At 41.0% G+C, this 70615-nt stretch overlaps 7 protein-coding genes across 9 annotated transcripts in view; 1 reads left to right on the forward strand and 6 right to left on the reverse strand.

Annotated features, from left to right (window-relative positions):
* Nucleotides 1-4065, reverse strand: part of LOC106093554 (uncharacterized) — a 10277-nt gene extending 6212 nt beyond the window's left edge. For both annotated transcript variants that reach the window (XM_013260622.2, XM_059360589.1), the window contains exons 1-5: nt 3931-4065; nt 3721-3864; nt 3447-3644; nt 1733-2936; nt 1-1624 (exon numbers count right to left, since the gene is read on the reverse strand). The exon at nt 1-1624 is cut by the window's left edge and continues 209 nt beyond it. In XM_013260622.2, coding sequence (XP_013116076.2) covers nt 1-1624; nt 1733-2936; nt 3447-3644; nt 3721-3864; nt 3931-3936 — 3176 coding nt within the window. In that variant the 5' untranslated portion in view covers nt 3937-4065. The remainder of the gene's footprint in view (nt 1625-1732; nt 2937-3446; nt 3645-3720; nt 3865-3930) is intronic.
* A 3787-nt stretch (nt 4066-7852) lies between these two features.
* LOC106093553 (THO complex subunit 6) lies at nt 7853-9117 on the forward strand. The gene is made up of 2 exons (XM_013260621.2): nt 7853-8109; nt 8166-9117. The coding sequence occupies exons 1-2, from the start codon at nt 7967-7969 to the stop codon at nt 9070-9072; spliced, it is 1050 nt and encodes a 349-aa protein (XP_013116075.2). The 5' UTR covers nt 7853-7966; the 3' UTR covers nt 9073-9117.
* A 517-nt stretch (nt 9118-9634) lies between these two features.
* LOC106093555 (esterase-5B) lies at nt 9635-13795 on the reverse strand. Its single transcript, XM_013260623.2, has 3 exons — nt 12295-13795; nt 9963-10086; nt 9635-9881 (listed from the first exon to the last, which is right to left on the reverse strand). The coding sequence occupies exons 1-3, from the start codon at nt 13778-13780 to the stop codon at nt 9764-9766; spliced, it is 1728 nt and encodes a 575-aa protein (XP_013116077.2). The 5' UTR covers nt 13781-13795; the 3' UTR covers nt 9635-9763.
* A 91-nt stretch (nt 13796-13886) lies between these two features.
* Nucleotides 13887-24485, reverse strand: LOC131997739 (esterase-5B-like). Its single transcript, XM_059369182.1, has 3 exons — nt 24462-24485; nt 18603-19878; nt 13887-13957 (listed from the first exon to the last, which is right to left on the reverse strand). Exons 1-3 carry the CDS (start codon nt 24483-24485, stop codon nt 13887-13889), a joined length of 1371 nt encoding a protein of 456 aa, XP_059225165.1.
* A 6825-nt stretch (nt 24486-31310) lies between these two features.
* LOC106093552 (esterase-5B) lies at nt 31311-35903 on the reverse strand. 2 transcript variants are annotated; one of them, XM_059360889.1, is made up of 3 exons: nt 34421-35903; nt 31738-34351; nt 31311-31676 (listed from the first exon to the last, which is right to left on the reverse strand). In XM_059360889.1, exons 2-3 carry the CDS (start codon nt 34302-34304, stop codon nt 31559-31561), a joined length of 2685 nt encoding a protein of 894 aa, XP_059216872.1. In that variant the 5' UTR covers nt 34305-34351; nt 34421-35903; the 3' UTR covers nt 31311-31558. The 2 variants fall into 2 exon arrangements, with proteins under 2 accessions (XP_059216872.1, XP_059216871.1); XM_059360888.1 differs by having other exon boundaries at nt 34417-35903.
* A 5950-nt stretch (nt 35904-41853) lies between these two features.
* On the reverse strand, nt 41854-43787 carry LOC106093551 (esterase-5B). Its single transcript, XM_013260619.2, has 3 exons — nt 42377-43787; nt 42191-42311; nt 41854-42123 (listed from the first exon to the last, which is right to left on the reverse strand). The coding sequence occupies exons 1-3, from the start codon at nt 43758-43760 to the stop codon at nt 42009-42011; spliced, it is 1620 nt and encodes a 539-aa protein (XP_013116073.1). The 5' UTR covers nt 43761-43787; the 3' UTR covers nt 41854-42008.
* A 5856-nt stretch (nt 43788-49643) lies between these two features.
* On the reverse strand, nt 49644-60229 carry LOC106093550 (myb-like protein AA). Its single transcript, XM_059369193.1, has 3 exons — nt 58196-60229; nt 50004-50241; nt 49644-49715 (listed from the first exon to the last, which is right to left on the reverse strand). Exons 1-3 carry the CDS (start codon nt 60227-60229, stop codon nt 49675-49677), a joined length of 2313 nt encoding a protein of 770 aa, XP_059225176.1. The 3' UTR covers nt 49644-49674.
* Between the last annotated feature and the right edge of the window lie 10386 nt (nt 60230-70615).

Raw genomic sequence — 70615 nt, forward strand, 5'->3', positions numbered from 1 at the left:
TTATTGGCCGATAGTAGTCTGGTGTTTCGTCTTGTAGGCTTTACAGCCGTTTCCTCCTTTTCTTTTTGCTTCCTTTTAGTGGTTTGTTTGGCAGGCAAAACTTCCACATTTTGACCTTTTCCATTTGTATTAGAGGTTGGTTTCTTCTGCTCGTCTACTTGTTTTTCCTTTACTGCCCTGCTTGTTCTACTGCGTTTGTTAGGAGCTTCTTTATTATCTTCGCCTTTAGATATATTTGTGCTGCTAGTTTCCTTTGCCTCTTTCAAACTTGTTGTTTCATTCGTTTTGGTTGTAGTAGCTTCCTCATCTGTTTTGTCTGAATTTGGTTTCTTGTTATTTTCTTTTTCTCTATGCTGTCGACTGTTTGCTTCATCCGATTTGCTGGACACTTCTTTATCAGTTTTGCCAGAGGTGTTGTCTAAGCTTGATGGGGCAGAGGACTTGGTATTTCTTCTGGACCTTACTTTCTTAGCATTTTTGTCTCTTTCCTCCTCTTTGGACAATGAGGAAGATGTTGATTTACTAAACTCATCCTGTTGAATACCTTTATTGTCATCTCTGGTTGCTTTATGAGCTTCTTTAACACTGTCTGTCTTTTTAAAGTTTTCCGTTTTATTTCTTCGAGAACTTTTATGTTCTTCATCATTGAGAGTTTTACGGCTTTCCTTATCTCTATCATCTAGCTTGGGATTTTCATTTTTAGTTTTAGTTTTTCTTTTCTCATCACCACCATTATGAATTTTACGTTTTTCCTTTTCCTTATCCCGGGTGGCATGGCGTTCATCGCGGCTTAATGTTGATGATTTATTGTTTGTTTTAGTATCATTGCTTGAGTGCTCATGGCCAAAAGATATTCTAAATTTGTATTCTTTTGCAGCCTCTTTAACAGCCTGTTGCTCTAGGGACAATGAATTTTTCTTGTTAGCAACATTGTTATTATCAAGCTTCAAATGTGGTAAAAGTCTATCGAAATCTTTGGATTCTTTTGGCACATTTATAAGCTGCACAAGGCAATTATCGTTAGTTTTTTTCTCATCAATCTCTTGGAAATCCTCGCCCTCATCGGTATCTTCTCCGAATAAATTTTTGTTCTTTGCCGCCAGAATAGTTTTCTTCAGGTCCTCAGATTTGGAGTATGGCATGTGTTCTTTGATCAGTTGTGGGGTACACATAAATAATAAATCCATATCCGAATCTGTGGAGGTGGTACTGGCAGCTGATGAGGTTTTTCTAGCCGCACTAAATGTCTTTTCGGGTAATTTGAAAGAACTTAAAATATCCTTCTTTGGAGTTTTTTCCATTTCAGCAAAAAAGGAAGCGGGATTTTTGTCCAATGGTCTATCATCCAACAATGTGGAGTTGAAATAATTGGGTGTGGCGTCTTTTGTAGCTGCCTTAGGCATAGATTTTGATGGAGGTGGTGGTGGTGGTACAAAGGCTTGTGTCAATATATCATCTTCTTCATCGGGCATTAATTCAGCCATTGATATGCCATTGCCTGTCTGCTCGTTATTAATTGTTGCTGGAACATCTAGTACGACAGTGGAAGCATTTGGCTTATCCTCTACATTATGTTGACTACTTTTACGTGAAAACGTAGAAGCGGAAGAACGTTCGTTGGCAACTGAAAAACAAACATGTATTATCATTAAATGTAAGATATAGGAAAATTTAAACGAACAAGCAGGTACTCAAAGGCTCTGCTTGAAAATCGGTCTGAACATTCACTTACCCTCACCCGTGGCAAAGAGTTGTGTGGGTGGCAACTCACTGATGGGTTCAATTCTATCCGGATGCATATTCTCCTTATCGCTTAAAGTCAAGAATGGCTCATCTTCTTTGCCATTAAAAATGTTCTTGTCTTTAGTTGCTTTGGGTTTATCGCCGACTTTTTTTGCACTGTTATTGGATATGGGGAATAATTGCGTTGCCATATAATCCTCCTCATCTTCTAAAGCTGGATTGGCATCATTCTCAAATAGGTTAACATCATTTGCCACCTCATTTTCAGCCATTCCAAGGGGAGCTACGCCATTTTCCAATGCCTGACAATCAAATAAATCCGGAGTTGTACAATTTAAATTATTTGCCTCTTCCTCTGACTTGGACTGCTGATTTGTTGACCAATTTATATTGGCTACCTCTCTGTCCTCTTCATCAAATGCTGTGCTTTGTGGCTTTGTTGACGACTCGTCTTCATTTGCTTTGTTTACAGCTATTACAGGGCTTTTGGTCACACTGCTACCATTCAATAGCACTGGGTTGTGTCTAATAATAGGTATGACCTGTGACTGTATGGACATATTTTCTTCTTCACCAAATCCATCGTTGAAGTCCTGTGTACAAATTCTTATTTGACTGCCACCCAACATGGCATCATCCGTCTCATCCTCCTCTGAGTCATTTAAATCGACTGATTTTTCCTCTAAGGTTTTTAGGTTATTCACTTGTGGATTATCCTTCAGTAGCCTGGGTCTTTCGCTGTTCATAACCATTTCTTGAGTTTCGGGTATACAAAAATCATCATCTTCATTCTCGGAAACATTCAAATTGATGCCAGATTTGGTCTTCTCCTCATCGGGTATACTTTCGGCTATTGATAGGTTGGAACCGGTGGATGTTCTACCACCACTATGCTGGGTTTCGGGTATAATAAAACTATCACTGTCTCGTTTTTTATGCTGCGAACTATTCAACACATCCAATGAGCTTCTGCGGCTACTTGACAATGACTCAGTCTCTGGCACCAAAAAACTTGAGCTGTATCTCGATGGCTTTGCTTGTATAGGCGGCACAGCTGGTACTAGGAAATTATCATTGCTTTGGTTATTTAGACGCTTCAAACGCGATTCCTTTTGAGAAGTCGACTCTGGGCTAGAGCCAATTATATCTGAATTATTTTTATTGTTATCTCCAAAGCCGCTGCTGTCATGGGACTGCAAAGATAAGAGGGGAAACAAGATTTTTAATAAACTCTAAGAAAAAGGGGAATACAAAATATTTGATTAGTGAGTTGCAGATTCGGGACGGTGGTCTTCCAAAAGAAACTGAAAGAAATCCTAATGGTCAGCATTACGGAATGACTTTAGCCAAAGTACCTATAACACCCGTATTCGCAAAACTTTAAACTGCTACTACTCCAAGGTTTATTTAACAGTTCTACAAAGAAAATCTACCAAATAAGCCTACTTTAACCCTATTTCATGTTTTGTGAATATGGGCATGAGGCTTTTTACGCAAAAGGCTGGCATCATAACTCAGAATTTGTATATCTCTTCTACGAATATCATATGTCGCAATGATAAACCACACATGCCAAACAATCTTCAACTCAAGACTTTGCATACAAACAAAGCAATCATACCCTCAAAAGCCTTTTTCTTTTGAATCGTAAAGATCCTCCTCCTCCCCCTCACTTGATCTATGACAACTACGCATTTACTCACCATTTCCAGCTGTTCATGATAAAAGCGTACACTCTGCATTAGACCCAGCTTCATAACATCGCCATTCTTAACACACATCTTATCCAAGGGCTTGAGACGTTCACCATTGAGGAATGTACCATGAGAGCTGAACAAATCAAATACATAGACATCTTCGCTAACAGATACCATCACACAACAGTGACGCTCATCAACATCCTATACAACAACAAGATGAAGAAATTATTAACAAGCTTTTGCCTGGAAAATATATGTCTAAATATACGAATCTTACCTCCTTTTCGATGTTAAACACAATTTTGCTTTCACCTTCATGGTCTTTTGAGGGCAATTTCTTACCAAATAAATAAATTAGCCCCAACTCCAAAGGGTACCGTTGACCACTTATATCCACATACATTACAGGAGAGTGAGAAGCCTAGAAAATAGGTAAAGTTATGAATTTCACCATTCCATTGATGTTACGCTGACTTAAAACCTTTACCTCCATATTATTTTCTGTTTGACATTAAACTCCTTACAATACGAAATGAAATTTAATTAAAAATTACATTTAATGGCCCCAAGTGTGCAAGTTTTTTTTTGTTCAAGTTAAAGTTGCTGCTTTATGTTTTGGAATCCTAAATCCTACAGTGCTGATAACACTAATACACGCTTGGGGTAGAAGTTATCGATAACGAATAATTTGCAACATATATTACTTATGGGTAGTTCACACGTTGTGTAAAAGACAATTTTAGGTTTTATGCTTTTAAATTTTTGTTTTAACACTTTTGAAAATCATTGATGAACCACCTTGATTTTATGACGCAATTGTTTGAATCTATCAAAGTTGGAAACAATTTTTTTGCTGATTTGTCTATTTCTCTTTCGATATGAGCTTAGTGGCCAGGAATATTTAAAATTTCTTGAAATAATTACTATGTTTTATTTAAGTACTATTTTTCGAGTCACTCCGACACCATGAAAAAGTACAATTTGGTGCAAATAACGATTAATCGGTTGTTGTTCTAGCAGTTTATTGTGTTCTGCGTCTGCTTGATTCTGTTGAGTGTCAAGACCCAGGAACTCTGCGACTCTAAGGTGGGGTGCGTCCATAGGGATCTGAGCCTGAGTCGAGTGGGTCTGGCTGGTCAGTTAAACAGGTGGCGTGTATCGTGCGGTCCCTGATTGCAATCGGGAAATACATCTTGAAGTCGGTATCAATCCTTGCTCTGTAGGAGGTGAGGTGGCTGCATCTGCCGGAACGTAATTGAGCCAGAACTACTACGGTTTGAGGGGGGAGGTCAATTTCTTCAGGTGCAATGGGAGGCGGTCGTGCTCCAAGGACTACACTCACCCGGTAGCCATTTAACGCATCTGCTATCGTGTCTGCATGAATGTTGTCTAGACCTGCTTGAAATGCCGCTTGATCTAGAGGTTCTCTCTTGTAGCGCTGAACCTCACGCTCTAGATCATGTAGATCTACCTTAAGGCTTCTGGGCGGTGGATACCATCCACAAGATGATGATTTGGATGGTCTCTGCGATAACAGCCCAAAAGGTATTGCTTAGATGAGGTGGTCTTCGCACTGGTAGGATCTTTGTTTCCTGATGGAGGTGGTCCACATGAGAACTGAAGAGACAGCCCGTCGCAGTTCGAAGAGCGGCATTCTGCAAGATCTGAATATTATTCCACTGCGTGTCACAAACTTACCGTATTAACTTACCACAGACCACCCAATTGCTTTGTACGTGGTCAACAAGGTTTCTTTGTCTGCACCCCAAGTGCTGCCAGCAAGTGACTTGAGGACCTTGTTTCTACTTTTGACTTTATCGCAAATTGCTGTGGCAAGTGGAGAGAATGTGTAAGAGCTGTCAAATGCGACGCCAAGTATTTTGGGATACTTGATGGTCGTAATCATTTCTCCATCGACCATCACAGTCAGCTCAGTATTCACCTCACGCGTATTTGTAGTGAACAATGTGGCTGAAGATTTGGTGGCAAATATCTTCAGATTTCTCGCAGCGAATATGAGGCAAGTACGTTGAGGTAGACGTTCAACGCAGATGTCAACAATCGGTGGGGAGCCTAATGCCATGATCTCTATGCCGTCTGGTGGGGGAGGAAAGGTAAAAACAGTGCCGGAGATATCATCCCACCTTGGGGAACTCCCTGTTTCACTCTACGGTGCTTGGACTTCCTATCCCTAAATTCTACAAATGAATGGCGACCACACAGATAATTCGCGACCGTGTGTTGGCGTTGTCCTCAAATAATTTGGCATGGCTGACCATGTCGAATGCGTTTGATAGTTCCAGTGCCACGAGGACCGTCCTATCACATGACCTGGGCTGATTGAAGCCATGGCAAATGTGTGCGGTGATGGCATGCAAAGCTGTTGTTGTGCAATGCAGTCTTCCAAATCAATGTTGATGCTCCTCAAATGGAAATTCTCCTACGAGGCTCGGGAGGAGTAATGCCTCAATCGTCTTTGCCACTGATGAGAGAAGGGAGATCGGTCTGTACGACTCCCCCAAACTCGGGTCCTTTCAAGGTTCCAGGTTTCAATTGCGGGATCACCCTGCCCATTTTCCAGACATCAGGAACTGTAAGAGTGTTCAAAGACAGGTTGGTAATTAATCGGTTATTAATATCTGTTATCGCATGCAGAAATCGTTCGCGTACTTTATTTGCCAGCATAAGAGTGCGTGAGAGCAAGCTAAATTTTGAGAGTTTGGTAATTGAGAGCTTGCAAATTTCTACTGGAGGTTTTTCTTCAATAGAAATTTGCAGCATCGAAATGCTATTTAATTCAAACAAATAGCAAAAGAGACAAAAACCTGCTGTTACTATCCTGCAAGTTTTTACTGGCAAATATTCGCTGGAAAAGACTAGATAGGACAAAAAAGAAACGCAGTAATTGTGTATCCATCATAGCAAGGTTCACATCAGCGAATAGAGAAACGAAGGGAAGGAGAATCTAACGCACTAGATGGCAGATCAGAATCATGGCGAAACAATTGAAGGTGGTCTCATTTGTACAAAAACCACAAATCATATGGTGCAATCCGCCATCTTGCCATCAAGCTGATCGACGTTTTGCCAACACACTCAAAGAAATTTGTGAACGTGTGTGTATACGTTTGCGTACATGAGCAGAGAATATGCGAGAAAGAAGATGACAATAAAGAGAATGCAAACAAAAATCTGACATCTTAATACCGTCAAACTTGGCCGGCTGTTAACATCTGTTCGCATGAGACCACCTTTATAAATCCGCCTTGGATCAGAATGGCAACTTTTTAATCATTAGCCTTAATTATGTATTATGTATCTCCACATTTGGCCACCTGAAAAGCCGAACAGAGTACCAACCTTAAGGCCAAAACAGAATGAGCACGTAGAGCCTGACATAATTACAAGGTAGAGAACTGTAAACAGCTGAGTACAGCATTTTCTCGTGAAGTGCACTATCTTCAACGAGTTTTTTTGTGTGTTTGTCGATAGCTAAGAACAATACACATACAAAAAATAGCGCGAGCTAGTAACATACTCAAAATCAGAGTTGCACTAATCATTGATTTTGACAGCTAGTGCACTCAATATTTTGTTGTTGGGCATCTGCCACTACCAGTAAATAAATATATCTTGCCTAGAGCTTTTTTAACGTTGCGTTGGAAAATGCAACTCTGCAAACAAAGCCCATAAAAGCAACACTCAAAAACTAAACAATATTTAACTTTGACGGCAGTAAAACAGAACGTTTGACCGTCTCCAACTCATCCTTGTCACCATTCATTTTGAAGAAGTGTCCCTCCCCCAAGTTTCCAAGTAAATTTAAGAAGATAGTACTTACGCCATCAAATAGTGTCATTTAACCCATCGGCGGGTGAGACGGGCCCTGGGGAATTTTTTCAAGGTCACTGGGAACCTATTTCATTGATGTCAAAAAAAAAAATTACAAAAATGCGTTTTTATACAAAATATCCATACAAAAAGTACAAGGTCCCTGTGAACCCAGGATTTCCTAATAGAAGGTTAGGTCACTTGCTCAAAAATAAAGTGGTTCGGCACCATGTATATCATAAAAGATGTCAAATCTGGCGATTGAAAATGTTATTCAATAGGAGAAAACGTAAACAAAGAATGTATGTAAAAAGGGAATAAGTTGACGTCCTCAATGCCAAAGTACTGTCAAAAATTAAAAAAATGGATATCGGCTGATCGCTTGTCTTAACCTTATTCAATGAATCCCGACCTTGTACTTCAGCAATCGCAACGGATGAGGCGTCATGTCAAAAACCCGTTATATAGGCGGGAAATAATATCTTGACGATAATTTATGTTATCGTAATCGTTTTCGCTATCGTAAGTTCGACTTAAATTGCTGCATATCCCCTGGCGTCTGTCAAAGACGGAGAACATCTGTTGTACGCGGCCTTTTTGGACTATCGATTAGCTCGTTTTGTAAACAGAAACAGAAAAGCCTTTGCTACAAAACCCCAAAAGTCTTCTAATTTAAGGAATTTTCAATCAAAATGTCACCTCTTATACCACTGCGAGATCCCATGGAGGATTATAACATCAAGCGCTTTTACAATTGTGTGTGTGCCCAAACTTTTTCGACCTCGGGTAAATTTTTGTTTGCCGGCAATAGATCAGGAGATATTTTTGTGCAAAGGTATGAGGATTATGATGGTATGAAAATTTTCTGAGAAATATTTTGTTTAATTTCAGTATTGCTAATTTCCAAAACGCCGAGGAAGCCCGTGAACCATTAAAAATCTACTCCCAAGGAGAAGAATTGGAAATCAATAGTTTGAGCTTTCATCGTGGCTTTTTGATAGTGGGTTCTATTGGTGTGGTCTATGGCCTTAAGTGGGTAGAAGAAAGGGCTGAATTGGCCACACAACGTGCTTGGGAAATCAAAATACCTCTGGATGTTGAGGCCATAGAAGTTCCCGATGTCAACTGTATGTGGCTGCGTCCCGAAACTGATTCCCTGTATGTGGGTTGTGGTGACAATGTTGTCTACGAACTAGACTTGGAAGATGGTCGCATTGTACGCAATTATAAGGGCCATGAAGATTACATACATGGTGTATGCGGTTCTGGTTTGGATAAATTGTACTCAGCCTCTGAAGATGGTTCTGTACGCATGTGGGTCACCAACCAAAAAGAATCCACCGCACTTATAGAGCCCCATAGAAAAGAGAATTTGGTGCGGCCAGAAATGGGTAAATGGCAAGGAGCGGTTGCCGCCAATGATGATTGGCTGCTATGTGGTGGAGGGCCCAAACTATCTATTTGGCATTTACGTTCCATGGAGTGCACAAGTGATTTTCCCTTTCCGGGCAAAGTGCATGTTTGTGATTTTGTAGAAGATATGGTATTTGTGGGAGGTGAACATGCAAACGCTCAATTCTATGCTTTGAATGGCAAGCTGAGAGCTGATATTAAGACTGAGAATACCGCTGTTTACTCGGCTGTGTGGAATACCGATCCGGAGCGTTTTATGTCCATTGCTGGCTTTAGTAATTGGCTATCAATATTAAATGACTTTCGCTTTTTGGATAGCAAAATAGAATTGTATCAAAGTAAGGACAATGAAAATGGAACAAAAAACATGGAAAATGATATGTGAACCAGAAATAAACGACTCGGAAAGAAATGAAACGAGAAATAATGATTTTGAACTGTTTTAAGAGATTTATTGCCGATCTAGTTAGGTAATTTTTTTTTAATTATAAGCTTATTTATAGAGGAAGAAAATTCTTAATTTTGCTATATCGCGGATTTTTTAGATGCTCTCTGTTGGTTGGCACGATAGTTGGTTTTCACTCTTAATAATTCAAGAAAATAATTCAAAAAGCATATATGGGGCAACTTTAAGTCAAGATAGGCGACGAGGGAAATTAGGTAAGTATTTTTATTATTATTTAATAACATCATTCCACTATCCGCAACCTGTGGACACGTCCGGTAGCTCGCAGCAAAACTTCTCGTGACAGCAATGAACACCGCACAGATTGGAGCTCAATGTTCCAGCCTGTGTGGTGCTTTGAACTATCCCGTGTCATGTAGATGTATTTATAAAGCTGTCATAGGACGACATTCGGTTTACCATTTGGGTCCATGAAAGGTCTATGAATCCAAAAGAACTGTATCTGCTGATCCATTACCGACTTTGTTGGCAAACAAATCTATTTAATTGTTTTTTATGTTTATTTAAATATTAATCAGCCGAACATCTATTTTTACAATCTCAATAACAGAGAAACTAGACACAGTCACCTTTACAGGAGTAAATAACTACGAGTACAAATATTATTTTTTTACTCTACTATAGTTTTGCATTTGTCTTTGCCTATCCACAAGATCTTAACTCCATCACCATTGTCCGCATTGTTCGCATTGTTCTTTTCAAATTCACAATCTCCAAATGCTAGTTTCCTGCAAATTTAAAAGGGGTATTTTGATTAAAATTTTTTAACTACTAACAATGAATTTGTAAGAAATTTTTCTTAAACTTACTCTGTTTCCACAAAATTTACCAACATATCGATAAATTTCTTGGAGATAATTTTCTCATCTGGCCTGGGAGCACTACGTATGGGGTAATGCATAATCAAGGACAAATCATCTAAATGGTTGGTACCTAAAGGGAATACAAAAATACGAGGAGAATTAAAATAAAAATCTTGATAAAGAACAAGTAAAAGGCGTTAATTTCGGCCGGGCCGAACTTTGCATACCCACCACCTCGGGTATATATGTAAACCACTTTTCGTCAAAATCCGGTGAAAAATGCATATCTTATGCCCCATAGCAGCTATATCGAAATATGTTCCGATTTGGACCTTTAGCCTTTTAAGGGCCCAAAACCTTAAATCGAGATATCGGTTTATATGGCAGCTATATCCAAATCTGAACCGATCTGTGCCATATTCCAGGAAGATGTCGAGGGGCCTAACTTAACTCACTGTCCCAAATTTCGGCGACTTCGGACAATAAATGTGCTTTTTATGGGCCCAATACCTTAAATCGAGAGATCGGTCTATATGGCAGCTATATCCAAATCTGAACAAATCTGTGCCATATTCCAGGAAGATGTAGAGGGGCCTAACTTAACTCATTGTCCCAAATTTCGGCGACATCGGACAATAAATGCGCCTTTTATGGCCCCAAAACCTTAAATAGAGAGATTGATTTATATGGCAGCTATATCCAAATCTGGCCCGATCTGGGTCAAATTAAAAAAGGATGTCGACTGGCCTAACACAACTCACTGTCCCAAATTTCGGCGACTTCGGACAATAAATGTGCCTTTTTTGGCCCCAAAAACCTTAAATTGTGATATCGGTCTATATGGCAACTGTGTCCAAATCTGAACCGATTTGTGCCATATTCCAGGAAGATGTCGAGGGGCCTAACTTAACTCACTGTCCAAAATTTCGGTGACATTGGACAATAAATGCGCCTTTTATGGCCCCAAAACCTTAAAAAGAGAGATCGGTCTATATGGCAGCTATATTCAAATCTGGACCGATCTGGGTCAAATTAAAAAAGAATGTCGACTGACCTAACACAACTCACTGTCCCAAATTTCGACGAAATTGGACAATAAATGCGCCTTTTATGGGTCCAAGACCTTAAATCAAGAGATCGGTCTATTGGGTTGCCCAAAAAGTAATTGCGGATTTTTTAAAAGAAAGTAAATGCATTTTTAATGAAACTTAGAATGAACTTTAATCAAATATACTTTTTTACACTTTTTTTCTAAAGCAAGCTAAAAGTAACAGCTGATAACTGACAGAAGAAAGAATGCGATTACAGAGTCACAAGCTGTAAAAAAATTTTTCAACGCCGACTATATGAAAAATCCGCAATTACTTTTTGGGCAACCCAAAATAAGGCAGCTATATCCAAATCTGAACCGATCTGTGCCATATTCCAGGAAGATGTCGAGGGGCCTAACTTAACTCATTGTCCCAAATTTCGGCCACTTCGGACAATAAATGGGCCTTTTATGGCCCCAAAACCTTAAATCGAGAGATCGGTCTATATGTCAGCTATATCCAAATCTGTACCGATTCTGTACCAAATTGAAGAAGAATTTCGAACGGCCTAACACAACTCACTGTCCCAAATTTCGGCTAGATCGGATAATAAATGCGCCTTTAATGGCCCCAAAACCTTAAATCGAGATATCGGTCTATATGGCAGCTATATCCAAACCTGGACCGATCTGAGCCAAATTGAAAAAGGGTATCGACTGACCTAACATAACTCACTGTCCCAAATTTCAGCAAAATCGGATAATAAATGTGGTTTTTATGGGCCTAAGACCCTAAATCGGCGGATCGGTCTATATGGGGACTATATCAAGATATAGCCCATCTTCGAACATAACCTGCTTATGGACAAAAAAAGAATCTGTGCAAAGTTTTAGCTCAATATGTCTATTTTTAAAGAATGTAGCGTGATTTCAACAGACAGACGGACGGACATGGCTAGATCGTCTTATATTTGTACGCTGATCAAGAACATATATACTTTTTAGGTCCGATGTGTTGAAAACGGAATGACATAATGAATATATCCCCATCCTCCCATATATATGTTCGTCAGTATTGACAAATGACAGTAATGTTGTCATTTGTCAACCTTAGTTATTACAGTTTGAACATATTTGCTCGATATGTGATACGGATTAATTAATAGCCCATTTGAAGACATCCGCCGAGGTCCATCAAAATTGGTTCAGAATAAGATATGGCACCCACTTTGTACTTATAGGGTATGTGTAGGGTACTATACAGTCGGCACCGCCCGACTTTTGCTTTTCCTTACTGATTTTTCTTACCAAATTTTATGTCCTTCCTGCCACTGAGTGCAACGCCTGCACTTTCATCAGCTGGATTGTCATAGACATAACTGAAGATGGGTGTCTTTGAGTGTTGGCTGTGTAGTTGCAATGTTTCCACAAGGCCATCCTTAAATAGAACATCCGTGTACATTTTCTGTAGCTCCAAATAATTTTCCACAGAGAATTTCTTATCGCCCATATATTTTTCCCTCAAAGCTTTGGCATATTCCACTGGATGATCTTTGAAGTTGTTTAAAAATAGATTCTTGGCAGCCAAGTCTGGCCAGTGATCATTTAACAGATAAATATACTCCTGACCGGTTTTGGGATTAATTTGCAATAGCTCAGCGGCATTGTAGCCACCATCTTCAGCGGTAACAGCAGCAAGGTATGGTATATGATTGAAATTTCCCGATTTTATTATGTCCCTGGGATGTTGAGTCAAAAAGGCTTGAGGCGCCTTCTCATGCTCCACCACAGGACCAAAAGTTGTGAAAGGATTATAGCCAATATTCTGGAAATGTTTAACACTTGAAACTATATCCTCAGCAGGTTTTTGTTGCAGACACTTTTTGATTTCTAGGGAGTTCTCAGTTTTGGGACATTTCATAACTGCAGCTAATTTGAAGGCATTCTCGCGAGCATTTCTGTTGATAACCCAGGGATTTAGGGCGACACCACTAAAGGAGACAGCGGTTTTTATGACACCCTTAGATTGGGTGTGCAGCATTTGTAAGTGCGTCGAGGCTCCTCCTGCCGAGAATCCAGTAAGCATTATCTTCTTGGGATCTCCCCCAAATTGGGCTATATTCTCTTGCAGCCATTTCAAAGCCAAACGTTGATCTTTCAGACCAAAGTTTCCCGAAATAACCTCATCCTCTGTGCTCAAGAAACCCAAGGGGCCCAGGCGATAGACCACCTTGACCAATATGATATTGCCATTTTCCATTAAATAGTTCGGGTGATAAAAGTTTACATCGCCAAACATAAAGCAGCCACCATGTAGATAAACCATTACCGGATAATTGCTTTTACCAGTTTTGGGTTTGTAAATATTGACTGTTAGGCAATCCTCGATGCCAGTAAGTTTATCTGGTTTATCTTGAAATTGATCCCATTGCATGCACGGCTTGGGTGGTACACTGGCATCGAATACTTCATGCCATTTTCTCACATAAGGCTGTGGGGCTTCAAACCTCAGCTTTCCTGAGGGTGTTTCAGCATAAGGTATCGACTCATAGCTGTAATACTCATCATGATCTTTGCCCCGCAGTTGACCATTGGTTATTTGTATTACCAGAGGATCGTTTTTGCTTTTACCCCACCACACTCCGAAGGCAACAATTAAAATCGAAACCAACACCAAGTACTTAAATTTCATCTTCCGAAACGATTGAGAGCTACTAGACGACTGATAAGAAATTGCACAAAATTGTGATGCCAGCAAAAAATGACTAAACTCTGTTGTTTCAATCTTTTCCATTGCATTGATAAGTTATCTGTAGAATCGGGGAGGTCGTACTAAAAATGGAAAGTAATTTGCGCTGGTTCTGTTGATACAGGACGGGTTTCGATTTCAATCTTACAGATCACAACGTTACACTCGTTAGAACATTATGGCATATTAACGAGTAGATTATAATACGAGTACTATGTAGAGCTGTTTGAGGACAGCAATTAAGAGACGTCTATTTAAACTTTTTAGAAACAACTAAACTTTACTGAAATTAAAACTTGCTATTACACAGGAAAACATAAAAATCGAAATTAATTGATCCAATTAATTTTTTAATTGAAACTGCTTCAATAACGACAATGATAATAATAACAGTTTTATGAAAGATGATTGAAAAAATTTTCAACTAAAAAATTTTGCATATTAAATTTAAAAAATTATTGAAATTTCCAAATAATTTTATAATTGATCCAATTATTTTGTTAATTGATTCAATTAATTTTTTAATTGATCCCATTGAAACAAGTAAAAAGGCGTTAAGTTCGGCCGGGTCGAACTTTGGGTACCCACCACCTCGGGTATATATGTGAACCACCTTTCGTCAAAATCCGGTGTAAAATGTATACCATATGACCCATAGCAGCTACATCGTAATACCGATGTGAACCATAAACGACACGGATATCGAAAAGCCTAACATAAATCACTGTGTAAAATTTCAGTAAATTGGATTATAAATGCACCTTTTATGTGGCCGAGACTTTAAATCGAGATATCGGTCTATATGGCAGCTATATTCAAAACTGAAACTATTAGCAGAAAAATGTCGAAGAGCCTAACACAACTCACTGTCCCCAACTTCGGAGCAATCGGACAATAAATGCGCTATTTATGCGACCAAAACCTTAAATCGAGAAATTTATATGGCACCTATATTCAAATCTGGAACGATCTTAGACAAATTGAATAAGAATGTCGAAGGGCTCAACACAACCCACTGTCTCCAATTTCGGTTACATCGGACAATAAATGCGCCTTTTATCGGCCCAAAACCTTAAATCGAGAGATCGGTCTATATGGCAGCTATATCCAAATCTGGACTGATCTGTGCCATAGTGCAGAAGTATGTCGAGGAGATTAACTTAACCCACTGTTCCAAATTTCGGCGGCATCGGACAATAAATGCGCCTTTTATGGACTTAAAACCTTAAATCCAGGGATTGGTCTATATGGCAGCAATATCCAAATCTGAACCAAATTGAAGAAGTATGTCGAAGGGCTTTACTTAACTCACTGTCCCAAATTTCGGCAAAATCGCACAATAAATGCACCTTTTATGGCCTCAAAGCCTTAAAGCGAGAGATCGGTCTATATGACAGCTATATCCAAATCTGGACCGATCTGGGCCAAATTGAAGAAGTATGTCGAAGGGCCTAACACAACTCACTGTCCCAAATTTCGACGACATCGGACAATAAATGCGCCTTTTATGGCCACAAAACCTTAAATCGAGAGATCGGTCTATAGGGCAGCTATATCCAAATCTGGACCGATCTGGGCCAAATTGATGAAGGATGTCGAAGGGTCTAACACAACTCACTGTCCCAAATTTTGGCAAAATCTGACAATAAATGCGCCTTTTATGGGCGCAAGACCTTAAATCGGGAGATCGGTCTATATGGTAGCTATATCCAAATTTGGACCGATCTGGGCCAAATTGAAGAATAATGTCAAAGGGTCTAACACAACTCACTGTCCCAAATTTCGGCGACATCGGACAATAAATGTGGCTTTTATGGGCCCAAAACCTTAAATCGAGAGATCGGTCTATATGGCAGCTATATCCAAATCTGGACCGATTTGAACCAAATTGAAGAAGAATGTCGAATGGCCTATCATAACTCGCTGTCTCAAATTTTAGCAAAATCGGACAATAAATGTGGCTTTTATGGGCTCAAAACCATAAATCGAGAAATCCGTCTATATCGCAGCTATATCTAAATCTGGATATAAGACCCAAAATCGGCGGATCGGTCTAAATGGGGGCTATATCGAGCTATAGTCCGAAATAGCCCATCTTCGAACGTAACCTGCTTAGAAAGAATCTGTACAAAGTTTCAGCTCAATATCTACACTTTTAAAGACTGTAGCGTGATTTCAACAGAAAGACGGACGGACATGGCTAGATCGTCCAATTTGTTTACCCTGATCCAGAATATATAAAGTATATAGGGTCGGAAATGGATATTTCGATTTGTTGCAAACGGAATGACAAAATTAATATACCCCCATCCTTCGGTGGTGGGTGATTGGAAATTTTTGAAATTTCCAATTAATTTTGTAATTGATTCAATTAAATTTTTAATTGATCCAACTAATTTTTTAATCGATAAAATTAAAAAATTTTTTTAATTATTTCAAAGGCCGGTTTAGATGGGAGCTATTACAGGTTATAGACCGATTTGAACCGTACTTGACACGGATATTGGACGTCGTAACAGAACTCTACATATAGTAAAGGCAAATCCTTTGAAACAGCCCTTCACGACCTAGTCGAGTACATAGAGGGTTCTTTTGCTGTCAAGGAATTTACAGTGGTAGCATTTCTTGACATTGAAGGTACTTTCAATAATGTAAAACCGACGTCAATTATGAAGGAGTTGAAGTTTCTACTAAAAAATGCATTACGGCTGGCTTGGGATCTGTGGATCTAAAAATATGGGTCAGCAGAAGAACACCTCTCTCACATTCTCTCCTCCCAAGGAGACAGGTGCCACTGTAGGCAATTTGTATCTCCTGCTGGAAAGAACAACTTCTGTCGTATACGGATTTTCACCTAGACCACTTTCGGTATCTCACTTTGCTGATGCACGTAGTATGCCTCTTAGAGTGCTGAAGTATACTTCTTAGAGTGCTGGGAAACTTCCAGCTTACGCGACCAATTTAACACCTTTTCTTCCAGAGACTATAATATATTGTTAATGGCTATATTGCAAAGTAGGAGGTATACTGTCTCCTCTACTTTGCAATATAGCCATTAATAATATATTATTGTCTCTGGAAGAAAAAGGTGTTAAATTGGTCGCGTATGCTGATGACGTGGCAATTGCGGTTAGGGGAAAGTTTCCCAGCACTCTAAGAGGTGTACTTCAGCACTCTAAGAGGTATACTCCGTGGATCAGCAAAGTAAGCTACCGAAAGTGGTCTAGGTGAAAATCCGTACAAGACAGAAGTTGTTCTTTTCAGCAGGAGATACAAATTGCCTACAGTGGCACCTGTCTCCTTGGGAGGAGAGAATATACATCTGCAAGAGAGCCGTTGGCAAAAGTTGGGGGTTAAGACCGCCCGTCATGCATTGGGTATATACTGTAGTTGTCAGACCTATAATGCTATATGGTGTTGTGGCCTGGTGGACGGCTCTTCAAAAATCCACCTACTGCTCAATACTTAACCGGATCCACTGACTAGAACAGACGTTTCAGCCATTGTGTCCATCATGACAGGTCCCTGTCTAATCGGAGAACATGCCGACAGATTAAAGTTTGCCAGCAACGACTTTTGCAGATGCTGTGAAGTCATCGAAGAGATATAATTAGGAAGCTTTACGTGGTCAAGGTATAAATCCGTACAAGACAGAGGAGGAGAGAATGTTCCATTTACAGAAAGCGCAAAATATCTGGGTGTCTTGCTGGACAAGAAATTGAACTTCAAATCGAACATTTTGGAAAGGGCAAGAAAGGCCACTCTTGCCCTAGACACAAGCAAGAGAGGTATTGGCAAAAGTTGGGGGTTTAGACCGCGCGTCAGGCATTGAGTATATACTGCAGTTGTCAGGCATATATAGCTATATGGTGTTGTGGTCTGGTGGACGGAAGAAGAGACTGTAGACATTCTGTGTGTGTGTCCCGCACTAGCAGTCAGAAGGAGGTTTTCATTTCTTTGAGAACCTGTCCGATTTGGGGGATGTGAATATTCGCAAGTTGTTGGGCTTTTTAAAGCGATCTGGATGGTTCAACGGTAGGTACTAGACGGCATCTTCCTTCTTTTGTTTCTGTGGCATCACAATGGACAAAAACGTCTGAGTCTGATGGCAGACTGCCAACAGACGCGCAATTCTTTTCCGATTGGAATGAAATTTTGCACGACGTGTTTTGTAATGACTTTCAACAACTGTACCAAGTATGGTTCAAATCGGATGATAACCTGATATAGCTGTCATATAAACCGATCTTGGGTCTTGACTTCTTGAGCCTCTTGAGGGCACAATTCTTATCCGATTGGAATGAAATTTTGCACGACGTGTTTTGTTATGATATCCAACAAATGCGCCAAGTATGGTTCAAATCGGTCCATAACCTGATATGGCTGCCATATAAACCGATCTTGGGTCTTGACTTCTTGAGCCTCTAGAGAGCGCAATTCCTATTCGATTTGGCTGAAATTTTGTACGACGGATCCTCTCATGACCATCAACATACGTCTTTATTATGATTTGAATCGGTCTAAAGCCTGATAGAGCTCCCATATAAATCTCCCTACTCCGATCTCCCTATTTTACACCTTCCCGATTTCCCTATTTTACTTCTTGAGCACCCAAAGGACACAATTCTGGCACCCAAAGGACGAATTGGCTGGCATTTTACACAGGTCTGCAACGTGTAATTCAATTGTGGTCCGAACAGGACCATATCTTTATATCGCTCTAATAGCCAAACAAATCTTTTCTTTTATCCTTTTTAGCCTAAGAAGAGATGCCGGGAAAAGAACTCGACAAATGTGATCCATTGTGGAGGGTATATAAAATTCGGCCCGGCCGAACTTAGCACGTTTTTATTTGTTTTCCACTTACCAAATTCCACATCCTTTCTGGATGTCATATAATGACCAATACATTGGTCAGCTGGATTGTCGTAAACATAACCATAGACGGGCGCCTTTGAATGCTGGCTGTGTAATTTCAAAGTTTCCAAAACACCATCTCTAAACAGTACGTCAGTGTACATTTCCTGTACCTTTAGGAAATTCTCCACCGAAAATTCCCTATCGCCAAGATATTTTTCTCGCAAAGCTTTTGCATACCCCTGGGGCTGATCTTTGATGTTGCGCAAAAACAGATTCTTTGAGGCCAATTCCTCCCAATCATCATTCAGTAAGTGGATATACTCCTTGCCAGTTTGGGGATTCACTTGTAAGAGTTCCACGGCATTGTAGCCGCCATCTTCTGCTGTGTAGGAGGCCAGATATGGAATGTGACTGTAAGTACCAGCTTGTATGATATCGCGGGGATGTTGGGTGAGGAATGCCTGAGGGGCGTTTTTATGCTCCACTACAGGACCAAAGGTGGTGAAAGGATTGTAACCGAAATTCTGGAAATATTTTACACTTGCTACAATCTCTTTGGCAGGTTTTTGCTGTAGACATTCTTTGATTTCTTGGGTATCTCGTGTGTTGGGGCATTTCAGAATTTCTGCCATTTCTAAAGTATTGGCACGGGCATTTTTGATCATTACCCAGGGATTGAGGGAAACGCCACTAAAGGAAACAGCCGTTTTTACCATGTCTTTGGTACTGGGATGTAGAACATGCAAATGGGTTGAAGCTCCACCAGCTGAGAAGCCGGTTAGCATTATTTTCTTAGGATCTCCGCCGAATTTGGCAATATTTGCATGAACCCATTTCAAAGCCAATTGTTGATCCTTTAGGCCAAAGTTTCCGCTGATATGTTCGTCCTCTGCACTCAGGAAACCCAAGGGGCCCAGACGATAGACGACCTTTACCAATATAATGTTGCCGTTTTCCATTAGGTATTCGGGTTGATAGAGTCTGATGTCACCAAACATAAAACAGCCTCCATGTATGTAAACCATTACAGGGTAATTGGTTTTACCCGTCTTCGGCTTGTAGATATTGACCGTTAGGCAATCTTCCACGCCTCCTACCTTGTCCTCACCTTCAATGAATTGATCCCATTGCATGCAAGGGTTAGGGCTAATGCTGGCATCAAAAACGTGATCCCATTTTTGACTATAAGGCTGAGGAGCTTCAAATCTCAAATTTCCCAGAGGGGCCTCAGCATAGGGTATCGATTCGTAACTGTAGTAAAGACCATTGTCCTTACCCCTCAACTGGCCGTTGGATATTTCAACTAGCAGGTGATCTTTGCTTTTTCCCCACCAAATACTCCACAGGCCGAGTAAAATCGTTGAATGTTTCCGAACGAATGAAAAAAGTTGAACTAGACTTTACCTTATGGAAATGCAAAATGAACTAAATATGGGTTTGCCGCTTTCGGCACCCCATAATTTGGGCAGGTAGTTTGTAATTTAAAATTAGCCATTTAAACTTGTTTTCTTTGGCATTATCTAATATTGAAAGCTAATAAAATAAACAAAAAGGGGTCGCGCGATAACCTGATATAAACGATTGAAAGTTAATACAGTGGTTTCGAGCATTGCTTTTGCTAGTAAAGTGGTTTTAAGAATGTTTATAAGTAATAGCAACAAGGCAAAGCATGCCAAGTCCCAGCAACTCATTATAGGTAAAACAAGTTCTATGCCGGACATCTCTTTGTAGGCAAACAGAGGATAATGATAACAATTGCGTCCTATATGGGCTCAAGAAGTAATATCAGGAGATGGGTTAAATGGGAGTTTAATCAGGTTAAGAAACGATTTGGACCATACTGGGCACAGTTGTTGAAAGTCATAACAAAACACCTCACACAAAATTTTAGCCAAATCGGATAAGAATTGCGCCGCCTAGAGGCTCAAGATGTCAAAATTCTAGCTAGCTATATTAGGCTATTGACCGATTTAGGCCATATTTCTGCAAATTTTCAAGCGCCTAGCTTTATTTTTTCGAAAGTTAACGTGCTTTCCACAGACAGACAGACGGACATGGCTAGAATACTTCCTATTAGTGTAGGCCGGTTGTGATCTTAAATGGGACATATCGGTCCATGTAACAGGATTTTGACTTCTTGAGGGTCTATACGGCGTTCTTCCTATCCGATTGGGCTGAAATTTTGCACGACGTGTTTTGTCAGGACTTCCAACAACTGTGCTAAGAATAGTTCAAATCGGTCCATAACCTGATATAGCTGCCATATAATCCGATCTTGGGTCTTGACTTCTTGAGCCTCTACAGGGATCAATTTCTATCCGATTTGGCTGAAATGTTGTATGACTTGTTTTGTTATGACTTCCAACAACTGGATAAATAATGGTTCAAATCGGTCCATAATCTGATATAGCTGCCATATAAACCGATCTGGGGTGTTGACTTCTTGAGCCACTAGAGGGCGCAATTATTATCCGATTTAGCTGAATTTTTCTACAACGGCTTCTCTCATGACCTCTAACATATGTGTCGAATATGGCATGAATCGGTATATAGCCTAATACAGCTTTCCTATAAACCGATTTCCCTATTCTTACTAGATTTGGCTGACATTTTACACAATGACTTCTACTACGGTCTCCAATATTCAGTTCAGTTATGGTCCGAAATGAACCATAACTTGTTTGATATCGGAAGGGGGGCGGACCCTCCCCTTACCCCAAAAGTACTACCCAAAAATAAAAGTGACCGATCGGGACAATATATTAATCAAATGAAAGATATTCAAGAGTAGAGTACGAATTTTACAATAAAAGTTGGGTCCATGGGGGGCCGCCCCAACTCCAAAACCCCTTAAAATAGGTTTATTTGACGATCATGACAATATGGGACTCAAATGAAAGATATTCGGGAGTAGATTACGAATATGGTCAGGAAGTAGGAATAGGCTTTATAATTTATTGATAACGGAAGGGGTCGGACCCTCCACCGTTACCGCAAATACACAACCCAGAATCAAAAGTGGACCCATCGGGACAATAAAAGTATCAAATGAAAGGTATTAGAGAGTAGATTAAAAATATGGTAATAAAATTTGAGCCTAAGTACCCATCGGCTGCTCTAACCCCAAAACTCCCCCAAACAGCAATATTGGACGTTCATTTCAATATGAGGCTTAAATGAAAGGTATTCGGGAGTAGATTTCGAATCTGGCATACAAGATTAGATCGAAGTATAGGGGGTCACGCCAACCCTCAAAAACACCATTATACCCATTATGATACTTGGCTGAAGCGATTTTCTTAAAATTTTCATAGATTGTGTACGTTTGTCTGGAAGGAAACATAGGCTATATAATTTTTAGATATCGGGTGGAGGCGGACCCTTCGCCTTACCCCAAAAACGACACCCATATCCGAAAGTGGTCCGATCGGCCCTAAGGGTATCAAACGAAAGGTATTGGAGACCAGAAAACGAATATGGTATTTGGGTCCAAGGTTTTGGGCCCATGAAAGGCGCATTTATTGTCCGATGCCGCCGAAATTTGGGACAGTGAGTTATGTTAGGTCCCTCGATATATTTCTGCAATATGGTACAGATGGGTTCAGATTTGGATATAGCTGCCATATAGACCGATCACTCGATTTAAGGTCTTGAGCCCATAAATGGCGCTTTTATTGTCCGATTTCGCTGAAATTTGGGACAGTGAGTTATGTTAAGCCCCTCGACATCTTTCTGCAATATGGTACATATGGGTTCAGATTTGGATATAGCTGTCATATAGACCGATCACTCGATTTAAGGTCTTGAGCCCATAAATGGCGCTTTTATTGTCCGATTTCGCTAAAATTTGGTACAGTGAGTTGTGCTAAACCCTTCAACATTCGTCTTTAATCTGGCCCAGATCGGTTCAGATTTGGATATGGCTGCCATATAGACCGATCTCTCGATTTAAGGTTTTGGGCCCATAAAAGGAGCATATATTTTCTAATGTCGCCGAAATTTGGGACAGTGAGTTGTGTTATGCCCTTCGACATCTTTCTGCAACATGGCACAGATCGGTCCAGATTTGGATATAGCTGCTATATAGACCGATCTCTCGATTTAAGGTTTTGGACGCATTTATTGTCCGATTTCGCCGAAATTTCGGACAGTGAATTGTGTTAGGCCATTCGACATCTTTCTGCAAGTTGGTCCAGATCGGTCTAGATTTGGATATAGCTGCCATATAGACCTATCTCTCGATTTAAGATTTTGCGGCCATAAAAGGCGCATTTATTGCCCATTATCGCCGTATTTATTGTCCGATGTCACCGAAATTTGGGATAGTGAGTTGTGTTATGCCCTTGGACAACTTTCTTCAATTTAGCTCAGATCGGTCCAGATTTGGATATAGCTGTCATATAGACCGATCTCTCGATTTGAGGTTTTGGGCCCATAAGAGGCACATTTACTTTCCGATATCGCCGAAATTTGGGTCAGTGAGTAGTGGTAGACCCTTTAACATCTTTCTGCAATATGGCACACATCGGTCCAGATTTGAATATAGCTGCCATATAGACCGATCTCTCGGTTTAAGATCTTCGGCTCCTAAAAGCTCTTTTATTGTCTGATTTCGCCGAAATTTGGGCCAGTGAGTTGCGGAGGCTCTTCAACAACTTTCTTCAATTTGGCTCAGATCGGTTCAGATTTGGAAATAGCTGCCATATGGATGGACTTCTTGATTTAAGGTTTTGGCCCCATAAAATGCACATTTATAATCCGATTTCGATGAAATTTGACACGTCCGTGTCGCATATGGTTCAGATCGGTCTATATTTGGATATGGCTACCAAAAAGACCAATATTTTGATGAAAGGTGGTTTACATATAAACCCGAGGTGGTAGGTATCCAAAGTTCGGCCCGGCCGAACTAAACGCCTTTTTACTTGTTTTAATGTAAATTTTAGAAAAAAGAATTGACAATTTCTAAACCACTGTTTAAACATAGTGGTTCATTAAGATTATTTCAAATGCTTTACAATACATGCTTGATGTTTGACTTTGATGTGTGATGAAAGTTACGATTAAGTAAAAATGCAGCATAAACCACTATACCTTTTTATGAACGCAACCCTAGTTGTATATGCATCATTTTAGCATATGAACAACCATGTGGTGATTTTTTGCAAGCAAAATTTAGCTGAGGCGCTGTTTTAATTGATTTTTAGTATCTTTCGTTTTTAAAAATTATTCGGTAAAAAAATTTTTAATATACACTTGGTCCAGAGAAGAAGCATGGAATAGTTAAGTGTTAATGGACACCTCGACATTGGTGCCGAACATAGTACAGATTAAACCCTATTTATTTAGAGCTGCCATATATTGGGTTGCCCAAAAAGTAATTGCGGATAATCCCGGAGTGCCTCCTTCGCACGTTTTTGGTCCGTGCCAGGATTGAAAAGAACCCCGGACCCTGGTTTTGTTCGGTTTGCCAGAACCACTTCCATCATCTGTCAGTGTCCGTGAGGTGTAACCGGTGCATGGAGTGAGTACATTTCCAATCTTCCTCTGGCCTTACGTTACTACGGGAGTATATACACACTGAATATGTTGCAAGGTGCTATGCGAACATAGACATCAGTGGTTCACAAGCGTCGTCGTCGTCGTCGCCTTCTGCGTCCTCGTCGTCGGACTATGTAGCCTCACGATTTCTCCCGTGCTGTAACATACGCAACAGCAGCATCCCAGCCCCAATATTGCCAGGCCAATGCCGGGAAGTGTATAATTTTTGCAACTAAACTGCAACGATCTCCGTGGCAAGATCGATGAGATTGTGGATTTTATCAGCCAGAAGAACATAATGGTTGCAGCGAACCAGGGGACAAACCTGACTAACACCTGCAGCTTGCATAGTTGTCACGGATACAATGTGCTACGTAAGGATCGCTTAAGGAATAAAGGTGGAGTGGATTGGCCTTCGTGATACACCATTCCGTGCAGAATAGACCCATCTCACCAGCGCCTGGCGCTAGTGACCCCTACATGGAGTGCATGGGATAAGCAGTCAGATCCGGTACTGCCGAGATAGAGCTATACAACGTGTACATACCGCCGGTTGATGGCTGTGTTCCAAGTAATGGCCAGGCTTACAAGCCCGACTTATGTGGGCTACTATCGGGCCATAATCGTCTGGTTCTAGGAGACTTGAATGCGCATCACATCTCACGGTGATGCCCCTCTACATAACGACCAGCGGGACATAGCTTTGGCAGAGCCGATTAAATTGGTGCATGAGGATGCCCCTAGTAGGATTAAGAGGAGGTGTAGCAGCTCGCCAGCCGTTTCCATTGCATCCCCTGATCTCCTGAGTGACGTATCCTGGCAAGCAGTCATCTCTTTGGGGTCAAACCACCTCCCCATAATTCACACCACCACCTCACCGACCACCCGACTTCATAACCTCTGAGCGCCGGACGTTTATCAATCAGAAGAAGGCCGATGCAGTTGGCTTCAGAGAGTACACTAATGGCCCTTTAGTGAACTAACACCCACCCCCAATGTGCTAGTTGCCGAGAGGAAATTCCGAGACACCATTAACGCTGCAGCCGCTCGCCTTATACCAGCCGGTCGAATACCCCAAATGCGGCCCGATTTCCAGGCGCAGGCAGTGATACTCGCAGCTGGGTGGGATGGGATTCACGGATCCCTCCAACTCCAAAACCAACGAGCTGAATCTGGAAGATTACAGGGTAGTCAACGAACATAAGAGGAATTTGTAGCTGAAACACTTGGAGCAATGTAACTTAGGTATAGCTTTCGGCAAGCTGTTGTCTACTGTTAAGTCACTCTCGAAGGCCGGTAGACGGCCTTAAATCTCACCACCACCTCACCACTCAGCGACCACCCGACTTCATAAACTCTGGGCGCCGGACGTTTATCAATCAGAAGAAGGCCGATGAGGTTGGCTTCAGAGAGTACACTGATGGCCCTTCAGTGAACTAACACCCACCCCCAATGTGCTAGTTGCCGAGAGGAAATTCCGAGACACCATTAACGCTGCAGCCGCTCGCTTTATACCAGCCGTTCGAATACCCCAAATGCGGCCCGATTTCCAGGCGCATTCAGTGATTCTCGCAGATGAACGGGATGGGATTCGATGCACGGATCTCTCCAACCCCAAAACGAGCGAGCTGAATCTGAAAGTTTACAGGGTAGTCAACGAACATAAGCGGCATTTGTAGCTGGAACACTTGGAGCAATGTAACTTAGGTACCGGTTCAGGCAAGCTGTGGTCTACTGTTAAGTCACTCTCGAATGCCGGTAGACGGGATGACAGGACCTCAGTCGCCTTTGGCGATGTAACTGTGACTGATCCGAAGAGATGCGCCAGGTTGGGTAATCGTCAATTTATTGTGCATCCCAAGAGTGACAGGGCAAGGAGGAGAGACATTCGTCGTACCCGCGGTCTCCGAGCCGATGGACAGCCATTATAATTTACCGCGGGCGAAGTTACGAATGTCATCCGTGGCGCCAAATCATCCAAGGCGTTGGGCCCCGGCGGAAACTCTACACTGATGCTGAAGAATCTATTGGGTTGCCCAAAAAGTAATTGCGGGTTTTTTAAAAGAAAGTGAATGGATTTTTAATAAAACTTAGAATGAACTTTAATCAAATATACTTTTTTACACTTTTTTTCTAAAGCAAGCTAAAAGTAACAGCTGATAACTGACAGAAGAAAGAATGCAATTACAGAGTCACAAGCTGTGAAAAAATTTGTCAACGCCGACTATATGAAAAATCAGCAATTACTTTTTGGGCAACCCATAGATCTACCTGGAGTTGAGTACCTTACTACTGTCCTCAAACTGTCTTCGAACACTCTTAAAGTTTCCGATGTGGCAGAGTTATCCCGCCACCGTAGCGCAGGGGTTAGCGTGTCCGCCTATGACGCTGAACGCCTGGGTTCGAATCCTGGCGAGATCATTAGAAAAAAATTTTTAGCGATGGTTTTCCCCTCCTAATGCTGTCAACATTTGTGAGGTACGATGTCATGTAAAAATTCTCTCCAAAGAGGTGTCGCACTAAATCGAACTGCACTCATTGATATGTGAGAAGTTTGCCTCAGTTCCATAGTGGAATGTTCATGGGCAATTTTATCCCGCTATTGAAGCCTGGAAAGAATCCGAGTTTGGGAGTCGTACAGACCGATCTCGCTTCTCTCAGCAATAGCCAAGACGCTTGAGGCATTACTCCTCCCGAGCCTCGTAGGAGAATTTCCATTCGCCGAGCATCAGCAGGCATTTCGAAGACTGCATAGCACAACAACTGCTGTGCATGCCATCACCGCACACATTTGCCATGGTTTCAATCAGCCCAGGCCATGTGATAGGACGGTCCTCGTGGCACTGGACCTATCGAAGGCATTCGACACGGTCAACCATGCCAAACTATTTGAGGACATCGCCAACACGTCCCTCCAGCCTGGTCGGAAACGCTGGATCGCGAATAATCTGTGTGGTCGCCATTCATTTGTGGATTTAGGGATAAGAAGTCGAAGCACCGTAGAGTGAAACAGGAAGTTCCCCAAGGCGGGGTGATATCTCCGGCCTGTTTAACATCTAGCTATCCTCCATAAACCGCATCAAACTGTGACTTTTTCTGGATGCATTGCTAGCTCTTGCAATGCTTCTGGCTGATCTTCACTCCAAAATTTGACAATTCTGTCGTAAAATGAAAAAAGCGCACGAAGAACTTTCTTAACATAGAACGCGCTGAAGATGTTTGCCAGCCAAACAAAACACTTAATGTGCGTGAGCTGTTTAAACCAGTGTTGTCAAAAAGATAGTAGCTAAAGAATCACCCTTTATGTAATTTCTGGGGTCACAGTTTAATAGTTCGAGGAACACACAACCGTGGATTGGGGGTATATTAATCTAGCCATTCAGTTTGTCACACTGTAGGATTGCGGTTCAGATTTCGATATATTCCTAAATGGTGCCTTTTTAACGGATTTCGACAAAACGTTCGAGGTGGTGAGTATCCAAACTTATTTGCATGTTTTGTTTCGGATGGAATTGCACCTTCAAGAAGTCAAATGGGAGCTAGGGTTGCCCAAAAAGTAATTGCGGATTTTTCATATAGTCGGCGTTGACAAATTTTTTCACAGCTTGTGACTCTGTAATTGCATTCTTTCTTCTGTCAGTTATCAGCTGTTACTTTTAGCTTGCTTTAGAAAAAATGTGTATTTGATTAAAGTTCATTCTAAGTTTTATTAAAAATGCATTTACTTTCTTTTAAAAATCCGCAATTACTTTTTGGGCAACCCAATATATCAGGTTATGGACTGATTCAGATCAAACTCGGTACATATGTTGAACGCTATAACATAATAGAACTCGCAAAAGGCGAAGACCAAAACTCCGATGGAGTGATCGAGTGGAGAAAGACATCTCGAAACTGGGCATGAGAGATTGGAGAAGAAGCGTAGTAGACCGAGGCTAGAGAAATACATTTTCTGCAATGGCTAACAAAAGTCAAGTAAGTATAACATAAAACCACATGCAAAATTTTTGCTTAATCATTTAAAAGTTGCGCCCTTTAGATGCTCAAGCAGTCAAATTAGGGGAACAATTTTGTTAATTCATTTTTACTTAATAATGAAAATCCCCATATTATTGCATGAACTGAACAAAAGTTTTTTAGTTGTTTACTTTGATTTGGGTACCAATGATGAACATTGCTTGCAGTTTTTGTTTCTCGCATGGCTGAAAGGCCTATGTTTCTAAAAAAACTGTGTTACTAATTGGCAACTCATTTCACTTACCTATTTAGGAATATACCATGCAAACTTTAAGTATTTTACATGCATTAACAAGATACAGGTCATCGTTATTTAAAAAAAAACCGCTTGTAATTAGGTCAAAGTCGTTTTAAACTTAAGGGAGCTCAACCACGGCATTTACAATTAACCCATATTTCAACAATCTGTAGCATCTTTTAAAACTGCATTTTACAATAGTAGTCAAAGGAGAATGACTAAACTAACAAACGATCTTTATGAATTTATTAACTAGTCATGTAATTAATTTTTATACCCACCAGCATAGGTTGAAGGTATACTAATTTCGTCATTCTGTTTGTAACTCCTTGAAATATTCGTCTCAGACCCCATAAAGTTTAATATTGGGTTGCCCAAATAGTAATTGCGGATTTTTTAAATGAAAGTAAATGCATTTTTAATAAAACTTAGAATGAACTTTAATCAAATATACATTTTTTATACATTTTTTTTCTAAAGCAAGCTAAAAGTAGCAGCTGATAACTGACAGAAGAAAGAATGCAATTACAGAGTCACAAGCAGTGAAAAAATTTGTCAACGCCGACTATATGAAAAATCCGCAATTACTTATTGGGCAACGCAATATATCGTCATGACATTTTATGTCGATCTAGCTATGTCGGTCCGTCTGTCCGTCCGTCGGTCTGTCTGTCGAAAGCACGCTAACTTTCGAAAGAGTAAAGCTAGCCGCTTGAAATTTTGCACAAGTACTTCTTATAGGGGTAGGTTGGTTGGGATTGTAAATGGGCCATATCGGTTCATGTTTTGATATAGCTGTCATATTAACCGATCTTGCTTTCTTGAGCTTCTTGGGGTCTTGCTTTCTTGAGCTTCTAGAGGGCGCAATTTTTATCCGATTTGGCTATAATTTTTGCATGAGGTGTTTTGTTATGATTTCCAACAACTGTGCCAAGTATGGCTCAAATCGGTTCATAACCTGATATAGCTGCCATATAAACCGATTTTGAATCTTGACTTCTTGGGCCACTAGAGGACGCAATTCCTATCCGATTTGGTTGAAATTTTGCATGAGCTGTTTTGTTATGACTTCCCATAACTGTGCCAAGTATGGGTGAAATCGGCGCATAACCTGATATGACTGTCATATAAACCGATCTGGGGTCTTGACTTCTTGAGCTTTTAGAGGGCGCAAATTCTATCCGATTTCGCAGAAATTTTGCATGATGTGTTGCGTTATGACTTTTAACAAGAGCGCAAAGTATGGTTCAAATCGGTTCATAACCTGATACAGCTGTCATATAAACCGATCTGGGATCTTGACTTCTTGAGCCTCTATAGGGCGCAATTATTATCTGATTTGGATGAAATTTTGTACAACGGCTTCTTCCATGACCTTCAACATACGTGTCAAATATGGTCTGAATCGGTCTATAACCTAATACAGCTCACCTATAAAACGCTATTTTACTTTATGAGCCCCTAACAAGCGCAATTCTTACTCGATTTGGCTGAAATTTTACACAATTACTTCTACTCTGATCTCCAACATTCATTTCATTATGGTCCCAATCGGACCATAACTTGATATAGCTCCAATAGCATAGCAATTCTTTTCTTTTATCCTTTCCTTTCCTTTGTTTGCCTGAAAAGAGACACCGGGAAAAGAACTCGACAAATGCGATCCATGATGGAGGATATATAAGATTCGGCCCGACCGCACTTAGCACGCTTTTACTTGTTATACCCACCACCATAGGATAGGAGGTATATTCATTTAGTCATTCCGTTTGCAACGCATCGAAATATCAATTTCCGACCCTAAAAATTATACATATTTCGGATCGTCATAAAATTCTAAAACGATTTAACGATGTCCGTGTGTCTGTACGTCTATCCGTCTGTCTTTCCGTCTGTCACTTAACAGGCTTCAAAAATTGAGATATTCAGCTGAAATTCGACCCAAATACGTCTTTTTGATGCACTTTGTTTAAGTTCTAGGACGGGCCAAATCGGACGTTATTTGGATATAGCTGCAATATAGACCAATTTGCCGGTAAAGGGTCTATTGCCCATTAATGCTTCCCTTTTTAACCGATTTCTCTGAAAGTTGTAACAGTGAGTAGTTTTAGGACTCCCGACATCCGACCTAAATATGGTTCATATCGGACTATTTTTAGATATCACTGCCATATAGACCGATCTGCCGATTAAGGGTCTGAAGCCCATAAAAGCTTAATTTATGACCCGATTTTGCTGAAAGTTGAAACAGTGAGTAATTTTAGGCCTCCCGACATCTGTCCCAAATATGGTTTAGATCGGACTATATTTAGATATAGCTGTCATATAGACCGATCTACCGTTGAAGGGTCTGGAATCCATAAAAGATTCAATTATATAATTTTGTTCAGATCGGTCCAGATTTGGTTATAGGTGCCATATAGAACGATCTCTCGATTTAGAATCTTGTTTTTATTCGTTTTAATAGTTCACTTAATGCCAGACCTTTTTTTTATATTTTGCCTTACAACTAGGGTGTACACTCGATTAATCGTTATTCGATAAATCGATTATTCGTGACCTTTCAAATAATCGAACAATTGACAATGACACATTTTCAAATAAACAAATAATCGATTAATTTAGGAGGTTAATCGATTAATCGTTTGGATGTTAAAAAAGCGTAAAAACAGGTGAGTTGCGTTGCTTATCAGAATTTTTTTTATCATTTGGGCCCTACATAGGCAAAATTTCATTCAATTGGGATGAACCGCACTTGGAGATATTACCCGCACTTTAATTATAAGAATTTTATATTCTTGTTGTGCGGGTGTAAATAAAAAAATTACAAATTACAAATATTTGCTTTAGTTCAAAAAGGAAGATCAAATAAATCGGATCCAATTGCCTTACAGACAAATCAAATCGTCATACAGATATGAGAAATATTTGAAGTATAAGATCTCAAAAACTATTCCAAAATATATAATAATCGATTAATCGACAATCTCTTTCGGTCTTGTTCGATTAATAGTTGAACCTGGATTTTCAAACAAACAATTAATCGAATAATCCAAAAATACAACCACATGTTCACCCTACTTACAACTACAGCTTAGTTTATTGTGATTCTCTTGGAATTTCCAGCCTAGCCTCTCAGTCTCTGCATGTACTCTCAACGACAACTCTCAGTCGTAGTCCTGAAGTACAGTTTCACACTTATCCTTGGTTATCCAAAGGAATTTCAAACTATTTGCATCGGCTGCCGTATTGGTTTCCAAATTACAATCTCCATAGGTCAGGGTGCTGTAGAAATAAATTTTCATTGACAGACAAAAAGACCACTCTTTTTTGTATTAAAACTTACCCTGTATCTGCAAAATCAGCCAACATTTTTGTCAGCCTCTGTGATGCAACCACTTCATCTGGTCTCGGAGTGCTGCGAGAGATGGGTCTCAAAATCAAACTCAAATCATCCATGTGACTGGCTCCAAATGGGATTTCCCTTCTCAGAGAGAGGTCATAGCCAATGCCATAGTTTGCAGGAATATCATAAATGTAGCCATAGACAGGCGATGTAGAGTGACGACTGTGCAATTGCATGGCCTTTAGAATGCCTATTCTCATAAGAACATCGGTGTACATTTTTTGTATTTTTGCATAGTTTTGTACAGTGAAATTTTCACTTCCTATATAGACATCCTTTAGACTTTGGGCATATTCCCGGGGATCATCGTATAGATTGCGCAAAAATAAATTCTGAGGTGCCATATCAAGCCAATTTTCATTCATTTCATTTAGAAACTCGGAGCCAGTGCGTGAACTGATTCTCAAAAGTTCGGCAGCATTGAAAGCTCCATCATTGGAGGTGTACGAGGCAAGCCAGGGAATTTGGCTGAAGCGTCCTGAACGTATAATGCTTTCCGGCTGATCTGTTAAGAAGCCATTGGGACTATTTCGGGGCTCTATTACCGGTCCAAAGGTGGTGAAAGGATTATAGCCCCAATTGAGTAGAGATTGAACTGCTCCCACCACATCCTCAGCCATGCGGGATTTCAAGCAGACCTTTATGTCCTTGCTGCTTTGAGTGTTGGTACAATTGACCGCTGCGGCCAAGCGTTGAGCATTTGCCGAGGCGTTAACTGTTATGGCCCAAGGATTTAAGGCCACTCCACTCATGGAGACCACAGCTTTGGCTATATTCGCCAAAGAAGGTCTTAGCATATGCAAATGAGCACTGGCCGCTCCAGAACCATGACCGAAGAGTAAAATTTTCTCTGGATCTCCACCAAAGGCAGCAATATTTTGTTGTATCCATTGCAAGGCCAATTCTTGATCCTTTAAGCCATAATTTCCCGGCAACTCACTGTCTCCAGTGCTTATAAAGCCTAAGGGTCCCACACGGAAATTAATTTTCACCATAACCATGCGGCCACCCATCATTGAGGGTTCTGCATCGAATTCGGGACCACCGCCAAGCATAAAATGTCCACCATGCAAATAGGCCACCACAGGATATTTCACACCTCGAGGTTTGGGACTATATACGCTGACCGTTAGGCAATCTTCCACACCTCTGCGCTTGTTAACACCATGATCGCGAAACCATTGCATACAGTATTGAGGATAAACAGTGCCATTGAATTCCTGCGTCCATTGTTGTGCATATGGACGGGGAGCTTCAAATCTCAAATCACCCACTGGAGGTTCAGCATATGGTATGGATTCCCAACTATAGTACATACCCCATTCTTTGCCTCTAACGGGGCCATTGGCTATTTGTACAACAAGATCGGGATTATCAGCACATGTTGGATTGGGATTGGGGGTTTGGGCACCGGGTGCGCTGTTGCCATTACCCTTGGGAGGTTGACCAGCACCTGGCATAGCGGCATTGGTCATTCGACCACAATTGGTTGTTTGAGCACCTGCTGCGTTGGCGCCATTTTGGACTTGACCTGCTGCCGCAGCATTGCCATTTTGTTGAGCTCCACCTGCTCCCGCATTGCCATTTTGTTGATTACCACCTGCTGCATTGCCATTTTGTTGAGCTCCACCTGCTCCCGCATTGCCATTTTGTTGGTTACCACCTGCTGCTCCCGCATTGCCATTTTGTTGATTACCACCTGCTGCCGCAGCATTGCCATTTTGTTGATTACCACCTGCTCCCGCATTGCCATTTTGTTGGTTACCACCTGCTGCTCCCGCATTGCCATTTTGTTGGTTACCACCTGCTGCTCCCGCATTGCCATTTTGTTGATTACCACCTGCTCCCGCACCATTGCCATTTTGTTGAGCTCCATTTACTGCTCCCGCATTGCCATTTTGTTCAGCTCCACCTGCTCCCGCATTGCCATTTTGTTGGTTACCACCTGCTGCTCCTGCATTGCCATTTTGTTGATTACCACCTGCTGCCGCAGCATTGCCATTTTGTTGATTACCACCTGCTCCCGCACCATTGCCATTTTGTTGAGCTCCATTTACTGCTCCCGCATTGCCATTTTGTTGAGCTCCACCTGCTCCCACATTGCCATTTTGTTGAGCTCCATTTACTGCTCCCGCATTGCCATTTTGTTGATTACCACCACCTGCTCTCGCACCATTGCCATTTTGTTGATTACCACCACCTGCTCCCGCACCATTGGCATTTTGTTGATTGCTACCCGCTGCCGCTCCTAAATTTCCATTTTGTTGAGCTCCAGTTGCAGCTCCACCATTGCCATTTTGCCGATTTCCATCCGCAGCTGCGCCTAAATTACCATTTTGTTGAGCTCCACCTGCAGTTGCTTGAACTCCTCTCGACCTTGCAGCATTGCCATTTTGTTGACCTGCAGCATTTCCTTGGTCATTAGCATTAGCACCAGCTTGGCCGCTTACTCCATTTTCCAAAACTGCCACTAGGATCAAGCTAACCACAATGAAACGAAGTTCCATAATTTTTACCACCTCCGCAGGCGTTTCTACTCAATGTTGTCGCTAGACTAAGGGAAGCATCCAGAAATTTGGGTTATTTATATTTTTTGAACAGGTTATCCAGATCACTCACTTACTAATTAAACTCCAACGTGTGCTGTTATGCACCATACTGGGCTAAGCGACGGTTCGATTATTGGGTCATTGATGCTGGTAATTTATTGGGAAGAATTTTTTGTGTGAAAGTCATTTGAAACTTGATTCAATTGACTTACATTTACAACCTTGGATTGAATTTTTATTAATTTATATAGGCCTCACAATTATTGGTCCATTTTAGCATGAGACACTCAGTTCATTGCCTTGATGATATGGCGTCTGATCATTGACATGCATTAATCAGGTTAGCATCAATTGTAAATGTTCCGCATTTTACAACATTTAGACCTTATCGTTGTCATCAATATTTCTGGCATTCAGGCAGAGAAACCAATTTTTCAGCTCAGTCGTACTCTTAGCTGCCAAGTTAAGGACGCAGATTATTTGACAAGTGACATTGTATAGCGTGTAATAGTGTTCTTCTTTATGTACATTTTTTGGGTAAAGGGCGTTATGCATCTCAAACGAGATTTTCCTTGCCATAAGAAATGCATTGGCATATACATAGCGAAATTTTTGGCTTGCTTTATGTTACAGGTTAACTTGAGGTCCATACAGGACCAGAGATGGGAACTTGCATTGCTGCATGCCTATAAGTCACAACTTGTGTGTTATGCACTATCGAGTTGGGTTTTCTTTCTTCTTTTTGCTGTACTTTGGTATTGCATTCCAACTACCCATCATAAAGTCTATAACATTCTCTGTCTTCATTGACCCTGTCTGGTTTTTATGGGATACCCGTTGTTCCTTCCAGCGTGTACAGTGAATGAATGTGTGTTCTGCGTTATTTAGGCATTCTTCAGCTTCATAGAGGCACAAAGGAATATTCATGCTTCCCATGAATATTCCATTAAGGAACAAGGGCAATCTTCTCATATATCACTGTATGCTGTCCGATTCAAGTTTAAGCTAGGGCTTTCTACTCAAAATTGCTCGACTTCGACTCCAGGAAGATTGCTCGACTCCCACTCCGAAGTAAACTCAGAGCACTTAATTTTTTAAAACATTTTTTTTAAACTAGCTGGAGAGGGCCCGCTCCGCTGCGCCTTCTTTCACTCTCTTATTTTATATGAGCCCTATAGTGGCACGGTCAGGAAAAAAGTCCTGCTTGCATATCAAAGTGGTGCTCTACTACCAAATTTCTTTCGTTAGAGCCGGTATGGTCGGTAAATATGGGCGTGTTTTTGGGGGTGACGTTGACCCCCATGTATCAGAAATTTTTATTTCAAGTTTGTACTCTACTCTTAAATACCTTTCATTTTATATCCATAGCCGAACCGGGCCTGCTTCGCTGCGCCTTCTTTAACTCTCTAATATTTGTTTAAGGGTTGGAAGACTTCGTCTTGAATGTGTATATCGAATTCGTGCCACTGTCCGCCTATAACGCTAGACGCCTGCTTTCAAATCTTGGCGATAACATCGGACAAAATTAAAGCGGTGGTGATCCCCTCTTATGCTGGCGACATTTGCCATGCATGATCATTCAAAAAATTCTCCCCTAGAGATGTCGCACTGCGGCAAGCCATTCAGACTCGGCTATAAAAAAAAGTCCCTTATCATTGAGTTTAAACTTGAATCGAAAAGCTGTCATTGATGTGTTGGAAGTGTGCCCTTCTCGGTTCCTGGTAAAAATTTTTACTCCACTCCCAAGTACCTTTCTTTTGAGCCATATATTAACGTATTGGTAAATATTTTCGGTTTAGAGAGACACTTGGCCCTTGCTCTACTTTCAAATACATTTCGTATGAGCCCCATATTGCCGTGGTCAGAAAATATGAAATGTTTGGAGAGTGTTTTAGGGCTGGGGCAGCCACCGGCACTTTTCCCCGAAAATATATATAAAATTCGTTCTTTACTCCCAAATACCGTTGATTTGAGCTCCATATTGCATAATCGGAAGTTTAGGGGGCGCTTAAGGGCGTACCCCAATACACTTGGCTCGAAAATTGGATAACAGATTCGTTTTCTACTCTAAAATACCTTTCATTCAATGGGTCAATCAACCTATTTAACTTGTTTTCGGAAAGTAAAGCGCCACCTAGACTTGAACACAAATTTTAAAGTCATATTTGTAATCTACTCCAAAATACCTTTCATTTGAGTCCCATATAGACATGGTCGGCTAATATATTAATTTGGGGGTACTTGGGGGTTGGGGCGACCTCCCATTACTTGGACCTAATTTTGTATGCCATATTTGTAATATACTGTCGAATACTTTTCATTTGATACCCATATTGTGCCCATCGGTCCACTTTTTTGGTTTTGGACGGCCCTGTTGGGGTAGGGCGAAGGGACCACCCCCATCCGATATCTAAAAATTATGTAGCCTTTATTTCCTTCCAGCCAAACTTATACAATCTGTGAACATTTTAAGAAAATCGGTTCAGCCGTTTTTAATTCTACGGAGCAAACAAAAAAACCGACTTCCTTATAGCCATGGCGGGTCATACGCTCATTGAAGGCGTTTTTGGGGGGTAGGGTGACCCCCTATACTTCGATCTGTGTTTGTATGCCAGATTCGTAATCTACTCCCGAATACTTTTCATTTAAGGCCCATATTGACATGAAGGCCCAATATGTCTTTGTTGGGGAATTTTAGGGTTGGGGCGGCCCGATGGGTATTTAGACCCAAATTTTAATACCATATACGTATTATATTTTCCAATACCTTTCATTTGATACCCATATTGTTCCGATCAGTCCACTTTTGATTTTGGGTGGTGTTTTTGGGTGAAGGGGGAGCGCCCGCCCCCTTCCGAAATCAACAAATTATAAAGCCAATTTCTCCTTCCTTACCATATTCGTAATCTACTCACGAATACCTTTCATTTGAGTCCTATATTGTCATGATCGTCCAAAAAACCTATTATAGGGGGCTTTGGGGTTGGGGCGGCCCCCTAGTTACTTGGACCCAATTTTTAATATCAAATTCGTACTCTACTCCTGAATACCTTTCATTTGAGTCCCATACTGTCCCGATTAGTCCACTTTTATTTTTGGGTAGTACTTTTGGGGTAAGGGGGAGGGTCGCCCCCCTTCCGATATCAAAAAATTATATAGCCTATGTTTCCTTCCAGACCAACCTACACAATCTATGAACATTTTATTCAATTTTATATGTAAGATTTTAAATTAAAAAAAAAGATGTAAAAACGTGTCAAGTTCGGTCATGTCGAACTTTGGATACCTACCATCAAGGAAATAATAACTATCCTATTTTATTTTAACTCCACTACTATATCCGTAGTTATATCTAAATAGGGGCTGGTTTCGACCATATTTTATTCAGGTCCCGAGAACTCATATACAAGTAACATTTTCAGACAAGAAATCAGCTTTTTATGGGATTAAGACCCTAAATTGGAAGATCGGTCTACATGACAGCTATATCTATATAGTCTGATCTGAATTATATTTAGGTCGGATGTCTCACTATATCAAATTTTAACGAAGTCGAGCAATAAATAAAGATTTTATGAGCATCAGACCCTTAATCGGCATATTGGTCTATATGACAGCTATATCTAAATACAGTCCGACCTTTACCATATTTGGACCAGATGGCGGGTGGCGTAAAACAACTCACTGATTCAAATTTCAGCGAAATCGGGCGATAAATAAAGCTTTTATGGGCTTCAGACCCTTTATCGGCAGATCGGTCTATATGGCAGCTATATCTAAATTTAGTCCGATCGGTCGGATGTTGGGAAGTCTAACATTACTGTTTCAAATTTCAGCGAAATCGGGTAATAAATAAAGCTTTAATGCGCTTCAGACCCTTTACGGGAGATCGGTCTATATGGCAGCTATATCTAAATATAGTCCGATTTGAACCATATTTGGTGTCGGGAGGCCTAAAACGAACTTTCAGCGAAATCGGATAAAAAATAAAGCTTTAATGGGCTTCTGGACCTTTGTCGGCAGGTCGGTCTATCTGATTGCTATATCTAAATATAATCCGATCAGATCTCTTGATCGTCCCGACATTCTGAGTCGAACTAGCCATGTCCGTCCGTCCGTCTATCGAAATCATGATAGGAGTCGAACTCGTGGAGCTAGGCGCTTGAAATTTTGAACAGATACTTTATATTGATGTAGGTCGTTGGGGATTGCAAATGGGCTATATCGGTTCAGTTTTGGATGTAGCTCCCATATAAACCGATCTCCCGATTTGAATTCTTGAGGCCCTGGAAGCCGTAATTTTCATCCATTTTGGCTGAAATTTTGTACATGGTGTTTTGTTATGATTCCAAGAATTATGCCAAGTACGATCCAGATCGGCCAAGAACCTGCTATAGCTTTCATATAAACCGATCTCCCGATTTGACTTCTTGAGGCCTTACAAGCTGCAATTTCATCCGATTTGGCTGAAATTTTGCATGCGGTATTCTGCGGTATTCTGTGACTTCGAACAACTGTGCCAAGTACAGTCCAAATCGGTCTATAACCTGATATATTGTAGCTCCCATATAAACCACTCTCGCGATTTGATTTCTTGAGGCCTTACAAGCCGCAATTTAATCCGTTTTGGCTTGCATTTTGCGTGTGATGTTCCGTTACGACTAACAACAACTGTGCCAAGAACGGTACAAATCAGTCCGTATATAGCTCCCATGTAAACTGGTCTCTCGATCATCCTTGTTCGGTTCCTAGAGGCTATAATTTTTGCTGGTTTCACAGAAGTTTTGTAAGTAGAATAAAAATAAGCCCCTCAACTAAATTTTTAACAGAATCCACGGGGGTGGGTTCCCAAGATTCGGCCCGGCTAAACTTAGCACGCTTTTACTTGATTTTAACTAGTCTCATTGCCTACTTTACCGGTTATGATCACGATCGGTCTATATTTTGATATAACTGCCACATAGACCAGTCTCTCATATAACCGATCTCCCGATTTAAGGTCTTAGGCTCATAAAAGGTTCAATTATTGACTTAGCTGATTGATTTAGCTGAAATTTAGCACAATTAGTTCTGTTAGGCCCCTGGAGATTCGTACCAAGCAGGATCAAGATCGCGCTATATTTGAATATAGCAGCCATATGTACCTATCTCCCGATTTAAGTTCTTGGGACGATACAAACACGTTTATAACTCGATTTCGCTGAAATTTGATACAGTGCTCTGTGTTATGCTCTTCCGATTTAAGTACTTAGGCCTATAAAAGTGCATTTTTTAACCGATGAATTTCGTACAATGAGTTGTGTAAGACCCTAACATAGTCTAAATTTGTCTGCTCTGTCATTCCCCCTTACTCCGCTATTGCCCGAAAAACATGCAATGTGGAAAATACGTTAATTTGCTACTTTCACTACAAGTTTGTTCGTGACCTTACCGTCCTGGATGTTATATCTCCGATGGCCAGTTTACTATACTCGACCTCGACGCCCTCGCGTTAACACCATAACACCTTACATATTCCGTAATCACAAGTTTCTCCGCTTGCAGGATCTTATTATGGTAAGACTGTGGGAAATAAATCTCAAACCTTGAGTCCTCATTATAGACCCGCAGGCCCACTCAGTCCTCTAGCATTGATCCATCTGTATAGCATGAACTTCCAGATGGGAATTCTAAAGTTCTGGCAATCCAAGACCGTGCCGCTAGCAGCTGTGTTATGCATTCGATCTCAAGTTTCTTCGCAGGTATCCCATCCGAAACCGCTTCGATTTCATCGAGGTTTCGTGTCGCCACCTCAATTGTTCCGTGATGGTATGAACAGCTTCAGACTTCCATCCATTCTGCCATCGCCTCTATCCATTCTGCCATCATAGTTAATCTGTATATCCATAGGGCGGATAGTCTCCAGTACCCTGGTCGGCGTGATCTTCATCGCCTATTCTAAGACAACATGCTCTCTAAATCTATTGCAATGCCCATACGTTACAGCTTTTCTCCATCGCCGTCATGCAAACTCTTGTGGCGTTAGTATTTACTGGTCTAACCCCGCTCCTACAGACGGAGGAGCGTGATTCCTTGATTTGTCTCTCTTAGGTCTTTCCCAGGATTTGGAATAGTTTGAACATTTGTTCTAGCAGCGTAGACGTTTTTTTCAGATTTTCCACCCGATACCTCTCAATGTCGAGGTACTTTCCTACTGACGTCGTGATTCACTCATCACACTTTTGCGTCACATTTTTAGCTTCAGTAGCATTTCGATACCAAAGAATTAAACATCAAACCGATGGCTTTGGTGCAGGCACATCCTCCTGCAGAGACAAAGATGGAAATCTGGTAATCAACACAGATAGCATGCTGAGGATATGGAAAGAACATTTTACCCAACTGCTAGTGTCCGACGTCGGCTGCGAAGAGGATACCGCAGAACCAATCCCTGATGATGATATAGAGTGCAAGTGACCGATTAAAGAACAACAAGGCAGCAGGAGCCGACGGGTTACCCGCTGAACTATTTAAGACCGGAGGCGACACACTGATAAGGCGTATACATCAGCTTTTCTGCGCAATCTGACTAAAAGAACGCATACCCGATGATTGGAACCTCAGCACACTATGTCCCGTACACAAGAAAGGAGACAAGACAGAATGTGCCAACTACAGAGGTATAAGTCTCCTCCCCATCGCATACAAGATACTCTCGAGCGTACTGTGTGAAAGATTAAAACCTAAAGTCAATGAGATAATTGGGCCCTATCAATGCGGCTTTAGACCAGGTAAATCCACCCTAGACCAGATATTCACACTGCACCAAATCCTGGAAAAGACCCGAGAAGGACAAATCAACACCTACCACCTCTTTGTTGCCTACAAAGCCGCCTTCGATACTCCTTTACGTTCAAAGGTATTTCAAGCCATGTCTGAGTTTGGTATACCTGCAAAATTAATAAGACTCTGCAGGATGACACTTGCTGATACGCGTTCCTCAGTGAGAATAGGAAAGAATCTCTCTGAACCATTCCAGACCAAACGAGGTTTCAGACAAGGAGACAGATTATACGGGATGCAGATGTAAATAGATATGGCACACTAATCACAAGAGAACACATGCTACTCGCCTATGCCGACGACATCGATATCATGGGTCGGTCACCGGAAGTAGTAGAATGTCAGAATGGATGAAGAAGCTCCAGCAAAAAAGTCTTTTGAAGGCAAACACGGTGGTACACGCAAACCGGGAAGACCAAAAGCCCGATGGAAAGATCAAGTTGTGGGAGACACCTCGAAACTTATTGTCAGAGATTTTAGAATGAGCGCAAAAGATCGAGGCGCTTGGAACGCTATTCTACGTTCGGCTAGTGGAACAAATATTCTGTCATAGCCAATTAAAGTAAAGTAAAAGCATTTCGATACAGCTAATTCCAGGCTGAATGCTCAGCGGTGGTTACACTTGCAAGAGAATTACCTTAGGTTTTAGCTTCGCGTCATCTTTTATGATCTAAAAACCCATGACTAAGTTTCGTAATTATTTTAGCCGACTTTACATTTGACCTTTCTGTACACATAATTTTAAGTTTAACATTTTAATTACAGGTCCAAAATCTGTTCCCAGCAGTATGTCTTTTCGGTAACAACCAATCAATTTTTGATCTCAATAAATTTTACAGTTTACATCTTATACTCCAGCGTTTCACACTTATCTTTGGTAATTGACATTATCTTAATATATTCAGAAATTTTGCCAGAGTTATTCACAAAATCGCAATGACCAAATGAAAGTTTTCTGAAAATATAAAGGAAAGGTTAATCCTTTAAATTAAGAACGCTTCAGAAAAATCTCTTCAACCTACCCAGTTTCGATGAAGCCAATCAACATATCCACAAATTTATTGGCTATAATTTCTTCATCCTCGGTTAGATGTCGATTGCCAGTGCTCAAGAATAGAGTCAAATCATCCATGTGAACAGTACCTGTAGCCAAAGCAGTTACTAACATTACAATATCCAATATACATATCTCTCAGGATATCTCTTACCAAAGTAGACATCATTCCTTTTGGCCAAAAGCTGGCCTACTCCTGTTACACCAGGATTGTCATAAATGTAACCATAAACCGGAGCCTGGGAATATTTACTGTGCAGTTGTATTGACTCCAGAATTCCTTCTTTAAATGCCACATCGGTGAACAGATTGGAAAAGTTCATGTAGTTTTGAACCGTGAAGGGTTTATCCCCCAAATAGCGTTGCTTCAGTGCCTGGGCATATTCTTGGTAATCCTCCCGTATATTGTCTAGGAATATATTTTGTGGCAACAACTCCGGCCAATGTTCATTGAATTCGTATATGAACTCTTTGCCTGTTTTGGGATTTATTTTTAACATTTCGGCTGCATTGTAGCCACCTTCATCGGCGACTTGGGAGGCCAGCCAAGGTATTTGAGTGAAATTTCCAGACTTTATGATGTCCCTGGGGTGTTGTGTTAAAAAGGCTTGAGGTGCCTGTTTGTGTTCGATCACTGGTCCAAAAACACTAAAAGGATTGTAGCCAATATTGTGAAAATCTTTGACTGTGGCTACAATATCCTCAGGCTTTTGGCGTTTCAAACAATCCTTAAGATCTTGAGTGGTTTCCATGGGATAACAATTTACCAGCGAGCCCACTTTAATGGCCTTTTCACGTACATTTTTATGTAGAACCCAGGGGTTTAGAGCCACACCGCTGAAGGATATGGCAGCCTTGGCCACATTTTTCTCAGCAGATTGAAGCATAAGTAAATGGGTGGAAGCTCCTCCTGCCGAGAAGCCTGTGAGTAGAATTTTCTGGGGATCTCCTCCAAATTTTTCAATATTCTCCTTTATCCATGTCAAAGCCAGTTGTTGGTCCTTAAGGCCAAAATTTCCGGTTATAGCCTCGTCCTCAGTACTCAAAAAGCCTAAGGGTCCCAAGCGATAGGCAATTGTCACTAATATCAGTTTACCAGAGGCCATTAAACGTTCTGGATTATAGATTCTAACACCACCAAACATGAAACTTCCACCATGGATGAAAACCATAACAGGATAATTGTCTTTGCCCTGCACTTTAGGCTTGTAAACACTGACCGTTAGGCAGTCTTCAATGCCTCGAACTTTATTTTCTCCTTGGCGAAATTGATCCCATTGCATGCAATTGGGGGCTGTCTTGGTAGCATCGAATACATCTTGCCATTGCTGCCGAAAAGGTTGGGGAGCCTCAAATCTTAAATCCCCCACTGGAGGTACTGCATAGGGTATTGATTCCCAGCTGTAATACAGACCATTGTTGTCCTTGCCTCTTAGCACACCATTAGGAATTTCCACCAACAGCTCTTTGTTGTCCAGATTACACTTTCCACAGATTATTAAAGAAAAAAATAAACACCACAAGATTTTGACAGACATTGTGTTGTTAATCAACTGAAATCGCTGAGATGTAGACTTAGACTGATAGAAGATCAGCAATTTAAAGAGACCATTGGCTTACAAAATTTCGTTTTTGTTGTTGTTGGGCTTTAGCGATAAGAAATTTTCACAGGCAATATATGCAACACAATCCAAACGTATACCTTCGATTAGGCTCACTCTTGTGCATTGTCATAGGGGACATCTGGTCAAATAAAATGTTTCTAATGGAATTTTGAAAGATTATTGAGTCTTGTATTTGTAGTTGATATGTTTTCTTTGGATTGATGGGTTTTTATGGATTGTAATCTTTAGTCAAGATTTGTTTGAGGGGAAAATCAGTACCAGGCTTGAGTAGAGGCTTCTAAGATTTTCATAAGTGGAAACATATTTTGTAATTAGTTGTTGGTGTGATATGGTTTATGGTACCCCATTGGACAATCTTTTGCTTGCAATTTCCATACACCTAGAGAAATCATTGGTTGAAATTCGATTGAAAGAACAAAAGGATAAGATCTTAAACCAATTTCAAAAGTTCGAACCACAGATTGGTTGCTTTTATAGTTCAGTAGCTATATTAAACAATAACAAGTAAAAGCGTGCTAAGTTCGGCCAGGCCGAATCTTATATATCCTCCACCATGGATCGCATTTGTCGAGTTTCCCGGCATCTCTTCCTAGGCAAAAAAGAATAAAAGAAAAGATTTGCTCTGCTATTAGAGCGATATCAAGATATGGTCCGATTCGGACTACAATTAAATTAAATGTTGGAGACCTGTCTAAAATTTCAGCCAATTCAAATAAGAATTGCGACCTTTAGAGGCTTAAGAAGTCAAGATCCCAGATCGGTGTATTTGGCAGCTGTATCAGGTTATGAGCCGATTTGAACCCTATTTGACACAGTTGTTGAAAGCAAGAATAAAATACGTCATGCAAAATTTCAGCCAAATCGGATAGGAATTGCGCCCTCTAGAAGCTCAAGAAGTCAAGTCCCCAGATCTGTTTATATGACAGCTATATCAGGTTACGGATCGATTTGAACCATACTTGGCACAGTTGTTGAATATGATAACAAAATACTTCGTGCAAAACTTCATTCAAATCGGATAAGAATTGCGCCCTGTAGAGGCTCAAGAAGTCAAGACCCAAGATCGTTTATATGGTAGCTATATCAGATTATGGACCGATTTGCACCGTACTTGGCACCATTGTTGGATATCATAATGAAACACGTCGTGCAAAATTTCATTTCAATCGGATAAGAATTGCGCACTCTAGAGGTTCAAGAAGTCAAGACCCAAGATCGGTTTATAAGTCAACTATATCAGCTGATGGACCGATTTGAACCATACTTAGCGCAGTTGTTGGAAGTGATACCAAAACACCACGTTCAAAATTTTAGTCAAATCGGACTAGAATTGCGTCCTTTAGAGACTCAAGAAGTCAAGACCCAAGATGGGTTTATAAGGCAGCTATATCAAAACATGGAACGATATGGCCCATTTACAATCCGAACCGACCTACACTAATAAGAAGTATTTGTGCAAAATTTCAAGCGGCTAGCTTTACTCCTTCGGAAGTTAGCGTGCTTTCGACAGACAGACGGACGGACAGACGAACGGACATGGTAGATCGACATAAAATGTCGAGACGATCAAGAATATACAATATATAGTTTATGGGGTCTCAGACGAATATTTCGAGTAGTTACAAACAGTGATTAAAATGGGGGAGACGTCCAGCACGTATGGGGCCGTTCCAATGCGGTGAGAGTTGTGGATGGTTTGGATGTTATCCAAGTTGTTCCATCAACTGGTTGTGGACTGTATTTGTGGGATCACAGACTCACAGTTCTCACTAGGAGACTAAGGTAAAAGAGTTTGCTCGTAGAGTGGAGTACAAAAAAGGAGGAAAAGTAAAAAACAAAGAGTTAGGGTGATTTTACCAATTTATTGCTGACTCGATTGCTGCTGCTGACGAAGTGGCCGAGCTTAGCTATTTAAGCCCGCCAAGAAGCCTTCGAGTATCGGCATTTGTATCTTTTTTTTAGTACATTTTCATGACATTTGTATTTTGTTACGTTAAATTCAGTGCCTTTCCAACCGTTACAATTCATGTGTTTTTTTTTTTTTTGACTACGAATTCATGATTTTAAAACTAGTATTTCATAAGAATATAAAAAAATAAGTATAAACTTTGAGTTTATACAAACAGAATGACGAAATTTGTATACCCCCATCCTATGGTGGAGGGTCTAAAAAGGAGGGTCATCACAGTAAAAATCTAAGACGATCTAGCCATGTCCGTCTGTATGTTGAAATCACGCTGCAGTCTTTAAAAATAGAGATATTGAGCTGAAACTTTGCACAGATTCTTTTTTGTCCGTAAAGCAGGTTAAGTTCGAAGATGGACTATATCGGATTATATCTTGATATAGTCCCCATATAGACCGATCCCCCGATTTTGAGTATTAGGCCATTTCACATTCTTCTTCAATTTGGTTCAGATCGGTTCAGATCAGTTCAGACAGGTTCAGATGGGTTCAGATTTGGATATAGCTGCCATATAGACCGATCGGCGGATTTAAGGTTTTGGGTCCAAAAAAAGGCGCATTTATTGTCCGATTTTGCAAAAAATTTGGGACAGTGAGTTGTCTTAGGCCCTTCGAGATTTTTCTTTATTTTGGCCCAGATCGGTCTAGATTTAGTTATAGCTGCCATATAGACCGATTCTCCGATTTAGGGTCTTAGGCCCATAAGAGCCACATTTATTGTCCCATTTTGCTGAAATTTGGGACAGTGAGCTGTCTTAGGCCCTTCGACATATTTCTTTATTTTGGCCTAGATCGGTCCATGTATGGTTCAAATTGGTTTATAACCTGACATAGCTCTCATTAAATCGATTGCCGGATACGACTTCGCCTCTAGAGGGCATTATAATAATCCGATTTGGATGAAATTTTGCACGTTAAGTTTTGCTATGACTTTTAACTGCCTAGTATGGTCGAAATCGGCTGATAACTTCATATAACTGCCATGTAAACCAATCCGCCGAGTTGACTTCTTGAGCCTCTAGAGGGCGCAGTTTTTATACAATTTGACTACAATTATGCACTTAACGTTTTGCCTTGATTTTCGATAGTCGTGCCAAGTATGGTCCAAATCAGTCTATAACCTGTTATAGCTGCCATTTACCCAATCTCCCAATTTGATTTATTTAGCCTCTAGAGGGCGCAGTTATTATCCAATTTTGCATATAATATTTTGCTATGACTTCCAACAACCGTGTCGAGTGTGGTCGAACTCGCTTGATAACCTCATACAGCTGCCATATAAACCGATTGGTGGATTTGACTTCTTAAGCCTCAAGAGGGCGCTATTTTTATCCAATTTGGCTGAAATTTTGGTTGTAGAATTTTGCATTAACCTCCAACAGTCATGTCGAGTAAAGACAACATCGGACTATAACCCGACATAGCTCCCATATAAACCGATGGCCTGATTTGACTTTTTGAGCCTTTAGAGGGCACAATTTCTACCCGATTTCGCTGAAATTTTGCATTTTGCCGTGCCAACTATGATCGAAATCGGTCTGACATAGCGCTCATATAAAACGATTGCCAGATTTGACTTCTTGAGTCTCTAGTGGACGCCAGTATTATTCGATTTGGCTAAAATGTTGCATGTAGTGTTTTGTCATAACCTCCAACAGCCAAGTTATCGTATGGTTTAAATAGGCTTATTATCTGATATATTGTAGCTCCCAGATAAACCGATCGCCTGATTTGACTTACTGAGCATCTTAGGGCGCAGTTTTTAACCGATTTGGCTGAAAGTTTGCTTGTAGTTTTTTTTGCCATAACCTCCAAGAGTCATGTGGGGAATAGTCAAGATCGGTCTATAACCCGACATAGCTCCCATATAAACCGATCGCCGGATTTGACTACCTAAGCCACTAGAGGGCGCAGTTTTTAACCGATTTGGCTGAAATTTGGTATGTTGTGTTTTGCTATAACTTTCAGCAGCCGTGCAAAGTATGGTCCAAATCGGTCTATAAACTGATATAGCTGCCATATGACCCAATCGCCCGATTTGACTTTTTTAGCCTCTAGAGGGCGCAATTATTATCCGATTTGGCTAAAACTTCGCACGTTCTCTTTTGCTATGTCGTTCAACAACCGTGCCAAGTATGGTTCAATCAGTATATAACCTGGCATAGCTGGCATGTAAACCGATATGCCGATTTGACTTCCTAAGCCGCTAGATGGCGTATTTATTATTATTAGTTACTATGTAAATCGATGGCCCGGGTTGACTTCTTGAGCCTCTTGAGCGCGCACTTACTACACGATTTGGTTGAAATTTGAAACGTGTTTTTTTATACCCACCACTGAAGGATGGGGGTATATTCATTTTGTCATTCCGTTTGCAACACATCGAAATATCCATTTCCGACCCTATAAAGTATATATATTCTTAATCAGCGTAAAAATCTAAGACGATCTAGACATGTCCGTCCGTCTGTCTGTTGAAATCACGCTACAGTCTTCAAAAATAGAGATATTGAGCTGAAACTTTGGACAGATTCTTTTTTTGTCCATAAGCAGGTTAAGTTCGAAGATGGGCTATATCGGACTATATCTTGATATAGCTCCCATATAGACCGATCCTCCGGTTAAGGGTCTTAGGCCCATAAAAGCCACATTTATTATCCGGTTTTGCTAAAATTTGGGACAGTGAGTTCTGTTAGGCCCTTCGACATTCTTCGTCAATTTGGCTCAGATCGGTCTAGATTTGGATATAGCTGCCATGTAGACCGATCCTCCGATTTAGGGTCTTAGGCCCATAAAAGTCACATTTATTATCCGATTTTGCTGAAATTTGGGACAGTGAGTTGTTTTAGGCCTTTCGACATTCTTCGTCAATTTGGCTCAGATCGGTCCAGAATTGGATATAGCTGCCATATAGACCGATCCTCCGGTTAAGGGTCTTAGGCCCATAAAAGCCACATTTATTATCCGGTTTTGCTAAAATTTGGGACAGTGAGTTCTGTTAGGCCCTTCGACATTCTTCGTCAATTTGGCTCAGATCGGTCCAGAATTGGATATAGCTGCCATATAGACCGATCCTCCGATTTAAGGTCTTAGGCCAATAAAAGCCACATTGATTATCCGATTTTGCTGAAATTTGGGACAGTGAGTTGTCTTAGGTCCTTCGACATCCTTCGCCAATTTGGCTCAGATCAGTCCGGAATTAGATATAGCTGCCATATAGACCGATTCTCCGGTTAAGGGTCTTAGGCCTATAAAAGCCACATTTATTATCCGGTTTTGCTGAAATTTGGGACAGTTAGTTAAGTTAAGCCTCTTGACATACTTCTGCAATATGGCACAGATCGGTCCAGATTTGGATATAGCTGCCATATAGACCGATCTCTCGATTTAATGTTTGGGCCCATAAAAGGCGCATTTATTGTCCGATGTTTTGCCGAAATTTGGGACAGAGAGTTAAGTTAAGCCCCTCCACATATTTCTGCAATTTGGTCTAGATCGATGAAGATTTGCAAATAGCTGCCATAAAGACCGATATCTCGATTTACAGTCTTTGCCCAGCCAAACTTTAAGGCTTTTACTTGTTTTACTCCTTAAGCTTTTTTTCTATAATTGTTTCGTATGTTCAGTCAGCGGTGACGCAATAATGGGAACAAATTAATAGTGCCGATATTTTTTTTTTGTTAATATGGTTAAATTTTTTTGTTTTCATTTATATTTCTCATAGTCAATTTTTACAAAGCCTTATCTAAGTGTACTTAAGCATCATGTCGTATAAAACTATAATAAATTAATTTATTTCACTAATTGAGTTCAAAAGATCCATTGATCGTGGATGGATCGATGGCCTGTCTCGCATTGGTGTTTATCTCGCTGTACAAGAGCCTTTCCCCTGTATCGTTATATCTGCAAGCAATGAAAAAGAGGAAATGTGAAAAAAAAGTTTGTTTAACACAAAGGAAAATCTACAAAATTTCCCACTCAAGATCAAAGCAAATAGAAATTTTGCACTTTCTTTTGCTCCAGCATCCAGCTGGACAACAACATCTCATAGTGATTACTTTCATTACTTTCGATAGAAATCTCCATAAATCATAGCAAAAATTATTCTACAATTTGAACTTTACCAATGACCAGAAAGAAGGTCATATTGGCTTATGGCCCAGACTTACAGACTCCTCAGACTTTACTTACCGATATGCAAACATGAGGCATAACATTCCATTTGCGCTTCACTGGTGTACATGTAACCATCGGAGCCACAGACAATCTCTTCATGTTCATCTTCGACTATGGCACAGATACGTTCGCAATAATCTTCCGTGTCTTTTTGCCCATTGGGTGGTGCTTCCGTTGTGCTGCTGGTAGCGTTGGCGCCTGTGGTGCTGCTGATTTTTTGTTTATTTTGCAGTGGCTGACGTCCATAGAGATGCTGGAAATCAAATTTAGTTAATTCAAGTTTGGAACTGTGACATATCATTAGTTATGAAATTTACAACAAAGGATTATGACCTTGTTCATCATAAAAAGTTGATTGAACATGTAATTATTATAACATTATATTGTACAAATTATGACCATAGTACTTTCAAGAGCACATTTACTAAGTTAGGGCTCGCTCGATTAGACAAGACAAGACCATTCTAAATAGCAAAAGAATATAATCGGGAAAAGATGAGGGCCAAATTTTAGTTGCCAATTATAACTGCTTTGTTTGACAGTCCAAAGTTTTCTGTTCAGAAAAAGAAGTTGAAAATTGTCTATACATACAGGGTGGCTGATGAATATTGCTACAATGATGAATATTGCTACATTTTTTTTTCGGTGTATGGAATACATTTTTCTTTTATTCATGTTAAATTAAATTATTAAATTAATTATTAAATTATTATTAATTAAATTAATTAATTAATTAATTAAATTAATTATTAAATTATTATTATTAAATAGAAAAAAAGTTATTACATTTTTTTTTGGTAGCGGCTTTCATCAGCCACCCTGTATGTATATCTCAAGATTAGCCCTTCTGTGAATTAAACACGTTAGAATAAACAAGTAAAATCGATATATACCCTCCATCATGGATCGCATCTGTCTAGTTCTTTTCCCGGTATCTCTTTTTAGACAAACATATGATAAAAGAAAAAAAAATGCTATGATATTGGAGTTATATCAAGTTATAGTCCGATGGTCCGGACCACAATTAAACTGAATGTAAAAGTCGTTGTGTAAAATTTCAGCCAATTCGAATAAAAATTGAGCCCTTTAGAGGCTCAAGAAGTAAAATAGGGAGATCGGTTTATGTGGGAGCTGTATCAGGCTATAGACCATAATTGACACGTGAGAGAAGTCGTTGTACAAAATTTCATTCAAATCGGATAAGAATTGCGCCCTTTACAAGCTCAAGAAGTCAAGTCCCCACACCATGGTTTATATGACAGCTATATCAGGTTATGGACCGATTTGAACCATACTTAGCACAGTTGTTGGATATCATAACAAAACACGTCGTGCAAAATTCCATTCCAATCGGATAAGAATTGCGCCCTCTAGAAGCTCAAGAAGTCAAGACCCAAGATCGGTTTATATGGCAGCTATATCAGGTTATGAACCGATTTGAACCATACTAGACACAGTTGTTGGATATCATAACAAAACACGTCGTGCAAAATTTCATTCCAATCGGATAAGAATTGCGCCTTCCAGAGGCTCCAGAAGTCAAGATCCCAAATCGGTTTATATGACAGCTATATCAGGTTATGAACCGATTTGAACCGTACTGGACACAGTTGTTGGATATCATAGCAAAACATGTCGTGCAAAATTTCATTCCAATCGGATAAGAATTGCGCCTTCTAGAGGCTCAAGAAGTCAAGACCCCAGATCGGTTTATATGGCAGCTATATCAGGTTATTGACCGATTTGAACCTTACTTGGCACAGTTGTTGGAAGTCATAGCGAAACATGTCGTGCAAAATTTCATTCCAATCGGATAAGAATTGCGCCCTCTAGAGGCTCAAGAAGTCAAGACCCAAGATCGGTTTATATGGCAGCTATATCAGGTTATTGACCGATTTGAACCTAACTTAGCACAGTTGTTGGAAGTCATAGCGAAACACGTCGTGCAAAATTTCATTCCAATCGGATAAGAATTGCGCCCTCTAGAGGCTCAAGAAGTCAAGACCCAAGATCGGTTTATATGGCAGCAATATCAAAACATGGATACAGCTCTCTATTTTACTTCTTGAGCCCCCAAAGAGCGCAATTCTTATTCGAATTGGCTGACATTTTACACAGGTCTCCAATATATAATTTAATTGTGGTTCGAACCGGAGCATATCTTGATATCGCTCTAATAGCAGAGCAAATCTTTTCTTTTATTCTTTTTTTGCCTAAGAAGAGGTGCCGGGAAAAGAACTCGAAAAATGCGATCCATGGTGGAGGGTATATAAAATTCGGCCCGGCCGAACTTAGCACGCTTTTACTTGTTTCAAATAAGAGCGTATGGTATGAACGCTACCGTAGCGCAGAGGTTAGCACGTACGCTGAACGCCTGGGTTCGAATCCTGGCGAGAACATAAGAGAAAATATCAACATTTTCAGCGGTAGTTTTCCTCTCGGGAACACCGTAGTGCAGCAGTTAGCATGTCTGCCCATGACGCTGAACACCTGGGTTCGAATCCTGGCACGACCATCAGCAAATTTTTCAACGGTGGTTATCCTCACCTATTCCTGGCGACATTTGTGAGGTGTCGCTCTGCGGCACGCCGTTCGGACTCGGCTATAAAAAAATTGGTCCCTTATCATTGAGCTTAAAATTGAATCGGACAACCCTCATTGATTTGTGAGAAGTTTGCCCCAGTTCCTTAATGGAATGTGCATGGGCAAATTTGCATTTGCAGTTTTCCTCTCCTAATGCTTGCGACATTTGTGAGGTACTATGCCATGCCTAGAAGCCTTGTAAAATCTTTCTCCCTTTTCATTGAGTTTAAAATTTGAATCGGTACTCACTGATGTGTGAGAAGTTTGCCCCTCTTCCTAACGAAATCCTTCAATGCTAAGATATACACATCGCAGTGTGAATTGACATTGAGCGGTGCTGTACCAAAAATTCAAACCATCACACCTATCCTATCGTTAGACTAGGCTCTGGCTATCACTGGTTGAAAAGAGGGTGCGGATATCAATCCGCCCCATGCCACTATGGACATACACCTAAGCCAGTAATTGGCTTATTGTGCGCTCCAATTGCTTAAAAAAGTCACAGATAAAATAAGCCGAATGTTACAAAATATATGGATAAGATTTGAGAAACAAGTCAAAAGGGGTGAGAGATAGTATCGGGCATGCCACAGTGGAACCCTGTATCATGGCTCCTGTGAGTGAATACCATAAACGTTCTGTTAAGGACTGTCATCAGGTGTTTAAAATAGTCAGCTATGACGAGGTTGTGCTTCTTCTAAGGGGAAGTAATCCAAATGTTCCCTGCATTGAGAAAGAGATCGTTTTATATGGGAGCTATACCAGGTTATAGACCGATTTGGACCGTATTTGGCCCAATTGTTGGAACTTATAACAGAACATTATGTAAACAGTTTTTGCTAAATCGGACAAAAATTGGGGCTTCTTGGGGATTCAAGAAGTCAAATCGGGACATGGGTTTATATGGGAGCTAAATCAGGTTATAGACCGATTTGAATCATACTGGGTGCAGTTGTTGAAAGTCATAACAGAACACTATGTGCCAATTTTTAGGCAAATCGGACAGAAATTGCGGCTTCCAGGGGCTCAAGAAGTCAAATTGGGAGATCGGTTTATATGTGAGCTATATCAGGTTATAGACCGATTTGGACCATTCTTGGAAGTCATAACAGAACACTTTATGAAAAATTGCAGCCAATTCGGACAAAAATTGCGGCTGGTAAGGGCTCAAGAAGTCGAATCGAGAGATCGGTTTATACGGGAGCTATGCTAGGTTAGAAACCGATTTGGACCGTACTTAGCAAAGTTGTCGGAAGTCATAACAGAACACTATGTGCAAAATTTTAGCCAAATCAGACGAAAACGCGGCTTCCAGGGGCTCAAGAAGTAAAATTGGAAGGCCGGTTAATATGGTAGTTATGTCAGGTTATAGACCGATTTGGACCGTAATTAACACAGTTGTTAGAAGTCATAATAGAACACTATGTGCAAAATTTTGGACAAATTGGTCAAAAATTGCTCAAGAAGTCAAATCGGGAGATTGGTTATATGTGAGCTATGCCTGGTTATAGACCGTAGACGTCGTAACAGAACACTACATACAAAATTTCAGCCCAATTGGATAACAATTGCAGCTTGTAGGGGCTTAATATGTCAAATCGGATTTCGGTTTATATGGGAGCTATATCCAAATCTGAAGCGATATGGCCCATTTGCAATCCCAATGCATCAAAAAGATGTATCTGTGCAAAATTTCAAGCGGCTAGCTTTATGCGTGCAACCGCTATCGTGATTTCGGACGCACAGTGGGAGAAAATCGAAAAAAACTAGTAAAAAATATGCTGTGTGAGAGCGGGTAAAGAAATCTCTTTGATATTGGAAATGGTTAGATCTGAGGCTACAAATATTGTTAGGAGTGTGCCTAGGACTTGCATAGCCTGACAGGAGGCAAGGATGGTGTTTATACCTAAGCCCGGCAAGTCAAGTGAAGCGACACCCAAAGCTTACAGGCTCATAAGCCTTACGTCCTTACTATTAAAAACAATGGAACGCATTGTGGATACCATGGAGAGAGTAGGATATCCAGCGAACTGCTCAAATACAAATAGCATGCCTAGGTCAAGGGAAGGTCGGTGGAGACGGCCCTGCACTAGGTTGTGCATAAAATAGAAGAATCCTTCGATGCCAAGATGTACACATTGGCGGTTTGCATTGACATCGAGAGGGCTGTTTAATAATGTGCGGACCGACACATTGATTAAATCCATAGACCAGTACCGGGTGGACCGGGTCCTTAGAGACTGGATAAACCTTATCCTAAGGAACAGGTGGGTAAATTGCGGGTCCCATGACGTAGAGATAAGTGAGAAAGTGGCACAGGACACGCCGCAGGGGGGCATTTTATCGCCACTCCTTTCGGGTGACCACCATAAATAACCTATTACGGATGCTGACTGAGGAGGGATTTGAACCCGTCTGCTATGCAGACGATGTTATAATACTTCTTAGGGGTAAGGATCTGAACCAGCTATGCAGCTATGGATCTGAAGTGCCGAAAAGGTCTTGCATATGACTGGACTATTCCCAGGGTCTCAATGTAAACCCAGAGAGGACTGAAATATTGCCTGTTCAAGGTTCAAAATTCACCTGGTGGTGGGCCACAGAGATATCCCAGTGAATTGTAAAGCGGACGAGCTTGCGAGACAAGGAACTACCCTACACATTCCAGATATATTGGAATCTGTGAGCATGCCTCTAGCGACATACAAGCTAAGTTTTTAAGATCAGGCCCGAAGGGCAACGAATGATAGATGGTCACAAAGAGGGGTCTGTGAGCATTCCAAACCTATGTGGCCTAATCTAGACTTGAAGAGGTCAACTGCTTTGCTGTCACTGGCCAGAAAAGACTTCTCAGTCATTGTGTTCGTGATGACAGGTTAATGTCTAATCGGAAAACATGTCTAATCGGAAGGTTGCCAGTAACGAATTTTGCCTAAGCTGTGAGGACGTCAAAGAAAAAGAGGCTATAGAACATCTGCTGTGAATATGTCCCGCACTTGCAGTCAGAAGGGGTTCCACTTTAGATTCTCATTTTTTTGAGAACTTGTCTGATTTAGCGGATGTGAACATTCGCAAGTTGTTGGACTTTTTAAAGCGAGTCCTGTCCCTCTAGTATCACAATGGACGATAACGTCTAAGTGAGTCTGATGGCAGAATGCCACATATACCTAACCTAACCATGTCGTCCAGGTCCATATCTTCCAATTCAGGGCAAAAATAATCAGTGTGCACGAAGTGGTAGCGTTGTCCATTCACGCATCGTGATGAAGAAGTGACGCATCGAGGATGAAGAAGTATGGCCCAATGATACCGCCGGCATGCAAACAGTACCAAACAGTTATTTTTTGTATATGGCATATGACTTCGCTAAACCCAGGGGTCTCAATGTTAAACCAGAGAAGACTGAAATACGCCTGTTCACGAGGAAGACGAAGGTGGGTCAATTTGACACACCCCGTTTCCTCAATAAAATAATTTCGATATCTGACAAGTTCAAATACTTAGGAGTGATCTTGAATAGGAAACTTAATTGGTATTGTCACATTCAGGAGCGTACTGAGAAGGCTTAAAGTTGTTGGGCACTATGTAGACGCGCCGTAGGCTCGAAATGGGGTCTGAATTCGAGGATAGTCCACTGGCTCTACAGAAACGTGATTAGACCAATACTTACTTACGCCTCTGTAGTTTGGGGGACTGCTATGGATAAAAAGTTCAACGTTAGGACCATACAACAAGTTCAGAGAACATGTTGTCTTGGCATAGGCGGAGCGATGAGGACCACGCCCACAAGGGCACTTGAGACTATTTTAGATATCCGACCCATTGACATACAGATCAAATGTCGGGCAGCCATTACGGCTATGCGACTTAAGGCGATGATGGGAGCAGCTCATACCATCACTGTATAATTGAGGCGTCGATAGGAAACTTGTAAGGATCGGATACCTGAGATGAACCTTGAGGGCGAGTCCAAGGCACCGTTGTCAGGGGCACAGTCTAGGATTGACGGAACCGTAGTATTGCCACCTGGAAGATGATGTTACACGGATGGATCAAAGCTAGGGGACAGAGTGAGCCTGGGGGTTTGCATTGAGAACCCTGGGACTGAGATCTGTTTTAGTCTGCCTGACCATAATAAGGTCCTGCAGGCGGAGATCCGGACGATCATCGAATGCGTGAGGTAGTGTGGTGCTAACACGAGGACGTCGAGTGTGAACATCTTTACGGACAGTGAAATTGCCATAAGGGCAATGACAACCAGGACGGTAAGGTCACGAACAGTCTTGCAGTGTAAAAAAAAGGAGATTGCCATCTAAGGATAGCAAAATCCGCATCGTTTGGGTGTCGGGCCATAGCGGAGCAAGGGGGAATGAAAGGGCAGACGATTTGGTGGTGATCGCCAGAGGACTGCCATCAATAATCTTGATTAACCCGAAGCTTTTCGGGTCGACGCAGTCCGAGTTAAGGGCGTGGGCGTCGAATGCGCAAGCAACCTTTTGGAGCAGCGAAATGTTCGGTAGGACGGCGAGAATCCTATGGGGAGATCCAGATCGTGAGAAGACGAGGCTATTACTGAAAGGATGTAAGAAGGGGGTCAGTATAGCTATTGGAATCAGGACGGGACACATAGGACAACGAGCTCACTTAGGTAAAATCGGTGCGAGAAGTTATAGCATGTGTGGAGCATGCAGGGAAGATGATGAGTCGTTGGAGCTTTTGTCATTGCCCGGCTTTCGCGTCTAACCGATACCGGCACTTAGATGGGCACACAATACCAGACATGAACCAACTTGTGCGCTTTTAGTATTTAGAGCGCACAACAAGTCCAATACTGGCTTAGGTGTATGTCCATAGTGGTTGGATTAACGTCCGCACCCCTTTTTCAACCTAACCTAAGTATGATTCAAATCAGTCTATAGACTGATATAGCTGCCATATAAACCGATCTCCGATCTTGACTTCTTGAGCCTCTAGAGGGCGCAACTCTTATTCGATTTGTTTGAAATTTTGCAAGTGGCGTCTTGTAATGCTTTCAAACCGCTGTGCTGGGTATGGTCTAAATCGATCCATAACTTATTATATCTGCCATATAAACCCATCTCAGATCTTGACTCCTTGAGGCTCCAGGGGACTCAATTGTTAGCCGATCCGACTGACATTTTACATGAGGTTTTTTGGTTTGACTTTCAATAACAGTGCTAAGTATTGCCTAAACCATAGAAACCAATCTCTCGATTTGACTTCTAAAGCCGCTAGAGGGCGCAATTTTGCAAATGACGTTTTGTTAAGACTTCCAACCACTGTGCCCAGTGTCATCCAAACCGATTTAAAACCTGATATAGCTGTCATGTAAACCTGTCTCACGACTTTACTTTTTGAGCCCCTAGAGGGCGCAAATATCATTCGATTTGGCTGAAATTATAAATGTGCTATAAATGTGACCTCTAACAGTCACAACAAAGACGGTCCATATCGATGGATAAGTTGATATAGCTTCTATATATGTATATGTCAAAAGTCATTCAAAGAACTAGTCACTTGCGATCCTTGGTGAGGGGCATATAAGATTCAGCCGGGCTGAACTTAACGCATTCTTACTTGCTTTTACTTTATTTTTCACTTACCGTTCCAGCAGGCTGCATATCATCCCCATCCTCAGGATCATCCTCAATTTCGACCACCGGCTTAATGCCACTCTGGTATGTGGAAGACCTTAATGTTGTGGCTAATACTGATCGCGCGGTTGTGGGTGCAGGATTCACCACCTCTGGCAATTTGGGTGTAATAGGTGTATCGACAGCCTTATATTTCAAATGGGGCTTGGGGGCATTGGTAAAAGCGAAACCTCCAACCAAGGCATCACGCTCTGTGAATTCGAAACGTAAAGGTTCTGGTGTCCTACTATTTTGAGGCGATTGCCTGACCTGACTGTAGACATTATTAACACTCACTGGTGACTGAGTGGGAACTGTTATGGATTTTTGAGATGAACCCAAATATTTGCTGACTTTATTATCCTGGGAACTGACCACTATTTGATTTGCATTATATCCCGTTTGGTAACTGGTGCGTACCACTGTGGAGGGACCTGAACCCTGTTGATGGCCATTTTTCTCATCCTGATAGAAGAGTTTGGAAACTTGTATGGGATCTTGGTAATGCTGTGAGGAGGAGGAGGCTGCTGCAGATGATTCCACCTTCTGTTGGCCATAGTGGATTTGGTGTTGATGCTGTAATGCCTCTGGAGAATTTTGTACTCTTTGGTGATATGGCTGTTGAGGGAAGGTGGCAGGGTGATAGTTTTCCTGATACACAGCAGTGTCATAGGCTGAGGCGGCTTGCTGCTGCTGCTGCTGTAGTTGCAGTTGCTGGTGCTGTTGTTGTTGCAGATTGTACTGCTGTCTGCGGTCATTTTCCTCATCAATCTTCTTGTAGTTGGGATCACGTTTTGGCAGGAAATACTCATTGGTATTCATGAAGCGCAAATATTCCTGGGCCTCCCTTTCCAAACTCTCGAACTGTGCCGTTTGGTAGTCATTATTCTGCAACTCGGTCATGTCATTTTCCTCATACACGGAATACATTTTTGCCGGAACTGTGGGGGGAGCTGGTGCAGCATGGCCAAAGGGTGAAGCATTGCCTCCCGCTGCCGCTAGATTGGGGGAAGAATTGGCCAGCGCTGAGTCGGCTACCTCATGAATGGGTATTGAAGGTTGGCCACCATGATGGTGGTATGCTTGAAGTACAGGTTTTTGAGCTGTTGCAGATGCCGTTGTCGGGACGGAGGCTATGAAGGCGGGTGTTTGAACTGTATAAGTGCTCACTGGTTGCTGTAATTGTGGCAACTGTTGTGGTGCTTGCTGATGTTGGTACTGTTGTTGCTGATAGTAGGCTATGGGGTCTCTGGGTGTGAGATATTGCTGCTGCTGCTGCAGATATCTGTCGTGTTGTTCATTGAATTTTTGCATTTTCTGCTGATCCGGTATGGGGTATTGCTGGAATTCAGGATATTGCTGCAACTCGGATTGTTGCTGAGGCAGCAACGATTGTGTTGCTTGACCCAATTGCTGCGATTGCTGTTGTTGCGTTGGTGGTTTGATGTATTGGGGATAGGAGTTCTCCTGCGACTGACTTGGCTGCTGTTGTTGCTGCAAAGTCGCCTGATTGGCTGCACCGGAATGTATGACCACTTTGCCATTGAAGGCCGGTGAGGCTTTGAAATTTTGCACATATTGTTGTGACAAAGCTGGCACTTGCACTCCATTGGGATGTATGGCCAATAGTTGTTGCTTCAATGAGCTGCCCTTGCCATATTGCCCCGCAATGCCTTTGGAGGCTATGTATTTGGAAGAAGACTTTAAAGTGTCATAGCCATAACGCAGCGAAGGTTGACTCAGTACCCCATTGTGCACCCGCCTCAATTGTGGCCTTATGGGAAAATGATCGGCCCGCGAACGTATTTGTATGGGTGGTCGGCGACGATGCACCATAAACGCTGGTCTGCGCTGATGATATTTTAGGAGACGTCCCGTGCGCGTTGTTGTGGATGTGAGATTTGAAGTTTCCAGCTCTGTGGGATCTTCGGTCACCTGCAATTCACTTTCGGTCATAGCATCTTTTTCATGGCCATGAACTTGATTGAGGCCATAAATGGCCATTATCATAAAAACACACATTAACTTGATTTTACACATTTTCCACTTTATTTTTCTTTGTTTTGAGGTCTCAAGCACTTTTGTTTTCCTTTTTTCTTTTGGGCTTTGGGCAAGAATTCTTTTTTTTATAATTTTTTTTATTTCTAACACAATTTCATTGATTGGCTGGAATGCGTTTTTCTTCGTTCGCGTACGCGTTAGCTTTGGCGTTTTTTTTTTGTTTGTATTGCGTCTTTAGTTGATCCGCTTCGTTTTCGTTTGAACGTCTTCTTTATCCAACGTCTGACTTACATTTAAAGTACCGTTCATGTTGTGGCTCTTAGCTGAGCTCTTAGCCTTTGAAGTTGTTGTGCTGTTTGTTTGCTTAGCTTGCCACCACTTCTTAAACTTTTACCTGTGTGCCAGTCATACAACGTTTGTACATTGGGATGAAAATAAATAAAAATCACAATTTGAAGGCATTTTACAAAAAAATAAAATCAGAATAGAAAATTTTTTCAAACAAGTTTTTTTAGCAGACAAATTCCTTTTATGTTGTAACAAATTTACAAAATTTGCAAATGCAAATTTGCCCATGAACATTCCATTGAGGGCCAGGGGGGTTCGTTGCGCAGAGGTTCACATGTCCGCCTATGACGCTGAACGGCTGAGTTTGAATCCTGGCGAGAGCATCAGAAAAAATTTTCAGTGGTTGTGATCCTCTCCTAATGCTGACGACATTTATGAGGTACTTTGCTGTTTAAAAACTTCTCCCCAAAGAGGTGCCGCACTGAGGCATGCCGTTCGGACTCGGCTATAAAAAGTAGGGCCCACTCATTGATATGTGAGACGTTTTCAACTGCTGTACAAAATTTTTTTATAAATTTTTATTTTATACATTTAAAAAAAAAAAATTATTTACACAATTTTTTTTTTATAAATTTTTATTTTATACAATTTTTTTAAATTGTATTTTTATAGATTTTTTTTTTAACTTTTATTGTTAAAATTTTTCAATTGATAGAAAATTTTGTAAAAATTCCAAAACAAATATTTTGTGGAAAATTTTTTTTTTAATTTTCTGTGGGATGTTTGTGGGGGTGTTTTGGGAAAGGGGTAGATTCCCAGAACATTGGTCATGAAATTGGGTATGAATTTTGTGCTCTACTTCCTAATACCGTTGAGCCCCACCTTGACATGTTCGGTAAATATGCCAGATTTAGGTGTGTTTGGGGAGTGGTTAGGGGACCACCCCACTCTTAGCCCTAAAAAATTATCAACATGGTTTTTTTTTTTCTCAAATATCATTTCTTTGAACCCCAAATTGCCATTGACCTCAAAATTGGATATCAAATTCGTTTTCTAATCTCAAATACCTTTTATTTAAACCCCTTATTGCAAAAGTCAGCAAATATATCCGGTTTGGGAGGTGTGGGCCCTAAAAACAGTCAATATCGAGCTCTATTCTCTTTAAGAGCCAAAATGTCATGGTGAGCAAAAACGTCCAATTTGGGAGTTGTTGTGGGGGTGGGACGCCCCCTAGACAGTTGGTACCGAATGTTGATATTAGATTCATGATTTACTCCCAAATACCTTTCATTTCCGCCCCATATTCCCATAGTCGCCAAAAATTTCCGGTTTGGGGGTTTTTTCCAAGGATGGGTCGCCCACTCGTGTTCTACTCTAAAATACCTCTTATTTGAGTCGCATATTGCAATGGTCACCAAATAGGTCCTATTTGGGTGGTGTTATGGGGTTGGGGTGGCCCCATAGACACTTTTTCTCGAAAATGTATATCAGATTCTTGCTTTACTCCCAAAGACCTTTCATTTGAGCCCCATATTGCTATGCTTGTAAATTTTTCCTCTCCGGGGGATGTTTTTAGGTAGGGGCGGCCCCCAAACACTGGGCCCCTCATTTAGATATTAGATTCGTAATCGTCTCTCAAATACCTTTTATTTAAGCCCCATATTGCCATGGTCAGTAAATAAGCCCTGTTTGGGGGGATGTTGCGGGGAAGGGGAGGACCCCCAGAAACTTGGTCCCACATTTTGATATCAGATTCGTTTTCTACTCGCAAATACCTTTCATTTGAGTCCCATATTGCCATGGTGGGTAAATATGTCCGATTTAGGGGTGTTTTGTGGGTTGGGGTGGTCCCCCTTAAACTTGGTCCGGCAATTGGATATCAGACAGGTTTTCTAATCTTAAAAATCTTTTACATGAGTCCCATATTGTCGTGATTGGTCTTTATATATATTTGGTAGGTTTTGGGGTGGGGTGGACCCCTAGAAACCCCATCCGAAATTTGAATACAAAATTTGTATACCCTCCACTATAGGATGGGGGTATACTAATTTCGTCATAAGACCCCATAAAGTTTATATATTCTTGATCGTCATGTCATTTGAAGTCCATCTATCCATGTCCGTCCGTCTGTCTGTCGAAAGCTAACTTTCGAAGGAGTAAAAATACAAATACTTTTTATTAGTGTAGGTCGGTTGGGATTGTAAATGGGCCAAATCGGTTCATGTTTTGATATAGCTGCCATATAAACCGATCTTGGGTCTTGACTTCTTGAGCCTCTAGAGGGCGCAATTCTCGTCCGATTTGACTGAAATTTTGCACGTGGTGTTTTGGTATCACTTCCAACAACTGCGCTAAATATGGTTCAAATCGGTCCATATTTTGGTATAGCTGTCTTATAAACCGATCTTGGGTCTTGACTTCTTGAGCCTCTAGAGGGCGTAATTCTCTTCCGATTCAGAGGAAATTTTGTACAACGGCTTTTTTCATGACCTTCAACATACGTGTCTAATATGGTCTAAATCGATTTATAGCTTGATACAGGTCCCATAAAAAACCGATCTACCGATTTTGCTTCTTGAGCCCCTACAAGGCGCAATTCTTATCCGAATGAACTGAAATATTACAAAATGACTTCTCCAATGTTCAGCATTCATTTATGGTCCGAATCGGACTATAACTTGATATAAAGGGTGATTTTTTTGAGGTTAGGATTTTCATGCATTAGTATTTGACAGATCACGTGGGATTTCAGACATGGTGTCAAAGAGAAAGATGCTCAGTATGCTTTGACATTTCATCATGAATAGACTTACTAACGAGCAACGCTTGCAAATCATTGAATTTTATTACCAAAATCAGTGTTCGGTTCGAAATGTGTTCAAATTTTGACAAATTTTGTTCAGCGATGAGGCTCATTTCTGGTTGAATGGCTACGTAAATAAGCAAAATTGCCGCATTTGGAGTGAAGAGCAACCAGAAGCCGTTCAAGAACTGTCCATGCATCCCAAAAAATGCACTGTTTGGTGTGGTTTGTACGCTGGTGGAATCATTGGACCGTATTTTTTCAAAGATGCTGTTGGACGCAACGTTACGGTGAATGAACACATTTCGAACCGAACACTGATTTTGGTAATAAAATTCAATGATTTGCAAGCGTTGCTCGTTAGTAAGTCTATTCATGATGAAATGTCAAAGCATACTGAGCATCTTTCTCTTTGACACCATGTCTGAAATCCCACGTGATCTGTCAAATACTAATGCATGAAAATCCTAACCTCAAAAAAATCACCCTTTAGCTTCAATAGCATAACAGTACTTATGCAATATTTTTTGTTTGCCTTAAAAGAGATACTGCGCATAGAACTCGAGAAATGCGATCCATGGCGGAGGGTATATAAGATTCGGCCCGGCCAAACTTAGCACGCTCTTACTTGTTGTTTTTAGTTTGCTATGAGAGAGCACACAAAATTTCGCTTAAATCGCACCACCCATCTCCGAGATCTGGCGTTTCTGAAAATTGGGGTAAGGGGGAGGGTCCGCCCCCCTTCAAATATCAAAAAAAGGTAGTACCCTATTTTCACTACCATTTTTTTAATTTCCTCATAAAGTCTGCCTTATCCCATTGTGCACCATTAGTACTGGCCATGCCGTTTTCATTGCCCACGTCTCGACCATGGCCATCACAACAAAAGACTCTTTAAACTTTTCTTTTCTCGCTGTATTTGTTGTGTTGTTGTATTTATTGTCTTATGTTGAGTTTATATTTCTTGTCGTCTTTTCTTTTCATTTCTTTTGGCATTTGCTGGAATCGTGAACGACGGACGCATAGCCGTTTCTGTAATTTTTTGCATTTCTTGTTTTCCTTGGTTTCACAAATTTCCCATGTTGCGCTGGAGTTCAAATGGGAGAGGAAACCAGAAGCCAGCCTTGGCTCATTCATGCTCTTGCCCATGGTCAGTGTAGTGATGTGTGTGTGTGGAAGCTTGCTTAGATTCTTTTGCTATACTGACCAAATAATGGTCCGGTGTTTAGAGCATTTGTCCAAGTGAAGCAGCATAAACATTAGCATCACCATCGCACTCCATTTCAATTTAGTTCCCATTGCAGTGTGTTGTTTGATGTGCCATGGAGAAACAAACTACTGGCCACAAAATCTTGCCATGTACACTTAAATATGAGTTGTATGACATTTTGCTTCATTCATGGCATTTCTGGGTGCCTGCATACAGGGTGTTAAAAAAAAACTTTTTTTGGGTGTCGGAAATGGTTTTTGAGGCTTTCAAGACCCTTTAAATTTGCCAAAAATTTTCTCAAAAAATCGAAGTTTCCTGAAATTTGCCTCATTCATGGCATTTTATAGTAGCTTAAATAAGGTATTGGAAAACTTTTTTTAGGTGTCGGATTCTTAGAATTGGATATCAAGACTTGAAATGTGCCAAAAAAAAAAATTCAAAAATTTTAAGTTTGGCAACATTTTCTTCAAAACAGATAAGGACAGATTTTCTATAATTTTTTTTGAAAAAATTATTTTAAAAAATGATTTGTGAGAAAATTTTCTACAAAAATTAAACATTGGGGGACTCTCCCCCTTACCCTTATTTTCAAAAATGCCAGATCCTGGAGATAGTTTGGGCGATTCAGGTGAAATTTTGTTTGCACTTTTCAAGTAACCTAAAAACATAAATTTTGTATCCAAACTAGGGATGGATTGCCTAGGGGGGCCGCCTCACCCCCAATACCCTCCAAATGAATATGTATACCAGTTATGTTAATTTGAGAGTAGCATACGAATCTGGTATCCAAATGTGGGGACAAGTGTTTGGGGGCCGCCCCATTTCTAAAACCCTCCTAAACCGGGCATATTTACCGACCATGACAATATGGGACTCAAATGAAAGTTTCTTGGGAGTGGAACACAGACTTAATATCCACTATCGTGACCACGCTTTTGGGGATCCACACCACCCCCTAAGGTCATGAAGGTGACGTTATACAAAATTTCAGCCAAATCGGAAAATAATTGCGGGCTCTAGAGGCCAAAGATGTCAAGATCCAAGATCGGTTTATATGACAGCTATATCAGGTTATGGACCGATTTGAACCATATTTAGCACAGTTGTTGAAAGTCATAACGAATCACGTCATGGTAAATTTCAGCTTAATTGGATTAGAATTGCACCTTCTAGAAGTCAAAATTCAAAACCGTTTATATGGCAGCTATGTCAGATTATGGAACGATTTGAACGATTTGAGCACAGTTGTTGTAAGTCATAACGAGACATGTCATGCAAAATTTCAGCCAAATCGGATGGGAATTGGGCTCTACAGTGGCTCAAGAAGTCAAAACCCCAGATCGGTTTATATGAAATTAATGAATTAATATCGTTACAAGCAGAATGACGAAATTAGTATACCCTCATTCTATGGCGGAGGGTATAAAAATGAAATTGTTGCGCGTATGTATGTTTGTCTGTTTCGTATAGGCTCAAAATGCCTGAACCGATTCCATGACATTTTCAGAGATGGTAGAGTTTGAGCTCCCGGTGAAAATAGGGTACTAAATTTTTGGACATCCAAGAGGGGGAGGGAGGGGCGGGGGGTTGGCGAGATTAGGGCACCGATTTAAGCGAAATTTTTTATGCCATCTTATGGTATCCCAAAATCAAGAAAATGATATACAATTTTGGTGTCGAATAACCTAGGGGGACGCCCCATCCCAAAACCCACCCGAACGCACATGTTTACCGATTGGGACATTATGGGTATCGAATGTAAGGTGTTTAAAAGTAGTAAGTAAGTGTTCGGAGGGGTCCCCTAACCTGCTTTGGCCAATATCAAAGGTCTTCGCCCCCATGTACAGTTCGGGCCCTGGTCAGCTGGTGAGAGGATAAAGGGCATGACCTTGTGCTTGGGGGCGGCGCCAATGCACACCACAGTTTATGGGGAAGTACGGTTACCAACAATTGGGGTGAGCTACTTGTTGATTACATTTTATCCACGGGCTTGGGTGTGTGCAATAGCGGCAATGCCCCTACTTTCTGCAATCGGATCAGGGAACAGGTTATAGATATAGCGTATAGCAGTGACTCGGTGAAAGTCTTGGGCTGAAATGTCTCCACGTAGTGCTGCTTTTCGGATTACTATAGGATATGTTTTCAGAACGAGCCCCACAAGAGGTGAAGGAGACCTAAGAAAAACCAAAAGAAGTTCAGGAAACAGTTGCGGAAGTTGGGGCCTCCTGGGGGGCCTTTGGAGGACGCAAAGGAACTGGAGGTCGCAGTGAGTCTTGTCACGGGGTGCCTTAACGAGGCCTTTTTGGAAGCATGTCTCGAATAAGTACCGCCACGTAAATCCAGCCAGACATGATCACCGGAACTGATGGTACTCAAGGGGAGAACACGACACTTTTTTATCCCATTAACGACGAATGGGTAGAAAATGCCCAAAAATAGACCTTTCTTAAAATTTTCTCGAAATTCTTAGGAGTGAGATATCTGGAAATCGTTTAAGGGTCTTTTTGCATTTGATGGTTTCTATATTACAGAAATAAATTTATGGTGATAAACCTGGTGTCACTTTCAATTACTGTGCTAGGTATGGTTCAAATCGGTCCATGTTTTCATATAGCTGCCATATAAACCGATCTTGGGTCTTGACTTATTGAGCCACTAGGGGGCGCAATTCTTGTCCGATTTGACTGAAATTTTGTATGAGGTGTTTTGTTATGACTTCCAACAATTCTGCTTAGTGTAGCGCAAATCGGCACATAACCAGATATAGCTATAAACCGATCTGGGGTCTTAACTTCCTGAGCCTCTAAAGGGCGCAGTTATAAGCCAAGTTGGCTGAAATTTTGTATTACGGCTTCTCCCATGACCTTCAACACACATGTACTATAAATTGATATATCTCCCATAGCACAACATATTTTTCCATTATTTTTTTTTGTTAAAAAGAGATACCTCGCAAGGAACTCGACAAATGTGTTCCATGCGTGGAGGGTATATAAGATTCGGCCCGGCCGAACTTAGCACGTTCTTCTTCTCGTTTCTTTCTTTTAAGGGTAGCACAATGGACCCAACTGGCCTCCGAGTGAACTCATCTATGGTTGGCAACCCATTCAACCAACTTTATCTAACCAAAATTTTTAATTTTAATTTTCTTGAAATACAATTTTGTCAGAGTTTTATGCTTAAAAAATTTTGAAAAAGAATCATTATCTCAAAATGTTGACTGGGTTATTTTCTATAGCAATACAATTTTGATAAATTTATCAACATTTTTCTATTTTTAATAATTTTTCGTCTCTCTTCTTTGCATGGCCCCTTTTTTGATTTGCTTGTAATTTTCTGAATATTCCCCTTGTTGCCAGCGTCCACAATATGCCACAAAAATTAAAATCTGAAACAAATCCGGTGCATCTAGATTTTCGCTATCAAGACAGTTGTTTTGTGACATTTCTTTCGCGATTCTCATGTGGCAAAACTGGATTGGGCAAAGAACTATAATTTCTTTTCGATATCTTGCTGCGGCACTGTAATGATGGAGACCATATACAAGTTGAAGTTTAAACGAGAAACTTTTGTTTCATGTGGCACATGATATTGGCGGTGATGGTGGTGTTGAAAGAAAGATTTCGATGATCAATTCTGCGGATGCTTGCATTTTCCGCTTGTGCAGCATAATGATGGTCATTTAAGTGTTTAATGAGTTTTTATTTACCAAAGAAGAAAATCTTGACTGGAGTGGAGTGAGAGGTGGCCTGGCCAGTCTACCCTGAAATGTGGTCAAATATTTCCATGATGGTTGCTGGTGGTGTGATAAACGAGAGTATCACATCACTTAGAATGGAAGAATCTTTTAATTATCATTCAAAAGGAATTCATAATGAAATGTCTATCAAGTTTTTCGGCACTTACACATTTAAAATGAAAATGAAACCAATTCGCTTTGAATTGGAATGTATGGCATGTTCAAAATTCTCAGTTTCAAGTCAGTGATGGTATTTGAGGATAAGGATCAAATTAATCTGGGTTAGAGAAATTAAATGGAAAAATAAATGAAAAACTGGTGCCAGAACATGCTATTGATTGGATCGATTGGTGATCATGAAACTTGAATACATTTCGGGTTCAAGCAAAGAGGTAGGAAAGCGGCTGCTATTTATGGAAAATTTTGAGAAGTCTTTAGTGGCAAACACCATTGACTATGAACCACCCTTTAATTCCATTCACTGCAACTAAATTTTTTGTTATCCCTATTTTCTGGTCAAAACTTATGCTTGGGACGAGCATATGGAGTAACATATTCAGTAGCCCACTAGCTCTTACCAAGTTGACTGCTAGACATTAAGTAATTATCCAATGATTATTTCCTATAAGTCAAGTTTCTGTTAAAGCCTTAGACAAAATACATATAGGTTAGGTTGAAAAGAGGGTTTCAGATATTAATCCGCCCCATGCCACTATGGACATACACCTAAGCCAGTAATCGGCTTGTTGTGCACTCTAAGAGCTATAACGTAAACTCTAAAAAGAAAATTTCAAGTTACTTACAAAATCCCTAATTGTTTTCAATACCACTTCCCTCAGCTGGTTCATGTCTGGTATTGTGTCTCCACCTAAGTGCGGGTATCTGTTACGTCTTATCATCATTTCCCCGCAGGCCCTACACATGCTATCACTTGCCGCACCGATTTTACATAAGTGAACTCGTAGTCCTATGTGTACCCTTATGATACCCATAGCTACACTGACCTCCTTCTTGCTTTCTTTCAGTAATAGCCTCGTCTTCTCACAATCTGGATCCCCCCATAGGATTTCCGCCGTCCTACCAACCGTTTCGGGGAGCCACCGTGGTGCATAGGTTAGCATACCCGCCTATTGTGCCCAAACGCCCCGGGTTCAAATTCTGCTGGTGAGAACACCTTAAAACATTTTTCAGCGGTGGTTATCGCCTCACCAAATGCTGGCGACATTTGTGAGCATTTCAGCCATGTTCAACTTCTCAACCAAGAGTTGTCACTTTTCAGTGACACGCCGTTCGGACTCGGCATAGAACAGGAGGTCCCCATATCATTGAGCTTAAATTTGAAATGGGCAGCACTCAATGGACATTGTGAGAAGTTAATTTCCCCCTAATTTGTTCCGCATTGGGATGTTAGGGAAACACTTAAGCACCGACCGTTTGGCTGTTCCACAATGTGGCATGGTGCATTCATCGCCCACTCTCTTAACTCGGACTGCGTCGACCCGAAAGGCTTCGGGCTAACCAAGTTTATTGACGGCAGTCCTCTGGCATTCACCGCCAAATCGTCTGCCCTTTCATTTCTCCTTACTCCGTTATGGCCCGGCACACAAACGATGCGGATTTTGCCATCCTCAAAGAAGGCGTTAATCTCCTTCTAACACTGCAAGACTGTTCGTGACCTTAACGTCCTGGTTGTTATTGCCCTTATGGCAATTTTGCTGTCGATAAAGATGTTCACACTCGACGTCCTCGCGTTAGCACCACACCACTTCATGCATTCCGTGATCGCCCGGAGCTCTGCCTGCAGGACCGTATTATGGTCAGGCAGTCTAAAACAGATCTCGGTCCCTGGGTTCTCAATGTATACCCCCAGGCCCACTCTGTCCTTTAGCTTAGAGCCATCCGTGTAACATGATCTTTCAGATGGCAATACTAGGGTTTCGTCAATCCAACACTGTGCCGATGGCAGCAGTGCCTTGCACTCGACTTCAAGGTTCATCTCAGGTATCCGATCGGAAACCTCTTCCCTTCCTTCCAGGTATCCGATCGGAAACCTTTGCCCTTCCTTCCAGGTTTCCTATCGTCGACTCGCCATTATACCGCGATGGTATGAGCTGCTCCCATCCTCAATCCATTCTCCCATCGCCTTAAGTCTCATAGCCCTAGTGGCTTCCTCACACATAATCTGTATGTCAATGGGTCGGATATCTAGAATAATCTTCAGTACCCTAGTGGGCGTGGTCCTCATCGCTCCGCCTGTGCCAAGACATCATGTTCTCTGAACCTGTTGTATGGTCCTTATGTTGCACTTTTTCTCCATAGCAGTCCACCAAACTACTGAGGCGTAAGTAA

Source organism: Stomoxys calcitrans, chromosome 1 (assembly GCF_963082655.1).
Source record: "Stomoxys calcitrans chromosome 1, idStoCalc2.1, whole genome shotgun sequence".
Lineage (NCBI taxonomy): Eukaryota > Metazoa > Arthropoda > Insecta > Diptera > Muscidae > Stomoxys > Stomoxys calcitrans.

Bases quoted from the DNA above. Each gene is read 5' to 3' on its own strand.
- LOC106093553 (XM_013260621.2), top strand. From the start codon at position 7,967: ATGTCACCTCTTATACCACTGCGAGATCCCATGGAGGATTATAACATC. The intron at 8,110-8,165 runs GTATGAGGATTA...GTTTAATTTCAG, and splicing joins GGAGATATTTTTGTGCAAAG to TATTGCTAATTTCCAAAACG.
- LOC106093555 (XM_013260623.2), bottom strand. From the start codon at position 13,780: ATGGAAAAGATTGAAACAACAGAGTTTAGTCATTTTTTGCTGGCATCA. The intron at 10,087-12,294 runs GTAAGAAAAATC...TATTCCCTTTAG, and splicing joins CAGGAAGGACATAAAATTTG to GTACCAACCATTTAGATGAT. The intron at 9,882-9,962 runs GTAAGTTTAAGA...TTAAATTTGCAG, and splicing joins GTAAATTTTGTGGAAACAGA to GAAACTAGCATTTGGAGATT.
- LOC131997739 (XM_059369182.1), bottom strand. From the start codon at position 24,485: ATGCAAGCTGCAGGTGTTAGTCAG. The intron at 19,879-24,461 runs GTTTGTCCCCTG...TCCAACGGCCAG, and splicing joins AAGCTGCAGGTGTTAGTCAG to TTGAGGGGTAAGGACAATGG. The intron at 13,958-18,602 runs GTAAGTGGAAAA...GTCCTCAAACAG, and splicing joins CAGAAAGGATGTGGAATTTG to CTCTACATAGTACTCGTATT.
- LOC106093552 (XM_059360889.1), bottom strand. From the start codon at position 34,304: ATGGAACTTCGTTTCATTGTGGTTAGCTTGATCCTAGTGGCAGTTTTG. The intron at 31,677-31,737 runs GTAAGTTTTAAT...TTATTTCTACAG, and splicing joins GCTGATTTTGCAGATACAGG to CACCCTGACCTATGGAGATT.
- LOC106093551 (XM_013260619.2), bottom strand. From the start codon at position 43,760: ATGTCTGTCAAAATCTTGTGGTGTTTATTTTTTTCTTTAATAATCTGT. The intron at 42,312-42,376 runs GTAAGAGATATC...CTTTGGCTACAG, and splicing joins AAGGAATGATGTCTACTTTG to GTACTGTTCACATGGATGAT. The intron at 42,124-42,190 runs GTAGGTTGAAGA...TTATATTTTCAG, and splicing joins ATTGGCTTCATCGAAACTGG to AAAACTTTCATTTGGTCATT.
- LOC106093550 (XM_059369193.1), bottom strand. From the start codon at position 60,229: ATGGCCATTTATGGCCTCAATCAAGTTCATGGCCATGAAAAAGATGCT. The intron at 50,242-58,195 runs GTAAGTGAAAAA...TTTGATTTCCAG, and splicing joins ATATGCAGCCTGCTGGAACG to CATCTCTATGGACGTCAGCC. The intron at 49,716-50,003 runs GTAAGTAAAGTC...CATTGCTTGCAG, and splicing joins TGCCTCATGTTTGCATATCG to ATATAACGATACAGGGGAAA.